The following is a 72,089-nucleotide window of genomic DNA, read 5'->3' on the forward strand; positions in this document are numbered from 1 at the left end:
AGTTGCCTTCCAGAGAGACATCAGAGATTGTAACATTCTCTGTTTCACGGAAACATGGCTTTATCGGAATATGTTGTCAGAGTCAGTACAGCGACCCAGTTTCTTCACGCATCGCGCCGACAGAAACAAACATCTCTCTGGTAAGAAGAGAGGTGAGGGTGTATGCCTTATGATTAACGACTCATGGTGGAATCATAACAACATACAGGAACTCAAGTCCTATTGTTTACCTGTAGCTCAGTTGGTAGAGCATGGCGCTTGTAACGCCAGGGTAGTGGGTTCGATTCCCGGGACCACCCATACGTAGAATGTATGCACACATGACTGTAAGTCGCTTTGGATAAAAGCGTCTGCTAAATGGCATATATTATTATTATTATTATTATTACCTGACCTAAAATTTCTTACAATCAAATGCCGACTGCATCATCTACCAAGAGAATTCTCTTTGATTATAGTCACAGCCATGTATACCCCCCACCCCCCCAAGCAGACACCTCGATGGCCCTGGAAGAACTTCACTAAACTCTATGTAAACTGGAAACCATACATCCTGAGGCTGCATTTATTGTAGAAGGGGATTTTAACAAAGCTAATCTGAGAACAAGGCTTCCTAAATTCTATCAGCATATCGAATGTGCGACACAAGCTGGTAGCATTCTGGACCATTGCTACTCTAACTGACTATTAAAACCTTCCATAACCAGAAACAGTGGATTGATGGCAGCATTCGCAAAACTGAAAGCGCAAACCACCGCTTTTAATCATGGCAAGTGTAACGAGTGTGCTGAGAGTCGGGAAGCAAGTTCAGGGAGTGAGTGTTTTAATAAATAAAAGAAACAACACAAAACACAAACAACGCACCGACATGAAAACAAAGTCAATAACACCCGAGGAAAGAACCAAGGTGAGTGACAGATATAGGGAAGATAATCAAGGAGGTGATTGAGTCCAGGTGAGTGTCATGAGGCGCAGGTGCGCAAGATGATGGTGACAGGTGTGCGGGATAATAAGCAGCCTGATGACCTAGAGGCCGGAGAGGGAGTATATGTGACAGCAAGGCGACTGGAAACATGACCGAATATAAACAGCGTAGCTATTCCCTCTGCAAGGCAATCAAACAAGCAAAGCATCAGGATAGGGACAAAGTAGAGTCGCAATTCAACAACTCAAACATGAGACGTATGTGACAGGGTCTACAGTCAATCACAGATTACAAAAAGAAAACCAGCCCTGTCGCGGACAATGACGTCTTGCACCCAGACAACTTAAACAACTTCTTTGCTCGCTTTGAGGACAATACAGTGCCACTGACACGGCCCGCTACTAAAGCCTGTGGGCTCTCCTTCAACATGGCCAACGTGAGTAAAACATTTCAACATGTTAACCCTCGCAAGGCTGCCGGCCTAGACGGCATCTCTAGCCGCATCCTCAGAGCATACGCAGACCAACTGGCCGGTGTGTTTTCGGACATATTCAATCAATCCCTATCCCAGTCTGCTGTGCCCAAATGCTTTAAGATGTCCACCATTGTTCCAAGAAAGCTAATGTAACTAAACTAAATGACTATCGCCCCATAGCACTCACTTCTGTCATCATGAAGTGCTTTGAGAGACTAGTCAAGGATCTTATCACCTCCACCCTACCTGATACCTTAGACCCACTCCAATTTGCTTACCATCACAATAGGTCCAAAGACGACGCAATCACCATCACACTGCACACTGCCCTAACCCATCTGGACAAGAGGAATAGCTATGTAAGAATGCTGTTCATTGACTACAACTCAGCATTCAACACCATAGTACTCTCCAAGCTCGTCATCAAGCTCGAGACCCTAGGTCTCAACCCGCCATATGTAACTGGGTCCTGGACTTTCTGACGGGCCGCCCCCAGGTGGTGAAGGTAGGAAACAACATATACACCCCGCTGATCCTCAACACTGGGGCCCCACAAGGGTGCATTCTCACCCCTCTCCTGCACTCCTTGTTCACCCATGACTGCGTGGCCATGCACACCTCCAACTCAATCATGAAGTTTGCAGACGACACTACAATGGTAGGCTTGACTACCAACAATGACGAGACAGCCTACAGGGAGGAGGTGAGGACCCTCAGAGTGTGGTGTCAGGAAAATAACCTCTCACTCAACGTCAACAAAACAAAGGAGATAATCGTGGACTTCAGGAAACTGAAGAGGGTGCATCCCCCCCATCCACATCATTGGGACAGTAGTGGAGAAGGTGGAAAGTTTTAAGTTCTTCGGCATACACATCACAGACAAACTGAAATGGTCCACCCATACAGACAGCATGGTGAAGAAGCCACAACAGCGCCTCTTCAACCTCAGAAGGCTGAAAAAATTTGGCATGTCACCTAAACACTCACAAACTTTGTCTTTGTATCACCGTTTTGGTAAAGCAACTGCTCCGCCCACAACCGCAAGGCTCTGCAGAGGGTAGTGAGTTCTGCACATCGCGTCACCGGGGACAAACTACCTGCCCTCCAGGACACCTACAGCACCTGATGTCGCAGGAAGGCCAAAAAGATAATCAAGGACAACAACCACCGAGCCACTGCCTGTTCACCCTGCTATCATCCAGAAGGCGAGGTCAGTACAGGTGCATCAAAGCTGGGACCAAAAGACTGAAAAAAAGCTTCTATCTCAAGACCATCAGACTGTTAAACAGCAATCACTAACATAAAGTGACTGCTGCCAACATACAGACTCAATTCTCTGGCCAATTTAATACATTTTATAAATGGATTTAATAAAGGTATCACTAGTCACTAAATAACACCATTTCAATAATGTCTACATATCCTACATTACTCATGTCATATATGTATATACTGTACTCTATACCATCTACTGCATCTTGCCTATGCCGCACAGCCATCGCTCATCCAGATATTTATATATTTATATATACATATTCTAATTAATCCCTTTACATTTGTGTGTATAAGGCAGTCGTTGTGAAATTGTTAGATTACTTGTTAGATATTACTGCACTGTCGGAACTAGAAGCACAAGCATTTCGCTACACTCATATGAATTAACATCTGCCAACTATGTGTATGTGAACAGTAAAACTTGATTTGATTTGACATTGTTTCTCCTCTGACTTTCTAGGTGATACCATCCTGCAAGTACAGACAAACCTGTAACACTTGACTTAAAGCTGACAGATATAATGTATTATTATGACACTTTATAAAGGCTCAAACATGCTCAGAACAAACTAGGCTACTAAAGCATTACACCTGTTGCCTTTACTTAGTGAGACTGAAACTGTTTCGATATATCATTTCAAGCTTTTACATTGATAGATTGAGGGGACATTTGACAGTGTAAAGAAATACTTGGAGCCCAAATGGGCCTAAAGACTTATGAAAACATGTTTCAATGTAACAAAATAGAATGCCTTCCGATGAGTCTCTTAGATGCTTGTGCTCTCCTCTAATCTGGACTGTAGATGCAAATAGTTTAGAAACGTCCTACTAATCATTTGCATGGAAAAAGGTCATTTGGAAAGCTCCGTACACTCTCCATCAGTGGAGTGTGTGAAGGATTCCATCAAAGTTTCCAGAGGTGGAAAAGGCTTTGATCATAGGTACATCTACACTTTCACTGGAATAGAGGACCGATTTCCTCAGTCGTTGTAGTACCAGACCTGAAACTGCAGCATCATGGAAACCGGTAAGGCTAAATGCAACCATAACACTGATTCATAATCATTTATGAGATACTTCCATAGTATATGGTTTTGTCAAAACTATCATCATCCATAAAAAGCGAATGCCATTGTCCTTAAAGGGGTGATAATGACATACTTAACTAGCATTACAATCTGATTTATGCCATTGTCATTTTCGGAAATTACTAGTATCCTTCAATATTAAAAAGTTTATGAATTCAATTACCTGTAAAGTTAACATTGTGCTTTGTAAAGTATTGGATTGGTGTACTGGATTGTATGTTTCATACTAAAACTGAAAGTACAGTACTGTAGAGTATTGCATTGGGAAATATGGTAACAGTTTGTCATTTGAACATACATATGATTGTTCATTAATTATATCTAAAGATGTCAATACTTAGCTGCGACTAGTGCAGAGCATGAAGGACATGATGATGCTGAATAGTATGCAGATATTGTTTTGGTATTGGGTGTCCGGTATCCAACCCTCTTTTCAATTCATAAATCATTAACTTGGATAACAAATATGGCAACACCTAGAAAACGATGTCATTATGATCTGATTCCAACATAATTTTCTGAATTTCAAAACTGTTTGGCCGTATGATGATCAACGTGGCTATAGTAAAATAGGAACGTATCTTACAACTCCATTCATAAAGCTTAGATCTTTTACATACTGTACTGTTCTTTTTGCATGTGATTTCCTTTTGCATGTTAAAGTGCAAATATAGTCTATAGTATGCTCACTAGGAATATGTTCGGGGGGTTGCCTACAGATCAGGCTGGAGACATATTTACTGTTGAGATTCATGGCGTATATAAGAATACATATTGATACTTTTGATACTTCTATCACTTGGCCTATTTCAACTACTTAAAATGTGTGGGGGGCTATCCAGTGTATGACAATACCATCACTGTTAGACAATGGTGCATGTATGTACAAAATTACTTTTTTGAACAGGAAATTTGCAATGACCAAACCCAAAGACAATTTCCATTCCATTTACACATGTATGCCAAAACGCAATTCAGCTATGCATAAAAATGTGAAAATACAAATGAATACATGTTTGAAGGAATGAATGAGGACTGGCACTAAGCAGGAGCAGCAGAGTATCTGTAAAATACATAACCAGCAATATATTGTACATGTTATATTTGTATTTTACTTTCAGTAGGTACAATTTGAAAATACTTACTTCAAGCTCATTTCTAAAATACTTACAATATAAGTGAGCAAAAACAGAATACAATAAGCGCATAGTATGTTTAATGTAGGCCTCCTGAAAATAATAGTTTTTCATATACAGTTGAAGTCGGAAGTTTACATACACATAGGTTGGAGTCATTAAAACTTGTTTTTCAACCACTCCACAAATGTCTTGTTAATCAACTATAGTTTTAGCAAGTCGGTTAGGACATCTACTTTGTGCATGACACAAGTCATTCTTCCAACAATTGTTTACAGACAGATTATTTGACTTATAATTCACTGTATCACAAGGACCTTGTGAAGATGCTGGAGGAAACAGGTACAAAGGTATCTATATCCACAGTAAAACGAGTCCTATATCGACATAACCTGAAAGGCCGCTCAGCAAGGAAGAAGCCACTGCTCCAAAACCGCCAATAAAAAGCCAGACTACGGTTTGCAACTGCACATGGGGACAAAGATCGTACTTTTTGGAGAAATGACCTCTGGTCTGATGAAACAAAAATAGAACTGTTTGGCCATAATGACCATTGTTATGTTTGGAGGAAAAATGGGGAGGCCTGCAAGCCGAAGAACACCATCCCAACCGTGAAGCACAGGGGTGGCAGCATCATATCGTGGGGGTGCTTTGCTGCAGGAGGGACTGGTGAACTTCACAAAATAGATAGCATCATGAGGAAGCAAAATTATGTGGATATATTGAAGCAACATCTCAAGACATCAGTCAGGAAATTAAAGCTTGGTCACAAATGGGTCTTCCAAATGGACAATGACCCCAAGCATACTTCCAGAGTTGTGGCAAAATGGCTTAAGGACAGCAAAGTCAAGGTATTGGACTGGCCATCACAAAGCCCTGACCTCAATCTTATAGAACATTTGTGGGTAGAACTGAAAAAGCCTGTGTGGGTAAGGAGACCTACAAACCTGCCTCAGTTACACCAGCTCTGTCAAAAGGAATGGACCAAAATTCACCCAATTTATTGTGGGATGCTTGTGGAAGGCTACCCGAAATGTTTGACCCAAGTTAAACAATTTAAAGGCAATGCTACCAAATACTAATTTAGTTTATGTAAGCTACTGATCCACTGGGAATGTGATGAAAGAAAAAAAAGCTGAAATAAATAATTATCTCTACTATTATTCTGACATTTCACATTCTTAAAATAAAGTGGTGATCCAAACTCACCTAAAACAGGGAATTGTTACTTGGATTAAATGTCAGGAATTGTGAAAAACTGAGTTTAAATGTATTTGGCTAAGGTGTATGTAAACTTCCAACTTCAACTGTACTTCAAGAGGTTCATAAGAATTTGTTCTAGCAATGCACTTGAAGCATACAAAATGTTAAACCTTTGTATCAATATAACTACAATTGTAGGCTATCCTTGTGTTAGGAGTGTATGGAGATCTTTTTAATGACCTCATAATTTTTAATAATCCCTGCAGAGTAATGAGTGTAGAATAATGTATTAAATTGTATTACTTCACACTCGAAATAATGAGTAAATTATATCTCTCTGTGTGTGTATGTGTGCAAAACATTTCTCTCTTTTTCTCCTCCAGAGTATTCTAAAAGGGCCTATCAAGGGGTTAGGGTCAAGCACACAGTGAAAGATTTACTGGCAGAGAAACGACAAAGACAAACAAATGGACCAAGATATAGTGTGAGTACTCAAAGTAAATCTTGTATGACTCGCTTTTGCATGATATTTTTTATGTTGTATTATTTATTTATTTATTTTCATGACCATAATGCCGACCTATAAGTCCCTCGGTATTGTGCCTTTATTTTTCCACTTCTCAGCCATGAGTGAAAGATAAGCCTATGAGTAAATAACAGAACATAGGGTTAAGAGAGAAAAACAAAGCCAAGCAGACGCACGAGAACCCCACCATGAGCAGGACAACAATATTACACAGTGGCTAATGGTCATGACCTCTAGAAGTTGTGAGGAGGATAGCTAACACAAACCCTTTTTTGGTCTGCCAGGTTGGTCTATGCAAAGTCAGATTCTCGCACACCTGCCAACCGATAATGTTCTCCATGCAGGCCACAGACAAGCCAGTCATTGTTTCCTCAGACATAGCACAATCGGCCTATGAGACATCTGCTTGAGCAAACAGGATAAGCTTTTCATCTCCCAAGCTACCTGTTAATGCCCTTTACAGGACTACATTTGTTTTCTGTTACCATTGGCATGTCCACTCGCTAGACACTAACTACACTCTTCACGGAGAGAACCTGATGAGGCACAAACAAACTGTGAGGTAGATGCCATTAGTTTCAACATCGTAAACCATAAGACATGCTTTCACACTCTGTGACCAACCTCTCATGCCTGGACTGTATGATACTTTTGAAACATCAATATCTATGCAGAAATAACAAACTGTTAAATTCATGTTGAATCTCCACAGACTACAATTTGTTTTGAATATCAAGAAACAACCTTTGTGACAGAACAAAACTAAATGTGATGTTGAATCGGAAGATTGGGTTATAAGTGATATTTCATTTGTGCCCAAAAAACACTGGTAAATTCATAATAATGGTTTGCAAAAATGTCAGAGATTTGCCAAATGACTTCTCTTAGAGGTCAATGGGTCCAAAGAAAACAGCAGCAAAGATCACAACACCAGGAAGTACTGCTCTTATTGCTTAATAATGATTTGAGTCACTATTTTCCTAAACAAAACTAGATTGATGTTGTCAACGCCAACACCGAAACCTCTGCTTGAAAGCGAAAATGAACTTGGGTTCTGTCATACTTAATTAACAGTATTAAGGGAATACTATTAACTCAGAGTTACAGATATCATCTTGTGGATGGATTGGTAAAAGACCCCCCAGTTTTCCCAAGCCATCAACTGTTTATGTTGCTAAATTAGATTGGATTATATTATACTCAATAGCCAATGATACTGTGTGTTTGTTTTATTCTAGTAGATTCTCTGTCTTCCTTTGTAAACATGGGAGGTGTGTACCCAGGTTCATGGGTTGAACAATACAGACATACAGATAACAGGGTGATGGGCCACACTATCTAAAGGTTGCATAGACTTTCTCTGATGCTCTCTCTCTCTCTCTCTCTCTCATTCTAGTTTGCAGTCTTTTATCCTAGGGAGAAAGGCCATTGATAGACGTTGGCAAACTTTAGCCACAAAGTGATTCAATTCAAGTCGCAACATGGACCCATAGAAATCAAAGGGAAATATATTTGACAACAGTCATGCTGCCTCAATGACAGGACATAGACCCTCTTACATAATCTCAAGTAATAATGAATGTTAAAGAGATATAACCATATATACACTGCTCTATTCATTTGTGCATTATGAGACTTGTGACACAAGTAAAGACCTCTGACTTTCAGCATCAAGGAATGCTGAGAGAGAAATGGCATTAGCCAGCTCTTCCTTACTCAATTACAGTAGCCAATACTATATGCAGAACTGACTGAGGTTCGGACCTTATTAGGGCCAGCTGGCCATTCAGTGTATCTTCACTGTTGTGTTATTGTGGAGGAAAGAGTACTTTTCAAGGGTCTGTTTTTGTTTTATTTGTAAACACTTGGGTATCCACACATACTTCATATAATGAATCAGAGTAAATAGTCATGTAGAACTAAAATATGTGCACACTAGTATGCTCCCAAATGCTCGGTCTTATATGGACAACATTTTGACTGGTAACTGGTTTTCCTTTAGGACAGCCTTTTCACCAAATACGTCTGCATATAAAAACTTAAAGAATGACAACATTATGTTCAGCATCCTTGTCGGGACCATCAACTTCTCTTTAGCAACTGTCATACAACACATTGCAGCCCAACATTCTTCACAGATCAGCTCTTCATGAAGACCTGTGGCTGGTGATGTTGGTTGGTAGTTGTGGTTCCGTTTCAAGGCATTAGCGACACCCCAACTGTATTTTTTGGTAGTGCATCAGCAGTTTTCCTCTTATGTGGTGTCCTGCAGCAAAATCTCGCTTAGAGCCCCGAAAATGCTGTTGTTAGGTAGTTGTTAGCCTCCCCATGCAGGATTATTGTGTCTCTCCATCAGGTGCTTTGCTGTGAACTGGACAACCATGACGCTTTAACAACACGATTTCCATACACAGGCTTCAGAGAAGCACTGAGGCAGAGCCCTGGTCCACATAGGGAAGTCTTGGTATGGGCAAATTGCATTCAAATCCAAACCTCAAAATTTGCTTGCCTTCCAGCCAACACAGCTTAAATGCAAACAAAAGAGAGCTTGTCCTCCTTTTTAACCCTCGCTGTGTGTGTGTGTGTGTGTGTGTGTGTGTGTGTGTGTGTGTGTGTGTGTGTGTGTGTGTGTGTGTGTGTGTGTGTGTGTGTGTGTGTGTGTGTGTGTGTGTGTGTGTGTGTGTGTGTGTGTGTGTGTGTGTGTGTGTGTGTGTGTGTGTGTGCCTCTCTCTTTTTTTTATCCCTGTAAGTGTACAGTATATCTCCCTTTCTAACCCACATACAAACATTTTTACTATACATTCTAATAAGCTTGCTATAAATGTAATGCAAAAAGTATCTTCAATAACCATAGACAGAATGGAGACTTGTCCTTCTATATTTTACTTCAGACTCCACGGCACCCAAGAGGATAATAAAGCCATTAAGAAGTGTATTAAACCCCATAATGAATCATTTAACTGACTTCTGCATTATAAGCTCCTCGTAATGCTATCATAAACGTGACACAATGCCTGCTATAAAAGTGCATGGTGGTTAATGTTTTTCAGTCTGTAATGATAATGATCATGACTTGATCTGTTTTTTTTATTTCACAGAATGTCACTGTATACATTGTTACTGTCCATGTTATGTGTTCACATCAAACATGAAAAAGGCCAGCACTCACTTGGGTCACACTTTTTTTTAGATAGTCCATCTGTAGCTGCTCTACACATTGTAATACTATCAACACACTATATACTGATAAGCAACTGTGTGCTAAGGTTGCAGTTAGGTTTAGGTGTAAGGTTTAGAATAAGGCTAAGGGTTAAGGTTAGAGTTAGGGTAAGGGTTACGGTTAAGGTTAGGGTTAGGTTTAGGGTTAGGGTTAGGATAAGGGTTAGGTTTAGTAGATTTAAAAAAAAATGTTACTGATAGTCTGTACACTCTTAGAAAAAAGGTTTCCGAAAGTCTTTTTTTGCAGAGGGATAGGGTACTACCAAGAACAATTTTCACCTGAAGAATCCTTTTTGGAAGACAAGGGGTTCTTTATAAGGCAAAGGGTTGTACCTAGAACCTTTTTCATGCTAATAACCATTTAAAAAACAATGTTATTTGATGATTCTTTAGAAGGAAAGAAGGATTTTTTTCCACATAGAACCATTCTGAATTATTTTTTCATTCTTTAAAATAGTGACTGAGCTCAATGTTTAAACTTGAACATAATTGTGATGTATTGGAGGAATGGGCCAAAATACCAGCAACAGTGTGTGAAAACCTTGTGAAGACTTACAGAAAATGTTTGACCTCTGTCATTGCCAACAAAGGGTATATAACAAAGTATTGAGATAAACTTTTGTTATTGACCAAATACTTATTTTCCACCATAATTTGCAAATAAATTCATTAAAAATCCTACAATGTGATTTTCTGGATTTATTTTCTCAGTTTGTCTGTCATATTTGAAGTGTACCTATGATGAACATTACAGGCCTCTCTCATCTTTTTAAGTGGGAGAACTTGCACAATTGGTGGCTGACTAAATATACTTTTTTTGCCCCACTGTATCTGGGGTACTGCAGATCCTCCAGAACCCTTCACACGGCTATCATTCTATATATCATTCTCGTGCTTCTGCACCTGCATTGCTTGCTGTTTGGGCTTTTAGGCTGGGTTTCTGTACAGCACTTTGAGATATCAGATGATGTACGAAGGGCTATATAAATAAGATTTGATTGATTGATTTATTGATATAAGGAAATAAATGATGAAGTGCAACACGAGAGATCAGCGTTGCAGGCTCATTCATGTCTATCAGAGCAGAGAGGGAGAGAGATCATAGAAAGTAAATCTCGTTCCAGTTCTGTGAGAGACACAGTCATGCGTTGGTCTCAAACATAGGTTACAATGTTGCGTAAACCATAAACCCTGGCCAGCCCAACCAGTAGGATAACTAACAAAGAATCAACTCGAGGTAGCTTTTATTCACATTTTTACATTGCAAAAAGTGCCATGAGAGGTGCCGGATCTGGCCAAATAGGTCCCAGAACAAAACAGTCTAAAAATTAGAGGTGCCGGATCCTGTTCCGGCAGGATCCAGCACAAATTAAGCACTGATTTGACTGAGTTACAGTTCATATAAGGAAATCAGTAAATTGAAATAAATAAATTAGGCCTTAATCTATGGATTTCACATGACTGGGAATACAGATATGCATCTGTTGGTCACAGATACCCTTAAGAAAAAGTAGGGGCATGGATAATTAAAACAATCACTATCTGGTGTGACCACCATTTGCCTCATGCAGCGTGATACATCTCCTTTGAGTTGATCAGGCTGTTGACTGTGTGGCCTGTGGAATGTTGTCCCACTCCTCTTCAATGGCTGTGTGAAGTTGCTGGATATTGGCGGGAACACGCTTTTGTACATGTCTATCCAGAGCATCCCAAACATGTTCAATGGGTGACACGTCTTGTGAGTATGCAGGACATGGAAGAACTGTGACATTTTCAGCTTCCAGGAATTGTGTACAGATCCTTGCGACCTGGGGCTGTGAATTATCATTCTGAAACATTACATTTACATTTACATTTACATTTAAGTCATTTAGCAGACGCTCTTATCCAGAGCGACTTACAAATTGGTGCATACACCTTATGGCATCCAGTGGAACAGCCACTTGCATCTAAATCTTTTTGGTGGGGGGGGAGAAGGGAGGGGGGGGTGAGAAGGATTACTTACCCTTACTTACCCTATCCTAGGTATTCCTTGAAGAGGTGGGGTTTCAGGTGTCTCCGGAAGGTGGTGATTGACTCCGCTGTCCTGGCGTCGTGAGGGAGTTTGTTCCACCATTGGGGGGCCAGAGCAGCGAACAGTTTTGACTGGGCTGAGCGGGAACTGTACTTCCTCAGTGGTAGGGAGGCGAGCAGGCCAGAGGTGGATGAACGCAGTGCCCTTGTTTGGGTGTAGGGCCTGATCAGAGCCTGGAGGTAATAATAACAGCTCCGTAGGCAAGCACCATGGTCTTGTAGCGGATGCGAGCTTCAACTGGAAGCCAGTGGAGAGAGCGGAGGAGCGGGGTGACGTGCGAGAACTTGGGAAGGTTGAACACCAGACGGGCTGCGGCGTTCTGGATGAGTTGTAGGGGTTTAATGGCACAGGCAGGGAGCCCAGCCAACAGCGAGTTGCAGTAATCAAGACGGGAGATGACAAGTGCCTGGATTAGGACCTGCGCCGCTTCCTGTGTGAGGCAGGGTCGTACTCTGCGGATGTTGTAGAGCATGAACCTACAGGAACGGGACACCGCCTTGATGTTAGTTGAGAACGTCAGGGTGTTGTCCAGGATCACGCCAAGGTTCTTAGCGCTCTGGGAGGAGGACACAATGGAGTTGTCAACCGTGATGGCGAGATCATGGAACGGGCAGTCCTTCCCGGGAGGAAGAGGAGCTCCGTCTTGCTGAGGTTCAGCTTGAGGTGGTGATCCGTCATCCACACTGATATGTCTGCCAGACATGCAGAGATGCGATTCGCCACCTGGTCATCAGAAGGGGGAAAGGAGAAGATTAATTGTGTGTCGTCTGCATAGCAATGATAGGAGAGACCATGTGAGGTTATGACAGAGCCAAGTGACTTGGTGTATAGCGAGAATAAGAGAGGGCCTAGAACAGAGCCCTGGGGGACACCAGTGGTGAGAGCGCGTGGTGAGGAGACAGATTCTCGCCACGCCACCTGGTAGGAGCGACCTGTCAGGTAGGACGCAATCAAGCGTGGGCCGCGCCGGAGATGCCCAACTCGGAGAGGGTGGAGAGGAGGATCTGATGGTTCACAGTATCGAAGGCAGCCGATAGGTCTAGAAGGATGAGAGCAGAGGAGAGAGAGTTAGCTTTAGCAGTGTGGAGCGCCTCCGTGATACAGAGAAGAGCAGTCTCAGTTGAATGACTAGTCTTGAAACCTGACTGATTTGGATCAAGAAGGTCATTCTGAGAGAGATAGCGGTAGAGCTGGCCAAGGACGGCACGCTCAAGAGTTTTGGAGAGAAAAGAGAGAAGGGATACTGGTCTGTAGTTGTTGACATCGGAGGGATCGAGTGTAGGTTTTTTCAGAAGGGGTGCAACTCTCGCTCTCTTGAAGACGGAAGGGACGTAGCCAGCGGTCAGGGATGAGTTGATGAGCGAGGTGAGGTAAGGGAGAAGGTCTCCGGAAATGGTCTGGAGAAGAGAGGAGGGGTAGGGTCAAGCGGGCAGGTTGTTGGGCGGCCGGCCGTCACAAGACGCGAGATTTCATCTGGAGAGAGAGGGAGAAAGAGGTCAGAGCATAGGGTGGGGCAGTGTGAGCAGAACCAGCGGTGTCGTTTGACTTAGCAAACGAGGATCGGATGTCGTCGACCTTCTTTTCAAAATGGTTGACGAAGTCATCTGCAGAGAGGGAGGAGGGGGGATTCAGGAGGGAGGAGAAGGTGGCAAAGAGCTTCCTAGGGTTAGAGGCAGATGCTTGGAATTTAGAATGGTAGAAAGTGGCTTTAGCAGCAGAGACAGAGGAGGAAAATGTAGAGAGGAGGGAGTGAAAGGATGCCAGGTCCGCAGGGAGGCGAGTTTTCCTCCATTTCCGCTCGGCTGCCCGGAGCCCTGTTCTGTGAGCTCGCAATGAGTCGTCGAGCCACGGAGCGGGAGGGGAGGACCGAGCCGGTGAGGTGATGGTGGCGGATGAATGGCACGACAATGATCTCGTCATGGTATCTCTGTGTATTCTAATTGCCATCGATACAATTCAATTCTATTCGTTGTCCATAGCGTATGCCTGCCAATACCATAACTCCATGGGACATAATTCCAAATTCTCTAAAATGACGTTGGAGGCAGCTTATGGTAGAGAAATTAACATAATATCTTCTGGCAACAGCTCTGGTGGACATTCCTGTAGTCAGCATACCCATACATAGTCTATGAGGACAAACCAAAGAACCCTATATAGTTCTACTTAGCACATTTTTTCATAAGTGTAGGTAGTCTGTAGTGCATCTACAGATGAACTATCCATATAAATTGTTACCCTCACTTGGATGTGCGTAGCATTTCTTGAAGCTTTGTTTGAATTTTCTTTATATATCGGCTTGTGCCTTCGACAGCGCGTGTGTGGTGGCATGTTATGTGTTACCAGAATCAGACCTGTTTTTATAATGCCATGGATCCAGGCTTTAATGTTTGTCTGTTCTTTCATTTATAGGGAGGAACATCCAGTCAATCGTCATTTGTCCAAATGCCAGGTGAGAAAAATATCTGGGTAAAGGATGTAATTATTGATGAGTCCCACTGACCTATCAACTCTGCCAATAGTGTTTGAGGTATTGGGAAGGACAGTATTATAGACACAAACTTTCAAATGTCACATTCAGTAGCAAAGTTCTGAAAAAGTAGAATAAAACTCAAGGCACAAGATTTTCAAATAGCCACCAGAGCTTTGAATGTGTACTCCACACGTATACTGTATGCTTTGTTCTGATAGCTACTGCCCACTGGAAACGTTTTCCTGCAGGTATAAGGCTTTATTACTTATTAGTTCTAAGCATTTATGAGCCTTCATAAGATTTATAATATGTTATGTCTCTCAATGTAGGATATGTTTTACTGGCTCAAAAATGTTGTTATTTAGTCAGGAGGGTCGCCTAGATGGGACGGCGGGTCGCCTAGATGGGCCGGAGGTTTGCCTAGATGGGCCGGAGGGTCGCCTAGATGGGGCGGCGGGTCGCCTAGATGGGGCGGCGGGTCGCCTAGATGGGCCGGAGGTTTGCCTAGATGGGCCGGAGGGTCGCCTAGATGGGGCGGCGGGTCGCCTAGATGGGCCGGAGGTTTGCCTAGATGGGCCGGAGGGTCGCCTAGATGGGGTGGCGGGTCGACCTAGATGGGGCGGTGGGTCGCCTAGATGGGCCGGAGGTTTGCCTAGATGGGACCTGCTAGATATGACAGCAGGTCACCTAGCAGTTAGAGCGTTGGGACAATAACTGAAAGGTTGCTTGTTCTAATCCCCGACCTGGCAAGGTGAACAAAATCTGATGTTCTGCCCTTGAGCAAGGCAGTTAACCCCACAAGTGTTCCCCTGGGGCTGAACATTTTAATTAAGTCAGCCCCCAGCACCTCTCTGATACTGAGGGGTTGGGCTAAATGCAGAAGACACATTTCCATTGAATGCATTCAGTTGAGCAACTGAGTAGGTATCCTTCTACCTGCAGGCTGTAAGTAAAGTGTACAAACCATTCATATACACTACTGGTCAAAAGATTTAGAACACCTACTCATTCAAGGGTTTTTCTTTATTTTCACTATAATAGTGAAGAAATCCAAACTATGAAATACCACATATGGAATCATGTAGTAACCAAAAAAGTGTTAAACTATATTTTATATTTGAGATTCTTCAAATAGCCACCCTTTGCATTGATGACAGCTTTGCACACTGTTGGCATTCTCTCAACTAGCTTCATGAGGTAGTCACCTGGAATGCATTTCAATTAACAGGTGTGCCATGTTAAAAGTTAATTTGTGGAATTTATTTCCTTCTTAATGCGTTTGAGTCAATCAGTTGTGTTGTGACAAGGTAGTGTGGTATACAGAAGATAGCCCTATTTGGTAAAAGACCAAGTCCATATTATGGCAAGGACAGCTCAAATAAGCAAAGAGAAACAACAGTCCATTATTACTTTAAGAGATGAAGGTCAGTCAATAGGGAACATTTTAAGAACTTTGAAAGTTTCTTCAAGTGCAGTCGCAAAAACCAACAAGTGCTATGATGAAACTGGCTCTCATGAGGACCACCACAGGAATGGAAGACCCAGAGTTACCTCTGCTGCAGAGGATACGTTCATTAGAAATACCAACCTCAGAAATTGCAGCCCAAATAAATGCTTCACAGAGTTCAAGTAACAGACCCATCTCAACATCAACTGTTCAGTGGAGACTTTGTGAATCAGGCCTTCATGGTTGAATTGCTGCAGAGAAACCATTACCAAAGGACATCAATAAGAAGAAGAGACTTGCTTGGGCCAAGAAACACAAACAATGGGCATTAGACCAGTGGACATTTGTCCTTTGGTCTGGAGTCCAAATTTGAGATTTTTGGTTCCAGCTGCCATGTCTTTGTGAGACGCAGTGCGGGTGAACAGATGATCTCTGCATGTGTATTTCCCACAGCAAAGCATGGAAAAGGAGGTGTGACGGTGTGGGGGTGCTTTGCTGGTGACACTGTCTGTGATTTATTTAGAATTCAAGGCACACTTAACCAGCATGGCTACCACAGCATTCTGCAGCGATATGCCATCCCATCTGGTTTGCACTTAGTGGGACTATCATCTGTTTTTCATCAGGACAATGACCCAACACACCTCCAGGCTGTGTAAGGGTTGTTTGACCAAGAAGGAGAGTGATGGAGTGCTGCATCAGATGACCTGGCCTCCACAATGCCCCAACCTCAACCAAATTGAGATGGTTTGGTATGAGTCGAACCGCAGAATTAAGGAAAAGCAGCCAACAGGTGCTCAGCATATGTGGAAACTCCTTCAAGACTATTGGAAAACCATTCCAATTGAAGCTGGTTGAGAGAATGCCAAGAGTGTGCAAAGTTGTCATCAAGGGAAAGTGTGGCTATTTGAAGAATGTGTGCTATTTCATAGTTTTTATCTCTTCACTATTATTCTACAATGTAAGAAATAGTAAAAATAAAGAAAAACTCTTGAATGAGTAGGTCTTCTAAAAAATGTCACCGGTAGTGTATATATATTTTTCCATTTAGAATACACTTTTATCCAAAGCAACTTACAGTAGTGTGTGCATACATTTTGGGTGGCCCCAGCCCAAATCACACCCGACGATCCTGAAGTTGCAAGCTCCATGCTCTACCAACCGAGCCACACAGGACCACTTGTTACTAATGTTTTCTATCTGGTTCCCTTTACAACAGGGTCTCATATGATCCCTGGCTACTACAGCATGAGGCGACCCTTCATCTCTGACTCGGACTTCTCCCCTAAGCAGTTTTCAGCCGATGTCTACTCCTCATCCCTTGGGAGCAAGCCTCTGGGTTGTGATTCATCAGCCATGTCGGGATACTCCTCCTTTATAGACAGCTACTACCAGGAAACATTCGGAGACTACCGCAGTGCAGCCTTCTCCACCGGAGGGAGCTCCATCTTCCCCAGCTCCGCCCTGTCCAGTCTGCTACCACCTTTATCCGGAGAGTCCCCTCACTTCCTCCTGGTAAGGCACTCTGTCAGTGGTTAGTGCTGGTAATAGAATGGGACTGTTGAGATATGGCTTCACATTATGGGCCTTTTTCTTAAATATGGTTTCAATTCTAGTCCAGGAGTAAAAAGTGAGTTCAAGGCTAGACTAAATGCAGGAAACAGGCCCTATGTGTATTTGTGTTTTATGTGATGTGAGATGGTGCAAAGCATGTTAATAGCGCTGGAGGCTGGAGCGCGTAGGGTACATCCAAATGAGCACATATTTCACACAAGCAAGAAGGAAAAAAATAAATCAAATTCCACAAGTAAAAGTGTTTTCCTATGTTACTGATTGCGGTTCGAACCCAGATCTGTTAGCTACAAAAGGCTTTGTTAGCCCACTGAGATAAAACCTAAACATTAGCTCAGGGAGCCAACACGTCTTCAGCAAGGTTCATTTTATTTGATCTTTAACTAGGCCAGTCAGTTAAGAAGAAATTCGTATTTACAATGTCAACCTACACCGGCCAAACCCAGACGACGCTGGGCTAATTGTGCACCGCCTATGGGACTCCCAATCATGGCTGGTTGTGATACAGGGTGTCTGTAGTAATGCCTCTAGCACTGAGAGGCAGTGCCTTAGACCACTGCGCCACTCGGGAGCCAATCATCACACTCGCGTGGTTCCAACCCATCTCCTTTACACATATATTTTAGGATATTCCGCAATCTGCAAAACCAACAAAAAAAATTAAAAATTCCATCATCTCTAATACATCTCTATCCTTCCCTCTGTCTGTTTCTCCTGCAGAGAGATTCATGGGAGCAGTCAGTGGCAGACCCAGTGACCCAGGGAGAGGGCTTGTGTGCAGACAGCCTGAACTCTGTTCCAGTCTCCCTGCCCAGCCCCGACCCTCCCGGGAGCCCGTCACAGTACCGCTGCTCCACCCGCAGCTCCTCCATGGCCTCGGCTCAGCCCTATGCCCTTCACCCTCTGGAAGAAGTACACTATCACACTTCTTATCCTGCTGCCTCCACTTTCACATGTCCTTCCTATATGACTGTCTCCAACGACCTAGCCTCCAAGATGGCCCCTCTAGCTAATGAGGACTCTGACAGTACCCTCGCCACACATAGTGACACGCACACGTGGGTGAAAGAAGATGTCGGAAGCTCTTGGTCACCATATGAGATTCGGAGGACTTATTGAGTCAATTTGGAAACGACCTGTCCTTCACAGAAAACCAAAACAATGCTGATGCAAGCGATTCAGCTCCTTTTGATCCAAATATTTGACTTTGTAGACTTTGCTTATCACTTTATAGAAGTACAAAGTGAAACTTGTACTTATTTGACCCTCCTAAGTCCCCTGGTGACATACAGTAATAGCCGGGTGCACACTGGTTGCATCAACGTTATTTACACGGCATTTCAATGAAATTACCTTGAGCCAACATGGAATAGACATCGAATTGACATTTATGATTCAGTGGTTAGACCTAGAATGACTTTGCCTGTGTTCAAATGTTTAAAATAGATGTGCTTCTATACAGTCATTATATTAGAAAAACGTCATTTTTATTTATATACTGCCATGGCGACAATTACGATGAACATGTGACAACGATCTTTATTTTTGCTAAAGGTTGTTTTACTTTAACGTTCTTCTTTACTTAATATCATCTTGTTGTCTGAATTAATAACAAAATCAGAGTTTGTCAAACTGTATCTGCTTCATGTTAAACTTTACTCGATGACGCTTTGGTAATGAATATGTGCGTTTTTTAAAATCTTTCGTATCTTTTAGGATTTTGTTGCAAAACATTCATTAGTAGTAATAGGCAGAGGTGACAACTAAATGAAAAGACCGAGGTAAAGACAGTTTCAAGTTCGATATTCGAGGGATATTCGCACTTTCAAACCACTTGAGCCACAGACTCCAAATACGTGTCATGATGTTGGACAAATTGCCCACAACATTGCACAGGTCTTATTTTCACGGTCTAGACATTAATTTGCTTTCCAAAGCTAATAAACATGTGGAAATGTGAGCAGCGTCTTGTATTCCTAGTTGAATTAGTTAGGGAGCATGAACAAAATACAAACTTTTTTTACATTCATATTTCAATAGCTCCTTGGTCATGTGACATACGTATTTCAAACAAGGTTCAGAATGTCCACTGACTCTTCGTCTATATTGCACACCCTTTAATTTGTCAATTTCCATCTCACAAGATTTTACATGAATTTTAAAAAATGTAAAGTTTCAATAGCTCCTAGGTCATGTGACCTAGTGACTTCAAACAAGGTTCAGAATGTCCACTGAGTGGGCCTACATATTGCACACCCTTTAGTTTGTCCATATTTATCTCACATGGTTTTCCATTAATTTTTCAAAATGTAGAATTTCAATAGCTCCTTGGTCATGTGACCTAGTGACTTCAAACAAGGATGTCCACTCAGTAGGCCTACACATTGCACACTCTGATGTTTGTCTACTTTCATCTCATGCTATTAGACTTAAATCTGTAAGCTTTGCAGGCCTTCATTTTACATGGGTGTTTAAAAAAAACTTTCAAGTCATCGTTATGTTCCATCCTCGCAATAACTATATTTCACATGGACACTGAAAAGACCCACAAATGGCTGTATGTGGTATGGATCAAGGACAGGAGAGGTTTTCATACAGAGGTGCTTAAAGGAAGGCGCACAGGTAGGCCTCATGAAAAGCAGTGTTTCATATGCTCTTTTTAATCACAGTAATAGACAGTGATTTGTCAGTCACAGTGAGTTGATAACGTGAAAGAATCCTTTTTATAGCATCACTTTCATATACTGACATTAAGACAAATCCTTCTACGTTGAGTATTAGAACGCAGTTTACATAACCTGATAATGACTTGATATTTGAGTGCATTCACAACAAGCCACCTACAGACAACTTACAAAATGCATTATTGCATTTGAGGGTTTGTTTTTCTGATGAAGATAGTTATTTGATGCATGGCCTACTATTTCTAACTGGGGAAATAAATTCCTACGTATTTTGTGAGTAAAATCCTTTTTCCAAAATTGACTTAGGTACATTTTTGTGAAGGAGTATGAAGGTTGTGATATGGGTCATTTAATAGAAAAATAATTTAAGGGCTCAATACATTTCTATATTGCTTCCCCAGTTTCTGCATGAACCATCAGGCCAAGTGTTTTTGGTTGACCCTGCTGGACAGAAAGAGAAGGAGGAATTGGAACACGCTGCATTCAAATTCAGGTCTTAGTTATTCCATTGTACTGGATCTAATACATATTAGCATTTTACATACATTCATAAGTGTAATACTTTTTTATGACATACTGTGAAAAACTCTCTTGGCTGCTGGCTCTGTCACTTTCAGACAAGCGCAGAGCAGACTTGAACCACAGGAGTTCTCTGTAAAGAGAGAGCAATCCAAAAGGCACAGACACACCCCTTGACTCTCAATTGGCACCATTGACCTGTATGTATTCTCTCCTGATTGGCTCTGTGGTGCACAGTCTGGCAGTCTGACTAAAGTGCCAGAGGTATATGTATTCTCTCCTGATTGGCTCTGTGGTGCACAGTCTGGCAGTCTGACTAAAGTGCCAGATGTATATATATTAACTCCTGATTGGCTCTGTGGTGCACAGTCTGGCAGTCTGACTAAAGTGCCAGAGGTATATGTATTCTCTCCTGATTGGCTCTGTGGTGCACAGTCTGGCAGTCTGACAAAAGTGCCAGAGGTATGAGGAGAGACATCCTCTTGTATTTATGGAAACAAATATTTCCTAACACTTTGGATCCTATTCTTGGACAGTTAGAAGACACAATGCATCAATGCAAAATAAATGTTATTACTAATTACTGTCCATGAGTAACCTCAACCTGGTGGATCTGTGGGTGTTTGGGCCAACAAAGTGCCAACTCAATTCTACCACTGACTAGTCTCTCATGCCCCTATGAACGGGGACACAGGGCAATAGTTTTTTAAAATCTAAACCAGACCTTTTTTTTACTGGAGTACACTAACCCCTAATTGGGCCTCTTTTCTTGACACATAGTAGCAGTTTCCAGATAACAAAAATCTACAAAAAGTAGATTGTTGCAAGGGTGCTGGCCCCATTGTCATATCCATTCTGGATTCTGAGTGGTAAAATCATAGCTGAAAAATGCCTTTATGCATGTGTATACATTTCCCCCCCAAGACAGAACTGCCAAAGGGGGTGGAGTTACAATCTACTGCAGAGACAGCCTGCAAAGTTATGTCATGCAATCCAGGTCTGTGCCCAAACAGTTAGAGCTTCTACCTTTAAACATTCACCTTTCCAGAAATAAGTCTCTCACTGTTGCCGCTTGTTACAGACCCCCCTCAGCCCCCAGCTCCGCCCTGGACACCATATGTGAATTAATTGCCCCCCCATTTATCTTTAGAGTTTGTAATGTTAGGTGACCTAACCTCGGCCATGCTTAACACCTCGGCCGTCATACAATCTAAGCTAGATGCCCTCAATCTCACCCAAATTATGATGGAACCTATCAGGTACAACCCCAAATCCGTAAATTCGGGCACCCTCGTAGATATCATCCTGAACAACCTGTCCTCTAAATACACCTCTGCTGTCTTCAACCAGGATCTCAGCGATCACTGCCTCATTGCCTGCGTCAGTAATGGGTCTGCGTTCAAACGACCACCCCTCATCACAGTCAAACGCTCCCTAAAACACTTCAGCGAGCAGGCCTTTCTAATCGACCTGGCCCGGGTATCCTGGAAGGATAATGACCTCATTCCGACAGTAGAGGATGCCTGGTTATTCTTTAAAAGTGCTTTCCTCACCATCTTAAATAAGCATGCCCAATTTAAAAAATGTAGAACCAGGAACAGATATAGCCCTTGGTTCACTCCAGACCTGACTGCCCTTGACCAGCACAAAAACATCCTGTGGTGTACTGCATTAGCATCGAATAGCCCCCGCGATATGCAACTTTTCAGGGAAGTTAGGAACCAAGTTAGGAACCACAGGCAGTTAGGAAAGCAAAGGCTAGCTTTTTCAAACAGAAATGTACATCCAGTAGCACAAACTCCAAAAAGTTCTGGGACACTGTAAAGTCCATGGAGAATAAGAGCACCTCCTCCCAGCTGCCCACTGCACTGAGGCGAGGAAACACTGTCACCATCGATAAATCTACGATTATCGAGAATTTTAACAAGCATTTTTCTAAGGCTGGGCTTGGTTTCCACCTGGCTACCCCTACCCCAGTCACCAGCTCTGCACCACCCACAGCAACTTGCCCAAACCTCCCCCATTTCTCCTTCACCCAAATCCAGATAGCTGATGTTCTGAAAGAGCTGCAAAATCTGGACCCATACAAATCAGCTGGGCTAGACAATCTGTACCCTCTCTTTCTAAAATTATCTGCCGAAGTTGTTGCAACCTCTATTACTAGCCTGTTCAACCTCTCTTTCATATCATCTGAGATCCCCAGAGATTGGAAAGCTGCCGCGGTCATCCCCCTCTTCAAAGGAGGAGACACTCTAGACCCAAACTGTTACAGACCTATATCTATCCTACCCTGCCTTTCTAAGGTCTTGAAAGCCAAGTTAACAAACAGATCACCGACCATTTCAAATCCCACCGTACCTTCTCCACTATGCAATCTGGTTTCCAAGCTGGTCATGCATGCACCTCAGCCACGCTCAAGGTCTTAAACGATATCATAATAGCCATCGACAAAAGACAACACTGTGCAGCCGTATCCATCAACCTGGCCAAGGTTTTCAACTCTGTCAATCACATCATTCTTATCAGCAGACTGAACAGCCTTGATGTCAGCTGGTCCTTTTGTAGCAGGGATGAAATGCAGTGGAAATGTTTTTTTGGGATTCAGTTCATTTTCATGGCAAAAAGGGACTTTGCAATTAATTCCAATTCATCTGATCACTCATCATAACATTCTGGAGTATATGCAAATTGCCATCATACAAACTGAGGCAGCAGACTTTGTGAAAATGTATATTTGTGTCATTCTCAAAACTTTTGCCACGACTGTACATTTATTCACTCTGTAATTAGGGTTGGATCCTATATGCTACTTTTATTGTCCTGTAAATGGTTCAGTGCCTATAATTTAGGCTGTGTGTAGAATGAGGCATAAAGGAAATTACCTCTACTAATACATTACTACTAGATTATAGTGATAAGGAAAACAGCATACAAATTTGGCTTGTGTATTAATTTGCCTATAACTAATCATAATCCCATTATTTTTACATAAAAAAGAGAATACTTCAAAATGAGAAGATCCTGCCATGGAAAAGACAACTGGGCAGATATAAAGTGTAGAGGGGAAATAACTCACACCATGCAGCAGGACACCTTCAGCTGTGGGGTCTTTATAATGCAGGTTTGATAGCTATATTTTCAATAATGAATGGTTAGCTGCTATGTGACAATTAGGTAAAAAAAACTATATTTTATTTTTTTGGTGTAGATGGCCAAGGAAGTTGCACAGAACTTCCCCAACATTCCCTCCCAAATTGATATGGAACCTTCGAAAACACATGGAGCAACTGAGAAAAGAAATGACTGAGGATATACTAAACATGTCTGGTAATGACATTTAATTCAAAGTAAACGTAAATTCTTTATTTTTATGCAGGAGTATGTTCAGTTCATGCCTATGATTTCAGAGTTCAACAAAGCCAACAACTGCTTCATGTGTGCGACTGATAAAGAACCTGGATGTGGCCCAAAAACTGACTAGGTTAGTAACTTTATTTAACATGTTTATAATCTTTTGACAACAGTGATGGCATGTAAGACAACTTATGATATAACACAATGGATGGCTAATTCGTCATTCATCAAACTGCATTGATATTTGATATTATTTATAACGTGTTACACTTTGTTTTGTTTTGATTGAATGTTTTACATGCCAACTGAGGTTCCATGTGCTGTAACTAGGAATGAAGACAAAAGAGCTCCACAAAGTAAAGAACACAAACTGGAAGTGCAGTCTTTGTTGTTGAAAATGTATGCAATACCCCATCCACACTGAAGAGGCTCTGACATGTACATCAACCAGGGATAAAGAGAAAGTTAACACGTGAAATGTTTCATAGTTAATTGAAGTTAAGTTTCTGTTGACATGTTGGAAAAGATTAAAGGTCTACAATTTGTTTAATTTGTCAATGTTATATTTTTATTCATTGATTTACTGGCCACCATTACTGTGGCTACATGTTCAGTATATTTATTGACCAGCCTACCTCACCAGCTCACTCTCCATCCCTGCTTTGGACAATTAATAGCATGACTCTCGTACTTTGCCCTTTTCCTTTATGGTTGATATTAACGAAAATAGATATGATGTCTCTCTCCTATTGTGTACCACTGTTAAACACTATGAGAAAAAAAACAGGGAAAATAAGTACTTAGAACTACCAATTAATATAGATAAATATTAAAGAAAAGGGTAAACACAACATTGGACTGAACCCCCTAATAATGTACAACAATATAGAAGATACATGACTAGAGGTTATGCAATATGGGTGTACGTGACATGACCAAGGAGCTATTGCAAATTTGAAACTATGAAAAATGTATGTTACATGGCGTGATTTTACAGTACACAAACAAGAGTGTGCAATATAGAAGGGCAGTCAGCGGACATTAGGTCACATGACCAAGAAGCTATTGAAATTCTACATTTGGAAAACTTTGTGTAAAACCATGTCAGATAAAAATGGACAAACTAAAGGGTGTGCAATATAGAAGGGCAGTCAGTGGACATTCTGAACCTTGTTTGAAGTCACCAGGTCACATGACCAAGGAGCTATTGACATTCTAAATTTTGAAAAATTCATGTAAAACCATGTGAGATAAAAAATGGACACACTAAAGGGTGTGCAATGTGCGTCTATGCCATCGGGTTAGCTACAACCAGTTTTGAAAGTGTTTGGAGTAATGGTTAAAGAGTTATTGAAATGTGAAAAATGTAATTTGTCACTATGTTGATGGTCCCTAACTGCTGTTGATGGACGTAAGGAAAACTACAGGAGAATATCCGTGGAATATCCAACCTAAAACTGTCTTTACCTCGGTATGAAAAGTCTTGAATATAATGAAAGACAATCAGAGATGACCATGCACAGAATACTTCAAGAAGTGAATGGGAATCTCCACCTGAATATTTTACTTTCAAAGACAATGCAGTGATCTGAATTGGTCAATGGGTGCAAGTGATTTACCATACTCCGTTTCCCTGATTAATCAATGCTTCCTATGTTTGGCGTTTCATTTATACATTTCAAGAAATAAAAAACATAGATAATGTATAGGGCAGTAGAATTCTTTATTATAAATCCATTATAATAAAAGACACTGCAATAAATGCATTTAACATATTTTTTTTGCTAAAATGACACATGAAAAAAAACATGCCTTTTCCGTTTGTTGAGTTATACTTTGTTCTGTTATCACGACATCGAATTAAGACTTAGGGAGAACCTACTAACGTATATCCTACACTAGATGGCGCGGTTCTTTCGTGTTACCTCGTCTCTTACGATAGCGTAATTCATGGGGGGGATTGCAACAGCAGCAATAAATTAATAAAAAAAGCCAAACGTTAGATATTCTATGAGAGCACTAGCATAATATTCTTGGTAGTTAGGATAATGGACCTAGGTCCTACTTTATGGAAGGTCAGAAGTTTGTCAATACAAAAAGCTCAGTTGGTAGAGCATGGCGCTTGTAACGCCAGGGTAGTGGGTTCGATTCCCGGGACCACCCATACGTAGAATGTATGCACACATGACTGTAAGTCGCTTTGGATAAAAGCGTCTGCTAAATGGCATATATTATTATTATTATATTACCTACCCAGTGGAGATGATGGGATTTAGGCCTACATGATAGGGATCATTGTATAGGCCCCTACCAGTACAAATCAGGAAAGGCCATAGATTGTATTGGGCAGATAGTGTGTGCATTTTCTCAATATATGAGTGAGGATAATGATAGATCGATAACCCAAAACTGAAATCTAAGCTATTTGAATTAAAACTAGGTTCAAGAGTTCATTGTTTGATGTGTTTGTAAATTGTTATTCAAATGTAATGTAGGCTCACAATGGAAGAACATTTATAGGAAATGGTTTTCTCTAAAGCAATGTGCTGTTTTCTCATATCATATGTATTAAGTTGTAAACTCTTAGAAATGTAAACTGGTATGGACAGTAACCCTATTCAAATAAGTCTATCAATTGAAATGACTTTGTCCACATCTAAGTAGTTCTAGCCTACACAAGTAGACTAATCGGGGAGTCTTGTCATTGAATTGAAAATATATCAGACGTTTGTAAACCGAATTGTTGCATTGTAATACATTTGTAGATAGTATTCTCGATTCATATATAGGAGACCTGGGATGTCAAATCAGGTTTGACATGTGAATAGCTGAAACGTTCAGTCTTTATATTATATAATTCATGTAACTACACTAAATAATGCTAAAACAAATATAATACAATTGGTAAGACGTGGGTGATGTGAGTTCCAGTGATGGGGAGCATGCAATTGCTGAGGGAGCAATGGAGTCAGTGGTGGCAGAAATGGCTGCTACCATATGCCACGCCCACAACCTAGACATGTCATAGTTTATTGTTTAAAATAAGACTAAAAATGTATGGTCATACCGTTTTGATGTGCTCATCCATCCTGAAATACATATGATCTGCGATGTTTAATTGTTGGTCATGTTTACATAGAACATCTAACCGTTACTTTCCTGTTGTGCCTCATTATGAAGAGGGACTGATGGGCAGATTGGCAAAAGATGGATAAAATGTTCAAAATGTCAATTTCTTTTTGGTTTGGGTATAAACTATTATTAAATTATATTAAATGAAATGTTATTTTAAGTGCATATGTATTGATTTATACTGAAAAATCTGTATTTTTGAGTAGCCTTTGAATATTCAAATTGAAAGTAACGCGCAATCAAATCATTGTCAAATCATTGAGTTCTAGGGGTTTTAAAAAGTAGGCATGGAGAGAAAATTTCACAAACTAATATATCCCTAGCTATATTAGGGTATTATTGTATGCTCTGAGACAGTTTTAAGACTTGTGTGTTGAGAATTTATGTGACTTTTATGAATATTTCGATATAGCCCATATAACTCAGCCAGAAAAGGACATTGTGGAATCTCATAACTGCTCTTCTTCCAGGAGTACTTCTTAATTTGTACAACATGTCTGGTAAGTTTAGCATTCTTTTTTCATCGGATCATGGTTCTTTACGTTCCTCCTGAAAGAAAGAAAGAAAGAAATATAAATGTTAGAACAAAACGATTGGAAATAATTGACATTGCACAACATGCTGTTTCACTTATATGGGAACTGCGAGGTTCTGATGAAAACCTTAGAGATAAAGTATGTAACTCGTGTTTTAACTAAAGAATAATGTAAACTCATTTTCAACAATGGCCTCGTGTGGATTAATGCCTATTACCTGCATGATGTATGCTATTTTCTATTGCAATAGTTGGCAATTTAATTGAACAACGTTTTTAAAATAGTATTTAGCTTATTTCTTAAACATCACTACTTTTGGCCATTTCGTCCACGTTAGGGCGTAAGGTTAACTTAACTCAAACGCGGTTTTATTTGCATTATTCTTGTCGATTCAACTGTAATTGTAGTCATTCTAATCACACTTTAATATGTAAATGTACAAATGGTCATTTTAAGCAATAATCAGTGGGATGTGTCTTTTGGGTAGCTTTACTATTTGCCACATTTAAGACAAATCATGATCTGACATTTCAGAATATGAATATTTAAAAGGATGGGTTTGACAGCCAAGCACACCTCTTTAGATTCTGCCGGCAGCTGCTATTATCGAATCACCTTTACCGCCAACTTTCCACTCCTGAGACAGTCTCTGACTGCCTTAATGAGTTCTACCATTGTGTGGCGTCGTTTCTGTAATGACTTTAGTCATTGAAGAAGAACGTTATACCCCCTTATAGTTAGAAGTGAAGCCATGACATACAATCGAAGGCGTACATTTATGAGTACCGTTCATTTTAGCATAAAAATCTAAACGCTAGGCTACTGCACTAAAACATTGAACATGTGTTTAGAGTGGGTATAGGCAACGGCTCTAACCTATCTGCCTAGTTCCCGATAATTTACAGTGGGCTATGTTTTGATAGCGTAAATGAGTATTCAATTTCATTTCAAATACAGTCCTGCTTCAATGGATGAATTTTTACAGAAAACGAAATGGTTTTACTGCATCATTGTCAGGTGTGGGGGTTCGATAGGCTAACCGGAATGATCATCAAAACCAAAACAACCTTTATTTTATCGTCGGGTAGGCTAAAGCTCATATTGTTATCCCATGGCCTACCAATGATATGTTGGCTAAGTGCGGAGCGTAAAAGTAACTTACTTTTATAATCGGACGAATTTCTCAAGCGAAGTCTTCCATTTTCACCTTATTTTCACCGGATTTGTGGAGTCCTTTGGGTCTTTGTTATTGACTCTTACCAGACTGTTGTTTGCCCGCTTTACCTGTAGCCTAACTTTACTTCCCTACTTTCACGGAATATGCCGCTATCAGCCCCCTTTCATGGATCGCAACGCTTAACCTGTGTTTTAGGCCTATGTATAGAATAAAAAGAAACATATTAGCTAAATAAAATCGAAACGTTACGTTTACAATATCATTTTTGCACATCTTTCCTTTGTGCTTGAAATGAGTGTGAAGGCAAGCCCACTGTATTGACTGTGAAATTCGAAACCCTGTCTCTGTCGTGCGAGGTTCTCGCAGAGGCAGGCTACAGAGGATATAGACCTATGTAGGACAATATTAGGACACTTTCGCATGGGCAACTTTGATACAATAAACTTGGCAACATTTGAGCGTTTGTTCATACTATATTGCATAATTCGTTTGAAATTCACAAATCATTCTAGATGTAATACATTGCGTTAAACACCCTGATCAAAACAATCTTATAGTAATATTGAAATGTGTTTTTAATAATATTCCAATGTTTTAAATTATTAAGTAGGCCTAATTAAATTGTTGCGTGAAAGTATGCAGCAGGCAGTGAAAGTGCTCAGGAGTGGCAGGGTTAGGACCATTCAAGTTTGTTTACAGTAAACATCGACACCATGTTTTTCTCTTTTGACAGATAAGCCAAAGGTGTACCAGGGTGTGCGGGTGAAGACAACCGTTAAACAGTTGCTGCAACAGAAAAGAGCTCTCCAGACATCAACTAAAACGGTTATAATGGTAATTCCCCCCCTCCACACACACACACACACACACACACACACACACACACACACACACACACACACACACACACACACACACACACACACACACACACACACACACACACACACACACACACACACACACACACACACACACACACACACACACACACAGTCTCAGTATAATTGGAGGTGTTGCTCTCTCCATGAAATCCCCATTGTAATAACTTCCTCAATTGCCGCAACAGCCACCAACCTTACCCCGAACATGAAGTTGCATGTCTCATTAATGATTGACCACCAGGTCTACTCTCTAGTAGCCTATCAATGATCGTTTAGCAGTAACAGTGGGATATGTTTTCATGTAGGGACAGTTCTAGTTGTTTCATGTGATATTTTACAGCAAATTTAGATTCAAAAATCTGAAAATATGTTCTTGTGTCCACATGGCAATTGGCAGAACATATGGCAAAGATGGCAAAGATGACGCTAATTATTGAAGCCACTCCCTTAATTGATCACACATACTGTAGGCTAGTAGTTATTGGATCTATTTCTCTCCCTCTCTCTCTCTCCCTCTCAATGTTAAATTTAAGGGCTTTATTGGCATGGGAAACATATGTTTACATCGCCAAAGCAAGCGAAATAGATCTCTCTCTCTCTCTCTCTCTCTCTCTCTCTCTCTCTCTCTCTCTCTCTCTCACACACACACACACACACACACACACACACACACACACACACACACACACACACACACACACACACACACACACACACACACACACACACACACACACACACCACAACACAACCCTCCGAAATGAAGAATAAAAAATAAAAAATAAACAAATGCCATTATTGTGCTATACAGTGGGTTATTTGAAGGTAACAAGTAGCTTTCAAGGGGATGAAAAATAACCGAATCGAACTGTTGCAAATGAATGGGGACTTATGTTTTTTCTCTTTTTCTTACTTATTTTCCTAAATGAATAGAAATCCCAGAGCTTGGTGAGTCAGGATGTGTGCGTCTCCTCCTCCTTGTCAGGTAAGTTCAAATATGTCCAAATAAATCAACATTTCGATACAGCGTTCCATTGTCTGACATTATCTTGATCCCAAAATCGTTGTACGACAAAAGCATCACCATGGATGGCCCAGAATCAATGTTCTATAGTAAAAATGGTTTTTATCTTGACTGTATCCAAACCTGCTAACGTACACAAATGTAGCCTACAGTAAAGTACAGTAAATGCCATTTGAAATGTCCAGTGGGGGCGTTGCAGTAAATCATAATCAAATAAACAAGCTTTGATCCAAAAGACAGAAGGCAATGCATTATGCATCATACATGCAAATAGCAGAATAGCTGTAAAATCACAAAAGCCTATTATAAAATATATTCGGAGTCTGAATTGCGCATCAGATTCGGTCAGGTAAAATATCTAGATTGACACTTACATGGAGAATCAACGACCACAGCAGAATAGTTGGAATATATATCTTTGTATACAGTTGACACTGACCAACATTTCTAAAGTGCAGTGTACTGGGACCTTTTTATAAACTTGCATTCAAATGTGTTTTTTAGCTGTTGGCTGGTGGTGCTGTGACATCACTTCTGGAGTCTTCACTTATTTACATGTCTCCCTGCATGTGTTTATGTATGCATCCTCTTACTGATCCTTCTCGTTCATTCCTATAGGCCATTACTTTGATTATTTCCCTGAAGAGATGAATTCCAACTGCATCTTTCAGCCGCGGGCCATTCCAGAGAGCAACGTCCAGATGGACAGCTTCGATAATCAACAATTGATAAGCATGATGATCCCCAACGAGACCTACAGCAGTGGTATTCTGCATCCCGCTACCTCAACAAAACTTTGGCGCCAGGAAAATCACTCCCCGAATATGGGCTATTACGGCCATGGCATGGTATGCTTTATTCAAATTCAGTTGCGCAATCTCCTCTCTTTGCAATTACGCACGGTCATATGAAATATTTGACAAAGCTCAGGCTGTTTGTTCATTCAGAGATTTGGCTTGGAGTAGGATATGGTTTCGTTATACTGTACTAGAATAGTAATGCACATCTCCTCTGGCTTGTTTTTCAGGCTCCCAGCTCACCGTTAGGTTCCCTGAATATGCCAAGTCCGGTCGATTACAATAGTTATTCGCCACAGGAGTCTTACTCTTCGTCGTGTTACAACTCTCCGACGAGGCTGGACTTGAGTTATGGGTTTATTCCAGACCACTACCACTACCAGAACTGCAACCTCCAGGAGAGCGTCTCCACTCCAGAATACGCACCGTATGGCACATCAGACTATGTATACGCCTCGCCTGCGGAGGACAGCTACTTCAGGCGTGATTTGTCCAATTCAGAGCTGTGCTACCTTTGAAAATGTATTCGGTCTTTGTTGTCTGTGTAAATACAGTATAATTTGCAGTCAAAACAATGTCTGTAACTCGAAGTCAGAAGTTGACACTTGTGGCATTTGTTTTGAGATGTAGGCCTGCTTTGCATTTCAGTGTTTGCGGTCGAAGTTTCCTCCGAGTTTCTGTTTTTGATATGATTGGAATAATGGTTTTAGAATTCCCGAGTTTGGATAAATGTTGGATATGTGTGGGCTTAGTGCTATCTTCTTAGTTATTGACTTGGATATTTAAGCAATAAGGCACGGGGGGGTGGTTATGGTCAACATACCACGGCCAAGGGCTGTTCTAACCTAGATGCAATGATGTCATCCAGTATATTTTTTCAGCATATATTTTCTTATGGATGCATTCATTTTGTAAATTCTTTGCAAAGCCTACCCAAAGGGAATTAGCAGCATCCCCTTCAACTCACTATTTAGTTTCCCTGTGCAGATGCACACCGAAGCTTAGTTAGAAACATTAACTTTAATAGACCAATCATGTTCAAGTTATTTAATCATATTTACTGCTAAAACACAAATAAAAATGTCTAATTAACCAAGACAAATTACAATAGACAGACGATAATGATCTAGAATTTGTTTTATAGTGCTTGTCATTACAAAAAATTATTTCAAAACCCACTGACAAACGAAGAAAAACAAAACAATAAGGTTAACATTGACCGCTCTGGATGTGGAAAAATTATCTTCCATTAAGGCAGTTGCAAGTGCACGTCGCATCAGGTCACATCCAACTCAAGAGACTCCTATCTCCACTCTACCCTCCGTGCACACCATCCTCTGCCTCGGGATCCAAGTCTCCTCCGAGGCCGAGATAAAGTGGGGTTGAGCAGGGATAGAAGTAGGCCTGCCTGTCCAAAATGATCATATTGTTACATCTCACCAAAAATACGCACCAATAAAAGATAACTACCTGGATAAGGATTTAATGTTTTTATGACACACAACAGCTCAAAGAGGGTGTGATAATCGTGCACGAGTTGTGTGTAATAGAAAGCATAATCCAGTGCCTGCCAAATGCGCGCGCAAATCAGAATGTATTCATGTACATTTGTTACAGCTGCTTATAACTATGATTTTTACCCCAGTAGTTTACTGTCACTCTCCTGTCTTCTGTTCTAAACATTATGTTCGTTAGCAGCAGTCATGATTATTGTAGCATAAACCCACATCCAAAAGTATAACCTTCTCATGTATGCAGGCTGCAAGCATAGTGCAGCACATACCTGCTGTGATCCTTGACCTCTTATGACGTCCAACTCATTAACCAAGTTTTCTGGGATAGTGATCTTGTGAAGGGCTCTGGGGTAAGATGCTTCTTTTTGGATGTCTAAATCCTTAGTAGAGCACCCTTTTCTCTTTTTATACAATCTGAGCTGAAGCATGTGTCTGGGTCTGCTCTCATTCATCAGAATGGAATTAATAATGAGGATTCTGGAAGAGAGGAAGCCAAGGGCTGCAGGTAGTGCTAGTGTTTGTCGTGTCATCAGAAGATCCTCAGAAGAACCTATGCGGTATTAGACTGAAGGCAACATTGACCGCTCTCCTCCCCTTATATATATATATATATATATATATATATATATATATATAAGGGGAGGAGGAGGGATGCAATTGCATGCATGGCACGTAAGGAGAGTAAGGAGAGTACAATAGTTGAAAGAGGGGCCTTCAAGTATTGTCTTTTCTCTTGACCTCTAGTTGATGTTGAACATACCAAATTAAGAGGGCCAAATTAAAGAAATCTTTAGGGCCTACATTATGAGCTACTATTAAATGTTGGGCCCAGATTTCATCACTGATTGCATCTGCAGACCTGGGTTAAAATAGTATTTGTTTATTTTTTCAGATAAGTTAGATGTGCCTGATTAAGCTTGCTTGGCACAATTGAACCAATGGAATAGTCCCAAAATTACAAATGTGCCGCCCATCTCACACTCCAGGCAGGCTCAATCAAACACTCAAAGTACAGTATATGAAAAAATAAAACACATACTACTTCTGTAGCTCAGTTGGTAGAGCATGGCGCTTGTAACGCCAGGGTAGTGGGTTCGATTCCCGGGACCACCCATACGTAGAATGTATGCACACATGACTGTAAGTCGCTTTGGATAAAAGCGTCTGCTAAATGGCATATATTATTTATTATTATTATTTGAACCCTGGGCCCCATTTGAAATTTAAAACTCTTACTGTGGTGCTCAATGGCCTAAATTAGTTGTCTTATAACTTGATTGACAAATGTGACAAGGTGGTTTGGTACTGTTTTGGGTTCTACCATTGGTGGGAGTGGAGGCAAGGCAGGGTTTTGGGTAAAAACAAAGGATATTAATTGTATGAAAAGGTATCTAAACAAGAAAACTGTGTAGCTTTTCAAAAACAAAGCAGGCATTGTACCTTAACCTCATCGCCTATCACATTCAGCTCATCTAATTGTCTCAAGCCCTGAAGTGAGTGTTCCCCCTTCATAACCCTTCATAAGGCCTATGAATGCTTCACAAATCATTCATAAACAACTGAAAGTGGTCCCACTAACATAAAAGGGATAGTTCAGTCAAATTACACATTTACTTATTGAATTCCTTACCTTAATCATACTTAGAAATTTGTCTGTCTTGTCTCTCAGTCTTTTCTATTTAGTTAGGTCTCGATGGGCTGGAGGAACACCATGCATTAGAATGACATTGGGGATATTGAGCTCTTGGGGATAAGGAACTACCCACCATTTTATATAATCAGTTATGCTGTGTTATGCACCTGATTAACATTTATTTTTTATTATTTTGCAACCTTGCCTCCTTCTTACAGCTCCCTTTCTACACATCTTTCATTCTGAGCATAATATTTACTTGCAACATAAAGACACAATGAAAAGGACAAGGAAACAATTACCAAGTACCACACCATTTGTTCCATACAATTTCTCAACTTAAATGTAAAAAATAATATTTAAAAAATAAAGGGTTTTATGCTGTCCAGATGAACTGACAGTCAGCACTCACTCAGTGCTGAAAAGGAATGTGTCAAAGTCAAATGAATGCTAGGGTGTGTTCAGGGTTCCAAAGTCCCCCTACTCTCATGCCAAGTGCCTGTTTAACAATCCTCTGTGGAAATCCCCTGTTTCACCGTGTCAAATCAAATCAAATCAAATGCTATTGGTCACATGCACATATTTAGCAGATGTTATTGGTCACATACACATATTTAGCAGATGTTATTGGTCACATACACATATTTAGCAGATGTTATTGGTCACATACACATATTTAGCAGATGTTATTGGTCACATACACATATTTAGCAGATGTTATTGGTCACATACACATATTTAGCAGATGTTATTGGTCACATACACATATTTAGCAGATGTTATTGGTCACATACACATATTTAGCAGATGTTATTGGTCACATACACATATTTAGCAGATGTTATTGGTCACATACACATATTTAGCAGATGTTATTGGTCACATACACATATTTAGCAGATGTTATTGGTCACATACACATATTTAGCAGATGTTATTGCAGGTGTAGTGAAATGCTTGTCCACCCTAGATCAATTTGCACTTTCACCTGCTAAGACTCATGAGCCACCCGCAATATGACAGAACACTGCTATTGAGCCTTTATTTTTAATGTAATTTATCTATTAACCATGCCAATCGTACAGTATGGTTAGGCTATTGTTTAACACTGTTGGCTAAAAAGATTATTTACTCTCTGGAAGTGTTGTTTCTACATAGAGTCTGTGTCATCATAGCCGAAACTTAATTCAAAATGTATTGGTGTTACAAATCATCCTAAACTACATTTATTGAGCTACACATACACCTTCGGAGGATTTGAGCGTGACATTTAAAACATAACTTAACTGTGACAGTATACCCCAGAGCTGTTCATTTGACAGTAATTGCCCTTGCAGTAGCTGTAATTTCAAACAGCTGCAATAATTGATTAGTGAATGTGGGAAAATAAGTTGCAAACTCTTGTGTCTTAACAAAGTGATCGGTGAGTAGGATGTGATTGTGATGAATGAGTAATATTCCTCCTGGGGCACCATTGAAGGATTGAAAAGAAAGTGAACAACAGCTCACTGTTTGCTACGTTCGATCGTTATTAGTGAATCTCATTCCAACATGAGTGCACCGAATATGAATCCCTGAAGTACCACTTACATATCAAACAGCTATATTACTTCATAGAAAATAACGTGTGCTATTTGAGGATCAAACATACTCCAGTATGTGTACATATGTGTATATTTGAAAGTCACAGGCACTGATTCATACTCATTCACAGCATTTTCTTATTTGTCTTTGGGTTGGAATGTTTGCTGACTTGGCACAATGTCACTTCAAAGGATTGTGTTGATGTTTCCTATCAAGTCCTTACTTGTGTGTAAGGAAGGCGGGCCCGATAAAAGTATTTCACAAGGTTTGATATTGGCACAAGATGTAAAGCACGCTCCTTCTGTTCGAACCATAAGGCCTTTTAATACTGACCAACCAGAGGAACACATTCATTTATTGCTGTGATAACACCATCACGACTGGGGTAGGTGGCATGTAGCTTTGCGGTTAAGAGTCCTGGAGCCGACTAGGTGAAAAATCTGTTGATGGACCCTTGAGCAAGGCACTTAACTCTAATTGCTCTGGATAAGAGTGTCTTCTGCTAAGTGATTAAAATGTAAAATGGGTAAGGAGAGATCCATTCCTGACAAAAAGAGAAACAGTATGTCTACAGATTTTATTTTAATATGTAGATTTCTTTTCTATAATTACATGTACCACATTTATAGACTGTTTTTTTATTTCCAGTGTTTGCCAAAGCAACATTATTATGAATTTTCTATTAGCAGTTCTGTTTTTGAAAACAGAAAAAATGGTTAACTACCTCTAAAAAAAACGAGGGTCAGTCGATCTGCACATAATAAAATATGTGATTCAATACACATGGTGTGTTGATTCTCAGCTCGTGGGTTTTTTTCCACATTTATCTGCCGGCCCAGTTGGTCAGCAAACTGGCTCAATCTAGTTGTGATCATCTGCATGCGGGATTGTTAGGAAAAGAGCATGCAGAGCAATGTCCTCTGAAAATTCAAGATCCTCAAGCACTAAGAAGGGAGTCCACTGGATGTGGCCCTCAAGGTCGGTCTTTTACAATGTTCCTAATGAATCAGTCAGTAGCAACCATGAAAAGAATGGGTGAGAGAATGCATCCTTGGGGTACGCCACAGATGATGGAGAACCAGTCTTTTAAGGGACTGCGGTTGAAAATTAGCCGGCTGGCTAAAACCGGCACTTTTACTGAAACATTGATTGATGTGCACTGTCCCTGTAAAAATAAAATAAACTAAACTAAAACTAAAGGTTGTTAACAAGGATGGTAAATTTAACTTCCCTCTGGAGGCAGCTAACAAGTCATTTGTTAGTGGGGGATGCCATGAGAGGACTTTCCAAATGCTGTTTCTGAGCACACTGTCGAAAGCATTTCTGAAGTAGATCAAGTTGAGGTATAAAGCGGCTTTCCATTCCAGGCATCGTTGTATGATGTCGCGTATAGTGAATGTGTGGTCCATGCAGCCACTCCCTTTTTTGTGTGAAAAAAAAACCAAGCCAGAGAGGAGTGTGACTATTCCTAAATGAACTCCCATATGTTTTCAAACAGATCTATCTGTGCATTTCGATGCAATTTCAAGGGTTGTTCTTGACCATCTCAGCATTGATAGTGTCAATGCCTTGCCTTTTGACCAGTCCTTAGGGATTGACAAGTCATCATTGTAATTAAGAATGTATTCTTAATTGATTTACGGCTATAAATAAAGGTGAAAGAAGAGAATACATATAAAAAAGGGATGATTAACCCTAGATACAGTCCTAGATGTTTTCAAACAGGTCTGTTCCGAACAGTGTTTGTTCCTTTTGGGAAATGTGTGGGTTAGCAAGGCCATACATGTTTGTCCCAACAAATTGTCCTGACTAGCACGCCTGTGCTCTACCTTTCAGAAATTGTGCCCTCAAGCACCAGGAAGCCAGAGCAGGGAGGGAAGAGAGGTGCTGCACCATACACGCCACAATGACACCTGCAATTCTAATTCTGTGTCGAGAGCTCCCCTACACGTTGGGGCTGCACACTTCAAACTCTTTTACTATTGTTATTGCATTGTGTAAAAAAATCTATATTTTCCTACACTCTCTTGTTTTTGTTCCAGACCTACTACCCAGTTATATTTAGTCTCTATAGAACTTTTAAGCTTCAGGCCAATAACATGCTTGGTCTTGGGAAGAGAGTATCTGACCTCCAGAAAAAAAGGTGTCATAGTGCCACAAATCTTCACTACTTTGTCCAATCATTTTTATTTGGCTTGTCCCTTCTCCTCTAAACAGGCTGATTTATTGTTGAGACATTTTTATTTTGGCCTGGTCCAAATTTCCTAATGTAATGTATAATTTACTCCTGGGTTTTAGGGAATGCGGTGTGGTACTGTTTTGGTCCTGTTTTTTTGGTCTTGGGTTTTTCTCATCTTAAGTCTGATCTTTACAATGATGAGATGTTTGTCGCTGTATGTGTCCCCCTGTATTTTCATGGTTTCAGTAGAGGTCTTTTCCATTTGCCATTAGACCTAATTACCCGCAGTACATATAAGTCCCAGTCTAAATGTGTCCTGACATTTTACTCTTTGAAGACAAGGGATGATTGAGGGCAACTTTTTCATTCCCAGTGTTGCAAGAGGGCAAGTCTGAGCATGAACTCTGCTCATAGCTATTGTATTACCAATACACTGTGTTGATGTAGCATTTTTTTCACACAGAATGTCTCCCATTAGATGAAAACTCAGATTTGTCTGAACCTGTCTGAATGCATCTCAAAGCAAAGGTTGATTGCTTGGGCATTTGTACCTCATGAATATACAGTCAGGTCCGTCATTATTGGCACCCTTGATAAAGCTGAGCAAAAAATGCTGTATAAAATATATAATACACGTTCTTAGCTATATTGTATGCAAAACAAATAGGGAAATGTTATTATTTTATACTAATACAATTTCTGAGAGAAAGAGATTTTATTTAAAAAGTCATAAAAAAAAAACTCAAAAAGATACAGGTGAAAATGATTGGCTCCTGTGTTTTCAATACTCTAGCACCCTCCCCTTATGAGGTTAATGACACTAAAACCAGGACCAGTGGAAGCAAAATAGCTCCATAACATCAAAGATCCACCAGCATATTTTACCATAGGTATGAGGTACCTTTCTGCATATGCTTCCATTTTTCAAGTCCAAACCCATCACTGGTGTGTTTGAAAAAAGGCTATATTTTCATGGCATCTGACCATAGCGTTGGTTTAAGTTTGATAAACAGAATTGGCACTTGGATTGGAATCGGTGCTATGATCAGATGACATGAAAGAAGAGCTTTCACCACGCACACCAATGGTGTGTTTGGCGTTGAAAATCAGAAGCATATGAAGAAAAGTACCCAAGGGGGAGGGTGCTAGAGTATTGGAAAGAGGGGTGCCAATCATTTTCACATTTTTTTTGCATTATTTGTTAAACCATTCTCGTTCTCTGAGCAATTGTATAAATATGAAATAATAACAAAAATATATATAATATGACCTCTTCAATCCAGGTCAAAGAAGTTGTAAATCAACAGACTTGTTGATGCAATTAACTATTTTTGTAGGCCCAAATAAGTTGCAGAATGCATCAATTACTTAAATGATGCACAACGCACCCTGCAAAGTGTATGCTTTACACCTGTATAAAATTGTCATTTATTACTCCACAACTATAAACTCATTCATTTCAAGCATATGAAATCCAATGCATACAATTACGTTGCTACACCGGAGACTTTGCATTATAGAATTATTACTTCCAAGATCACTTGGGGAGAAAGAATTACTCCTGAAAAAGATAGCTTTCCTGCAGTCAATGACCAAAAGCTCCCTCTGGCCTCATAGGTGGAATGTTATTAATATGTGTTGTAATTTATAATGAATAAAGATTATTTCCAAATATGGAAATGTTTCTATGTCAAACATTTAAAAAATATATATATTTCAGTCTTCTGTGCTGTATATAAAGTGTAATATTGGAATGCAAACTCAAAATGTAATATATTTCAACTCTATATCTGACATGGTACAGGTGTTTTATTTTTTTAAAATTAAGTTCATATGTAAGGTTCTGTATTTATTTTCTTAGTCAGCCTTGTGTTCTGTTTCGTTGTGTTCTTGAACGTAGCCCTGTTTCTTTGTGTTCTTGAACGTAGCCCTGTCTTTCATCTTTGTTCATTGATTTCACCTGTGTTAGTTACTCACCTGGTCTCATCAGCTCCTTATTTAGTTCAGTTCATTCTGTTTGTGCCTTTGTGAGGTATTGTTCGTTTAGACTCTACTAAGTCTTTCCCTAGCTCATTTGTGCGAACCAGTTATAGCCTTCAGTCCTAGTTTTGATTCACCTGCCTGTTTGCCTACTTGTGTATGACCATTGAGTGCCTGTGACCACGATTCCTGCCTTCTGTGAAGGTAAAATAAACACCTGCAGTGATCAGCGTGTGAATCTAGACCTTTTTCTCTCTGAGTATTCATTACACCATAAGCATGTGTGTGAGGTGTATACTTTTGTTTCAAAGTAGATTTGTTTAAGACTACCAAGAATCACTCGGTGTGACCCTGATTTAGCCAACTGCAGTAAAAGGTTATTAAACAAGGTTTTACAGCAAGTTGAATGTTATAGTAAAACCACAAAATGTGACTCTGTAGGCTGGCTATGTACGATGGCAAACCAGCCTATAGAAGCATCTGGCATGTGCTGGAATACAAACACTAACTGAAGGAGAAGATGAATTTACCTGATATCAGGCCAATAGCAATCTCACCCATGGCACCTCACCCATGGCACCTTGGCAGAGTTTGGATTTGGGTCCCCCCCATCTCTCAAAGCTATGAGATAAGAAAAATACCTGTTTATGCATACAGTACCATTTACCAGAACCACAATTATATGGTCTAGTGTCTGAGTTCATAAAAATACAATTATTGCCAGCAGTGCTTAATTTACAGAAACATTATTTATTTTTTGAAAGTGAATCACCATTGAGACCAATATATATTTTATAAGTGAACCCTGCAAATACACAAGTTATAAAATATGTCAAATAAAATACAAAATATTATAAATATTTTTTTATTATTTTTGAAAGTGAATCAGCATTGAGACCAATATACAGTATATTTTATAAGTGAACTCTGCAAATACACGAGTTATTAAATATGCAAAATAAAATACAAGAAAAACAATCACATTCCTCAGCAAGGAGGTACCTAAACAACATTTTGAACTGCCCGAGAGGCACCAGAACCTGCAGTTGTAGGGAACTCTGGTTGTTCAATATATGGGGTGAAAATAAACTAAAAAAGCAGATGTACCTAACTCTGAGGAGACCGAAGGGGTTTCCAGAATGTTCCATCCCTGAGACCGGGTATGGTAACTCATACTCGCAAGGTTATTCATTATCTTCAGATGAAAAATGTTTCATTTTTAACCCTACCTGTCATCATAGAACCCTTTTTTTTAAAAGCGCTACTCAAAACCAATATCACAGTAATTAAATGTGAAGGATTTCACACAATGCCTAACTAATCCTTGTCTCCTGAAACCTGTTAGATCATGGAGAGTGCCCACCAGAGCGCTGCCTTTCCGTGATGCTTCTTGGCAGCCATAGCACATGTCCCACCCTCAGTCTCAGGGCAGCTGTGCAGGCATGTTGGAGCATCTCTTTAGCCAGAATGAAGGTGCTGTATTCTTAAAATGATACAGGAGATACACTGGCTGCATTAGTTGAGAGCCATGATAAGAATCACATACTTCAGAGCTAATGACATAGTGCATTTGGAAAGTACTCAGGTCTTTGCCTTTTCCACATTTGGTTACGTTACAGCCTTATTATAAAATTGATTGAATAAAAAAAATCCTCATCAATCTACATACAATACCCCAAAATGACGAAGCGAAAAAAAGGTTTTTAGATTTTGTTTTTGCAAATGTATTAACAGTAAAAAACAGAAATTCCTTATTTACGTACAGTTGAAGTTTGAAATGTACATACACTTAGGTTGTGTCAGAATATGTGCAACTGGTGTTGAAGTCAGGTGCAAGGAGAGCAGAGAATTGTGATCAGGCGCACACTTTATTCGGCAGAAGCAAACAACAGACGGACGCAACAGTGTCCAATAAACCTCCAGCCAAAGGCAAAAGTGCAAAGCGTGACAAAGTCACAAATAAGCAAAAATGTTTAACAATTAAACATACTCCTGGTTGAAACATAGTACCTGAGGAAAAACCAGCTAGGCGCGTCAATACAAAAGACGTAACAAAACAATCCCACACAAAGACATGGGGGGGGCAGAGGAATATATATATGCAGTTGATTAGGGAATGTAAACCAGGTGTGCAGGGAGCAAGACAAAACAAATGGAACAATGAAGAATGGAGCGGCGATGGCTAGAAGGCCGGTGACGCCGTCCAAACAAGGAGGGGAGCCGACCTCGGCGGAAGTTGTGACAGGTTGGAATAATTCAAACTTGTTTTTCAACCACTCCACAAATTTCATGTAAACAAACTATAGTTTTGTCTACTTTGTGCATGACAAAAGTAATTTTTCCAACAATTGTTTACAGACAGATTATTTCACTTATAATTCACTGTATCACAATTCCAGTGGGTCAGAAGTTTGCATACACTAAATTGACTGTGCCTTAAAACAGCTTGGAAAATTTCAGAAATTTATGTCAAGGCTTCAGAAGCTTCTGATAGGCTAATTGACATACAGTAATTTGAGTCAATTGGAGGTGTACCTGTCGATGTATTTCGAGGCCTACCTTCAAACTCAGTGCGTCTTTGCTCTTTGCTTGATTTGATTTGATTTGACAAATACATTTGATTTGATTTGACATCATCGGAAAATTCAAAAGAAATCAGCCAAGACCTCAGAACAAAAATTTGTAGACCTCCACAAGTCTGGTTAATCCTTGGGAGCAATTTCCAAACGACTGAAGGTACCAGGTTGATCTGTACAAACAATAGTATGCAAGTGTAAACACCATGGGACCACACAGCCATCATACCGCTCAGGAGGGAGACGTGCTCTGTCTCCTAGAGATGAACGTACTTTGGTGCCAAAAGTGCAAATCAATCCGAGAACAACAGCAAAATACCTTGTGAAGATGCTGGAGGAAACAGGTACAAAAGTATCTATATCCACAGTAAAACGAGTCCTGTATCGACATAACCTGAAAGGCCGCTCAGCAAGGAAGAAGCCACTGCTTCAAAACCACCATAAAAAGCCAGATTACGGTTTGCAACTGCACATGGGGACAAAGATCGTACTTTTTGGAGAAATGTCCTCTGGTCTGATGAAACACAAATAGAACTGTTTGGCCATAATGACCATCGTTATGTTTGGAAGACAAAGGGGGATGCTTGCAAGCTGAAGAACACCATCCAATCGTGAAGCACGGGGGTGGCAGCATCATGTTGGGTGCTTTGCTGCAGGAGGGACTGGTGCACTTCACAAAATAAAGGGCATCATGAAGATGGAAAATTATGTGGATATATTGATGCGAAATCTCAAGACATTTGTCAGGAAGTTAAAGCTTGGTCGCCCATGGGTCTTCCAAATGGACAATGACCCCAAGCATACTTCCAAAGTTATGGCAAAGTAGCTTAAGGACAACAAAGTCAAGGTATTGGAGTGGCCATCACAAAGCCCTGACCTCAATCCTATAGAACATTTGTGGGCAGAACTGAAAAAGCGTGTGCGAGCAAAGAGGCCTACAAAATTCATCCAACTTATTGTGGGAAGCTTGTAGAAGGCTACCTGAAATGTTTGACCCAAGTTAAACAACTTAAAGGCAACGCTACCAAATACTAATTGAGTGTATGTAAATGTCTGACCCACTGGGAATGTGATGAAAAAAATAAAAGCTGAAATAAATCATTCTCTCTACTATTATTCTGACATTTCACATTCTTAAAATAAAGAGGTGATCCAAACTGACCAAAGACCGAACATTGTTACTAGGATTAAATGTCAGGAATTGTGAAAAACTGTGTTTAAATGTATTTGGCTAAGGTGTATGTAAACTTCCGACTTCAAAAGTATTCATCCCCTTTGCTATGAGACTCAAAATTGAGATCAATTGCATCCTGTTTCCGTTTATCATCCTTGAGATGTTTTTACAACTTTGAGTAAAGCCAGTGTGTCTTTGTATGCGGATGACTCAACACTATACAAATCAGCTACTACAGCTTCTGGAATGACTGCAACACTTAACAAAGAGCTGCAGTTAGTTTCAGAATGGGTGGCAATGAATAAATTAGTCCTAAATATAAAAAAAACTGAAGGCATTGTATTTGGGACAAATCATTCACTATATATTCACTAATATGTTCACTAAATATTGTAATAAATCATGTGGAAATTGAGCAAGTTGAGGTGACTAAACTGCTTGGAGTAACCCTGGATTGTAAATTGTCATGGTCAAAACATATTGATGCAACAGTAACTAAGATGGGGAGAAGTCTGTCCATAATAAAGTGCTACTCTACCTCCTTAACGACACTATCAACAAGGCAGTTCCTACAGGCTCTAGTTTTGTCGCACCGGGACCATTGTTCCGTCGTGTGGTCAGGTGCAACAAATAGCGACTTAATAATATGCATGTCAATCTCTCCTGGCTCAAAGTAGAGTAGAGATTGAATTCATCACTACTTGTATTTGTGAGATGTATTGACATGTTGAAAGCACAGAGCGGTCTGTTTAAACGAATAGCACACAGCTCAGTCACCCTTGCATACTCCACAAGACATGTCATCCGAGGTCTCTTCACAGTCCCCAAGTCCAGAACAGACTATGGGAGGCACACAGTACTAAATAGAGCCATGCAACTCTATTCATGCAACTATATTCCACATCAGGTAACTGATGCAAGCAGTTGAATTATATTTAAACAACAGATAAGAACAGCAGGGACTGTGAAGCAACACAAACATAGGCTCAGACACATGCATACACACACATGATAACATACACACTATACACACATACACATGGATTTTGTGTTGTAGATATGTGTTAGTGGAGTATGGGCCTGAGGGTGTTGTGTGTTGTGAATTCTGTGATGAATGTATGGTAATGTTTTTAAAATTGTATAACTGCCTTGATTTTGCCAGACCCCTGGAAGAGTAGTTGCTGCCTTGGCAGTAGCTAATGGGGATCCATAATAAACCCCTGGAAGAGTAGTTGCTGCCTTGGCAGTAGCTAATGGGGTTCCATAATAAACACAAATTCACATACAGCTCATTTGGGGTTTGTCAAAATGCCCCTAAAGAACTCAGACCATGAGAAACAGTGGCAGGGACTGGGAGAGTAGTCATGATTGAGGGAAAGATGAATGGAGCAAAGTACAGAGAAATCCCTGACGGAAACTTGCTCCCAATCTAATATCTCTAGAGTGACCTGAAAATAGCTGTGCAGCGACGCTACCCATCCAACCTGACAGAGCTTGAGAGGATCTGCAGAGAAGAATGAGAGAAAGTCCACAAATACAGGTGTTTCAAACTTGTAGCATCATATCCAAGAAGATTCGAGGCTGTAATTGTTGCCAAAAGTGCTTCAACAAAGTATTGAATAAAGGTTCTGAACACTTATGTAAACGTCAATTATTTTTTGCAAAATGTTCAAAAAAAATCGGTGTTATTGTTGTGTAGATTGATGAGGGGAAAAATAATTGAATCAATTTTAGAATAAGGCTGTAACGTAACTAAATGTGGAAAATGTCAAGAGGTCTGAATACTTTCCGAATGCACTGTATCATCTCAACATAGCTGTCGTCTTTCTTCTTAAGTACTATCAAGCAATGCAAACACAAACAGAAAGAGGCTACAAGGTAGGTCAGGACCTTCATCCTAAGGGCGTTAATACATATTATAACAGGAATAAAAGGTTGAAGGCCTGATGGAGGACGTTGTCATTGGTGGTAGATTTTATATTTGAGAGATAAGACTGTGGTTCCCTTGATGATTTATTTGGAGTTTAAAACACTTTTATTATGCCACACTGTTAGCTGTGTTTCATGTCATACTTAATTTTGATAAGATAAAGATAAGCATTTTCTGTTTAATCTTCAACTGAAAATCAGAATGTTCTGTAATAGTTGTGTTTAGGACATATCGTATGAGGCCTTAGAACTGTCAGTTATGTCCACTATGAAACGTATTAGTATGCTATTGAAGTCTTAAATTGAGTAATGGCATTCAAATGAATTTACAAGTTAACTTTCATTAAAAACATACAAAAAGAGTAGAGGTTTGACAATTATTGACAGAATATGTTTGACATAATACATTTTGAAGCCCCACACGGTCTTCAGGATCTCTAAATACTGTCATGTAACATACTGTAGCGTAACATTCCTTAAAACACAAACCAATAAACTGAAAGAACACAAGAGCAGTCTTGCTGGACCTCAGACCTGTAGTAGTTGGTTTTCTTCAGGTGGGTGTGGCAGGTGTGCTTCAGAGCCCCTTCTCTGATGGTTTCCCCTGGGGCCTGGGGGGTGGTAGACATAAAAACCCCATAGGGGAGCCACAGATGGGACAGCCAGATAAACAGAGAACCAAGGCCTTTCCCACTCTTGGACCATAGTTAGCTGACAGCCATAACTTCTGACTTCTGATTTCAAAAGATAATGACAAGAGAGTGCAAGGCTACAGGCAAGAAGATGTTTTCATGGTTTATGTCAAATACTCTTCAAAGCAGACCCTGGATAAATATCAATATGGGTTAATTTAACAATTGAATGACGTCTCAGAGTAACTACTTTTAAAACAACTGTATTCGATTATGGTTGTCAGAAAGGAGGTATTTCTTTAACAAATAAACATCTTACAAGTCATTTAAATTGATGCGGGACAAATCATTCAAGGCCTGTCTTTCAGGTATAGCATCTATAATACATGACAGCAGTTATTTTTCAGCAAAACTCTTGTAAAGTAAATAATAGAACTAGTCAAACTACAACACTGTTCCTTTTACGTCATAAAAAAAGCAATTCACAGTACTTCAATGTACATTACAACATAAAGGAAATAATAACTACAAGCACCATGTACCTGAATTATGAGCAATAGAAATACAAGGGTTACCGACTTAATCCATTCATTTATAACCCATAGATAAAACATTCATAAGCATTCTGTAAACATTTCCAAAATGATTATAACTGGCTCCAACACTAATATATCTTAGACACTGGGGATGAAGTTTGAGGAACTGTTCACATATGTGTGTATTTGTCATCCTGATCCTGGTCCTCCAGAGGTTTCTCCAGAGGGTTGGGCTCTTCAGCCACAGCAGGACTCTGCTCCAGGGGCTGGGGGTCCTGCTGGGGCATGGTGGGGTCACTGTCATGGACATGGGAAGCAACTGAGACCCAGCCAGAGTGGCAGGGTGAAAGGCAAACTGCACGCCCGATGTATGGTGGTTAGCTGCTGGGTCCATGGGATATAAGTCAACACTGAGTCCTGGAGGTCCACTTGCGTGAGGGCTGTGGACGTAGGTGCTAGGGTCTGCACCGACAACAGGGGATGTGTTTGTAGTCAAACCCCAGCTGTGTTACAACTATTTTGTACAGGTGAAGGTGTATATTACTATGCTCTGTGGATATGATGGAACTTTTACAGAGTTTATGCTTTAAACCTCTTAAAGATCATACCCTTTTTTTCAATTTTTGCCTAAAATTACATACCCAAATCTAACGTCTCAATCACGGACAGCTGTCTATCGTTGTCTCTGATTGGGAATCATACTTGGGTAGCCCTTTTCCCCTCCTTTCAGTGTGGGTATTTGACTTTGTTAGAGGCATGATAGCCGAAGTTAAGCTTCACGGTCGTTTCCTTGTTTTGTTGGCAACATTTCTAAAAATAAAAGGAAAATGTACGCTCACCACGATGCACCTTGGTCCGCTTCTTACGACGCCCATGACAAACGGCCCATACATAGCTCAGGACCTGAAGCAAGGATATGCATATTCTTGATACCATTTGAAAGGAAACACTTTGAAGGTTGTGGAAATGTGAAATTAATGTAGGAGAATATAACACATTAGATCTAGTAAAAGATAATACAAACAAAAAAACATACTGCTCATTCTGTGCATGATTTCCTGCAAGACAGGAATGTCAGTGTTCTGCCATGGCCAGCGAAGAGCCCAGATCTCAATCCCATTGAGCACGGCTGGGTCCTGTTGGATCGGAGGGTGAGGGCCAAGGCCATTCCCCCCAGAAATGTCCGGGAACTTGCAGGTGCCTTGGTGGAAGAGTGGGGTATAGCGTCTCATAGCAAGAACTGGCAAATCTGGTGCAGTCCATGAGGAGGAGATGCGCTGCAGTACCTAATGCAGCTGGTGGCCACACCAGATACTGACTGTTACTTTTGATTTTGACCCCCGCCCCCCTTTGTTCAAGGACACATTATTCCATTTCTGTTAGTCACATGTCTGTGGAACTTGTTCCGTTTATGTCACAGTTGTTGAATCTTGTTATGTTCATACAATGTTTACACATGTTAAGTTTGCTGAAAATGAACGCAGTTGACAGTGAGAGGACGTTTCTTTTTTTGCTGAGTTTAGATGTCCTGGCGGAGTGGGTGTGGAGCCAGAGACAGCAGTGCGGTCATTCCTGCATTTGAACATGTACATTTATTTGATCAAACAAAACTATGCTACATTTTATCTCTGGGACCCTCAGCATGACAAATCAGAGCAAGATTACTGAATGTAAGTACATTATTTACCTTCAGAGGTGAATGTATCAAACCAGTTGACGTGATAAAAATATTTTGTTGTTGTGCACTCTCCTCAAACAAAAGCATGGCATTTTTCACTTTAATAGCTACTGTTAATTAGAACTGCAGTTAGATTAACAAGAATTTAAGCTTTCTGCCCATTTAAGACATGTCTATGTCACGGAAAGTTGGCTGTTGTTTAAAACGTCATTCCATTCACATTAGCACACGTTAGCATCCGTCCCGGTTTAGGGACACCTATCCCGTAGAGGTTAATTCAATTGGCATCAAGATTAGTTGCTCTTTCACTCTCCCCAAAGTTGGTAAAAAGAGGTGTGTGTGTGTAGGTGAGTATGGAGGATGGGCCCACCATGTACATGACTGTGGTGAGGGGCAAGGTGGTGGAGGTAGTGGTGGTGGTGTCATGTTGTTGGAGGTACTCTGGGTAGGACCAATGGTTCATGGGCTGGAGAGCAGTAGCTGCAGGCTGGGCTATCCAACTTACACAGAGGCCGACATCATTGACTGTGGAGGAGTCATTGGATAGGCTACTAGCCACTTCAAACCTGGAAGTCCCTATGGATATACCATACTGGGTTAGCACTAGTAGCCAATAGTAATGTAAAGATTGAAACTTATCCAAATAAATTATGGGAATATATACTCCAATTTACTTACCAAGACGTGCATATGAAGGCAAGTTGTTGTTTGTGATCCCAACCTGTGAAAAATATGTACTGAGAAATCTACCTGAAGGAAGGGAATCTAAATTCACTCTTTATTATTTAAAGTGAGTTACAATGGTATTTGGGCTTTAAAGCTCAGGAGTTTACATTCAAATGCTGTATGTGCATTATCAACGGTAAACCCCGGGTGGTGAGTGATTATAATCCTTTTAAATGCCAACATAATTTCAACAGTAGCTACAAATCCACTGGCTTATATAGGCATGATCCCTGTGTGTAGAACAATGTATTCACTTGCATTACTTCACAGTTGAATAATAAGTAAATTATATCCATTTATGTGTGTGTGTGTGTGTGTGTGTGTGTGTGTGTGTGTGTGTGTGTGTGTGTGTGTGTGTGTGTGTGTGTGTGTGTGTGTGTGTGTGTGTGTGTGTGTGTTGTGTGTGTGTGTGTGTGTGTGTGCGTGTGTGCGTGCGTGCGTGCGTGTGTGTGTGTGTGTGAACTATGTGGGAATTTGGAGCAAACAGTGGAATGGCAGAAAGGATCTGGAACAGGAGACCATTAAATTGAATCCAGGCATGCAAATTCACTTGGCAGGCTGGAGCACTTAATTGTATACTGTATATTGTTGTTGCAAGAGGTGTTTCATATATTATACGGTGTATTCATCTATTACTTCATTTTGCATTTCTCTTTTTTTAAAGACAAATACCACACATTTAGTAAAATAAATTGAACTCAGTCTAACTTCTTCTACTGATCAGCTGAACCCTTCCCGGAACCTCTGAGAACCTCTCTTTTTAGAGAGTCCCTCTGAGAACCTCTGAGATTCAACTAACACAGTCCATTTAGTTGGGTATCCCTCCTTTTTTTAACAGGCCCTCGATCTTTCTATCGCATCAGGGTCTGTTGGTTGGAGTGTAGTGTTGAGAATGCCGTACTCTGTGTGCCTTGTGAGTTTTCAGGTAATTAATAGGTTGAGAGGTTGGTAAGAGGGCTCATTGGCATGGCTGAGCTGAGCTGATTTGCATAGGCCCTGTGCCCAGCCTTGCAGCCAGGTAGTAACTGTCATGGAAAAACACCTGCATTATATAAGGAGAAAATCCCCTTTTCTACCCTGCTGTAGGAATCTGATCTGATCTTCTCCAGGCTCCTTTCAGTTGACGTTGTGCATGTCCAGCCGAACGAAAGGCCATCTCTCTCGGTGTTTAGGGCATGTTGTAAAGATAAGAAGAAATGCTGAAGATTCTGTTTGACGCTTCAGGATGACAGGTTGACACTTATCTAAAATGTTTCCAATTGCATTCCTGTGGCTTGGCCTCTGTTCTCTTTTGTCTCCTGCTCTGTCTTGTTCAATCCTCTATTATAGAATGACAGGCTCACAAGCCCTGTCATTTTGAATTCCGCAAAGAGAGTGTGGAAGACGTGAAACAATTAACAACTTGGATGGAAAATCATTTAGGTTAATAGCGGATGATATTGCCACTCCTATTTGCCATATCTTCAATTTAAGCCTACTAGAAAGTGTGTTCCCTCAGGCACAGAGGGAACACACTTTATTTTTAAATAATTTTGCTACCTAAGAATAGAACAAAAAAACAGAACTGGCTCAAATAGCCGACCAATCATCCTGTTACAAACTCTTAGCAAACTTTTGGAAAAAAATGGTGTTTGGCTAGATACAACGCTACTTTACAGTTAACAAATTGACAACAGACTTTCAGCACGCTTATAGGGAAGGACATTTAACAAGCATAGCACTTACACAAATGACCGATGATTAGCTGAGAGTAACTGATGAAAAAAAGATTGTGGGGGCTGTTTTATTAGACTTCAGTGCGGTTATTGACATAATCGATCATAGTCTGCTGCTGGAAAAACGTATGTGTTATGGCTTTACACACCCAGCTATATTTTGGATAAAGAGTTACCTGTCCAACAGAACACAGAAGGTGTTCTTTAATGGAAGCCTCTCCAACATAATCCAGGTAGAATCAGGAATTCCCCAAGGAAGCTGTCTAGGCCCCTTACTTTTTTCAACTTTTCTAACGACATGCCACTCAGTAAAGCCAGTGTGTCTTTGTATGCGGGTGACTCAACAATATACACATCAGCTACTACAGCTAGTGAAATGACAGCAACACTTAACAAACACTTAGTTTCAAAATTGGTGGCAAGGAATAAGTTAGTCCTAAATACTGTATAAAAAAACCTAAAAGCATTGTATTGGGGACAAATCCTTCACTAAACCCTAAACCTCAACAAAATCTTGTGGTGAATAATGTGGAAATTGAGCAAGTTGAGGTGACTAAACTGCTTGGAGTAACCCTAGATTGTAAATTGTCATGGTCAAAACATTGATACAACAGTGGCTAAGATTGGGAGAAGTTTGTCCATTATAAAGCATTGCTCTGCCTTCTTAACAGCACTATCAACAAGGCAGGTCTTGCAGGCCCTAGTTTGGTCACACCCGGACAAGATGGCACCAATAGAAATGGCAGCTTCGCTTCGAGTCCTTAGGAAACTGTGCAGTATTTTGTTTTTTATGTATTATTTATTACATTGTTAGCCCAGAACACCTTAAGTGATATTACACAAACCCGGGAAGAACTATTGGATATCAGAGAGACATCAACTTACCAGCACAACCAGCGCTACGACCAGGAATAAGACATTCCCAAAGCAGATCCTTTGTCTGTACCTCCCAGGGCATTTGAACTGATTTAGCTTTCCAAAGAGATATCCGGAATTGTAACATACTCTGTTTCATGGAAACATGGCTAGCTGGGGATATGCTGTCAGAGTCCATACAGCCAACGGGATTTTCAGTGCATCGCACCGACAGGAATAAGCATCTCTCTGGTAAGAAGAAGGGCAAGGGTGTATGTTCCATGATTAACGACTCATAGTGTAATTGTAACAACATACAAGAACTCAAGTCCTTTTGTTCATCTGACGTAAAATTCCTCACTGTCAAACGCCGACCATATTATCTCCAAAGAGAACTCTCCTCAGTTATCGTCACAGCCGTGTATATCCCACCGCAAGTGGATACCAAGACGGCCATCAAGGAACTTCATTGGACTTTATGAAAACTGTAAACCATACAGTTGAAGTCGGAGGTTTACATACACCTTAGACAAATACATTTAAACTCACAATTCCTGACATTTAAACCGAGTAAAAAGTCTCTTTCTTAGGTCAGTTTGGATCACCACTTTATTTTAAGAATATGAGATGTCAGAATAATACTAGCCAGAATGATTTATTTCAGCTTTTATTGTTTTCATCACATTCCCAGTGGGTCAGAAGTTTACATACACTCAATTAGTATTTGGTAGCATTGCCTTTAAGTTGTTTAACTTGGGTCAAACATTTCAGGTAGCCTTCCAAAAGCTTCCCACAATAAGTTGGGTGAATTTTGGCCCATTCCTCCTGACAGACCTGGTTTAACTGAGTCAGGTTTGTAGGCCTTCTTGCTCGCACACGCGTTTTCAGTTGTGCCCACACATTTTCTGTAGGATGGAGGTCAGAGCTTTGTGATGGCCACTCCAATACCTTGACTTTGTTGTCCTTAAGCTACTCACAACTTTTGAAGTATGCTTGGGTTCATTGTCCATTTGGAAGGCCCATTTGCGAACAAGCTTTAACTTCCTGACTAATATCTTGAGATGTTGCTTCAATATGTCCACATAATTCTTTCTTTCTCATGATGCCATCTATTTTGTGAAGTGCACCAGTCCCTCCTGCAGCAAAGCACCCCAACAACATGATATTGCCACCCCTGTGCTTCACGTTTGGGATGGTGTTCATCGGCTTGAAGGCCTCCCCCCTTTTCCTCCAAACATAACGATGGTCATTATGGCCAAACAGTTCTATTTTTGTTTCATCAGACCAGAGGACATTTCTCCAAATAGTACAATTTTTGTCCCCATGTGCAGTTGCAAACCGTAGTCTGGCTTTTTTATGGCGGTTTTGGAGCAGTGGCTTCTTCCTTGCTGAGCGGCCTTTCAGGTTACATCGATACAGGACTCGTTTTACTGTGGATATAAATACTTTTGTACCCATTTCCTCAAGCATCTTCACAAGGTCCTTTGCTGTTGTTCTGGGATTGATTTGCACTTTTCGTACCAAGGTTCTTTCATCTCTAGGAGACAGAATGCGTCTCCTTCCTGAGCGGTATGATGGCTTCGTGGTCCCATGGTGTTTATATTTGTGTACGATTGTTTGTACAGATGAACATGGTTACTTCAGGCGTTTGTACATTTCTCCCAAGGATGAACCAGACATGTGGAGGTCTACACATTTTTGTTCTGAGTTCTTGGCTGATTTCTTTTGAATTTTTCCGATGATGTCAAGCAAAGAGGCACAGAGTTTGAAGGTAGGCCTTGAAATACATCCACAGGTACACCTCCAATTGACAAATAATCTGTCTGTAAACAATTGTTGGAAAAATTACTTGTGTCATGCACAAAGTAGATATCCTAACCGACTTGCCAAAACTATAGTTTGTTAACAAGAAAATTGTGGAGTGATTGAAAAATGAGTTTTAATGACTCCAATCTAAGTGCATGTAAACTTCCAACTTCAACTGTATATCCTGAGGCTGAATTTATTGTAGCTGGGGATTTTAACAAAGCTATTCTGAGAACAAAGTCTATCAGCATCTCGATTGTTGTACATGAGTGGGTAACACACTCGACCATTGCTACTCTAAATTCCGCAATTTATACAAAGCCCTCCCCCGACCTCCTTTTGGCAAATCTGACCATGACTCCATCTTGTTGCTTCCCTCCTATAGGCAGAAACTAAAACAGGAAGCGCACGTGCTTAGGTCTATCCAACGCTGGTCTGACCAATCAGATTCCACGCTTCAAGATTGCTTCGAACACAGATACTGGGATATGTTCTGGGTAGCCTCAGATAATAACATTGACGTATACACTGACTCGGTGAGCAAGTTTATAAGGAAGTGTATAGGATTAATGGCAGCATTTGCGCAAAGCTGAAAACACTTATCACGGCATTTAATCATGGCAAGGCGACTGGAAATATGATTGAATATAAACAGTGTAGTTATTCTCTCAGTATGGCAATCAAATAAGCTAAGTATCAGTATAGAGACAAAGTGGAGTCGCAATTCAATGGTTCAAACATGAGACATATGTGGCAGGGTCTACAGGCAATCACAGATTACAAAAAGAAAACCAGCCCCTTCATGGACATCGACGTTATGCTTCCAGACAAATTAAAAAACTTCTTTGCGTGCTTTGAGGACAATACAGTGGGCTATCCTTCTCTGTGGCCTGTAACGGCGTTCGTCTGTTGAAAGAGAGTCGGACCAAAATGCGGTGTGGTGGTTACTCATGCTCTTTAATGAAAATATGTACGATACATGAAATAACAAATTACAAAACAACAAACGAAACGCGAAAACCTATACAGCCTATCTTGTGAAAACAAACACAGAGAACGGAACAATCACCCACGAAACACTCACAGAATGTGGCTGCCTAAATATGGCTCCCAATCAGAGACAACGATAATCACCTGACTCTGATTGAGAACCGCCTCAGGCAGCCATAGACTAATTAGACACCCCACAAAACCCCAAGACAAAAAACACACCACAATAACCCATGTCACACCCTGGCCTGACCAAATAAATAAACAAAACACAAAATACTAAGACCAAGGCAGGACATGGCCGACGTGAGTAAAACATTTAAACGCGTTAACCCCCGCAAGGCAGCTGGCTGGTGTGTTTACGGACATATTCAATCAATCCCTACCGCAGTCTGCTGTCCCCACATGCTTCAAGATGGCCACCATTGTTCCTGTTCCCAAAAATGCTAAGGTAACTGAACTAAATGACGATTTCCCTGTAGCACTCACTTCTGTAATCATGAAGTGCTTTGAGGGACTAGTCAAGGATCATATCACCTCCACCCTACCTGTCACCCGAGACCCACTTCAATTTCCTTACCCCCCCAATAGGTCCACAGATGATGCAATCGCCATCACACTGCACACTGCCCTATCCCATCTGGACAAGAGGAATAGATATGTAAGAATGCTGTTCATTGACTACAGCTCAGCATTCAACACCATGGTACCCTCCAAACTCATCATTAAGCTTCAGACGCTGGGTCTTGACCCTGCCCTGAACCACTGGGTCCTGGACTTCCTGATGGGCCGCCCCCAGGTGGTGAAGGCAGGAAACAACATATCCCCTCCGCTGATCCTCAACACTGGGGCCCCACAAGGGTGCGTTCTCAGCCTCCTCCTGTACTCCTTGTTCACACACGAATGCGTGCCATGCACGCCTTCAACTCAATCATCAAGTTTGCAGATGACAATACAGTGGTAGGCTTGATTACCAAAAATGACGAGACAGCCTACCTGGTACTGCAACTGCATTGCCCACAACCGCAAGACTCTCCTGAGGGTGGTGCGGTCTGCACAATGCATCACCGGGGGCAAACTACCTGCCCTCCAGGACACCTACAACACCCGTTGTCACAGGAAGGCAAAAAGATCATCAAGGACAATAACCACACAAGACACTGCCTGTTCACCCCGCTTCCATCCAGAATGCGAGGTCAGTACAGGTGCATCAAAGCTGGGACAGAGAGATTGAAAAACAGCTTCTATCTCTAGGCCATCAGATTGTAAACAGCCACCACTAGCACAGAAAGGCGGCTGACTACCTACAGACGTGATATCGTTGACCACTTTAATAAATGGAACACTAGTCACTTTAATAATGCCACTTTAAGAATGTTTACATATCCCGCATTACTCATCTCATATGTATGTAATGTATACTGTATCCCTCACTATCTATTCTTTACTATCTATTTCATCTTAGCCACTCTGTCACTACTCATCCATATATTTTATACTTATATATTCTTATCCCATTCCTTTACTAGATTGTGTGTATTAGGTTTTGTTGAAGAATTAGTTACATATTACCTGTTAGATACTGCTGCACTGTCAGATCTAGAAGTATAAGCATTTCGCTACACTCACAGTCACATCTGCTAATCATGTGTATGTGACCAATAACATTTGATTTGATTTGAATACTGTTCAGTCGTGTGGTCAGGTATCACAAAGAGGGACTTGGAAAATTGCTATTGGCTCAGAACAGGGCAGCACGGCTGGCCCTTACATGTAATCTCTCCTGGTTCAAAGTGGAGGAGAGATTGACTTCATCACTACTTGTATTTCTGAGAGGTATTGACGTGGAATGCACCGAGCTGTCTGTTTGAACTACTGGCACACAGCTCAGACACCCATGTATACACCACAAGACATATCACCAGTGGTCTCTTCACAGTCCCCAAGTCCAGAACAGACTAAGAGAGGCACACAGTACTACATACAGAGTACACAGAACTCTGTTCTCATGCAAGCAGTAAAATTAGATTAAAAACATAAAAAATAAACCTTATGGAACTGTGAAAAGACACAAACACAGGCACAGACACATGCATACACACACATGATAAAATACGCACTATACAGACATGTACACATGGATTTTGTGTGGTAGATATATGGTAGTGGAGTAGTGGCATGAGGGCACACACTTAGAGTGTTGTGAAATCTGTTGTGAATGTATTGTAATGTTTTTAAAATTGGATAACTGCCTTAATTTTGATCCCAGGAAGAGTAGCTGCTGCTTTTGTGTAATAAGTAGAAATATAAATACACTAAATTTGTAGTTCTTGTTATGTTTCCTTCGCCGCTCTAGGGGGCACTGTCTTGGCATTGTGGAGATGAAGTCCTCGTTTCCTCGTCAGCAACCTCGTTTCCTCGTCTGAGTCTCAGACTCAAACCCCTTGCTATGGCTTTTCATCAGGCAGCCCTAAGGACGGAGCTATAGAATCAATCACAGAAAGGAGAAACTGTCAGTTAGCTTATATCCGTGTGTCAGGGCAGCAAAGGATTGAGTCTGCAACTAAAGACCTGTAGTTAGCTGCCCTGCTGCCCTGGGACTACAGGTGCAAATTAGCTTTGGCTATCCACGGCACATTTACATGGATGTTGCATTACTGTAGTATTGTGTAATATAATGTGCATTGTCCCCTGTAAATAAAAATAAAAATATGATTAATTGATTGCTCTTTAAAAATGTAGGTTCAATTTTGTTTGCTTCATGGGTGTGTTGGGGAGGTGTGCCCCTTTCTGTCCTGAGGTAATTTCAAGACAGTATTTTTGTCCATTTAGGAGACAGCTTTTGGCTCGAGAGCACCCCTAGTAACAAAAGTTATGTAAACACTCTTTAATAAGAGGTGTCATAGATGTGATTTGCTCCACTGATAGTGGTCCTGATTGTATAAGTGAACAGGAAGGAACATAATAGAAACAAAAGTAGAAGCTCAAGCTCAAGTGTGCTACACCCAGAAAACCGTATGTCTGTAGGCACTAAGACAGACCGAAACGCATGCTACCTCAGACATTCTGCATGTATTAGCTTGAAATGAGTGTGGTGGCCTCTTTAAGTAGGCCAAGTTGGAATTTGAAACGCACTTCTATTGTGAAACAAATATTTTCAACAACATGAGAACAGCACATACTCACTTGCTATATAAACTGTAATCTTTTTACAAACAATTTACTTGTCAATTTGATAGACTAGAATAGGCTATAGAGAATTTAATGTTGAGACATTATAAATAGAGGGAGCCATTTTCCCATAGGCATGTCATTAATGACAACGTATTCAGAGTTTGATCGATGGACTCAGCGTGAATGAAAAATACTTTTGAGTCATAAATTGTGAGCAGCTCTGTTATCATTGTTGAAACGGATATTTTGGAAGTATAACTGTTGCCAGTTCACATCTATTCCCTTCGTCGACTCCCACTTAATTAATTCGTTTTTAATTAATAATCTTCTCTTAATGATATGAACCAGTAGATATTTAATGCACATTCATGATAACTTTGACTCACTATCAGACACACTCCCTGATCTTTCTCAGTGACATAATTAATCAAAAGGTTCAAAAGTTAGACATCACTCAACTAAGGCAAGGCATCTGCAGATGAAAAATCATGGTCTTTAGGCTCAGGAAATTGGTCCATAAAAATGTTACTTATTTAATACACATTTGGTTGTGTATTATCATACCTTGCCTTTGACTTATACATTCCCCAGGTTTGACTATATGGTTTGACTATATTTTTTAAACTGTGCCTTTAAAACTCACTGTCACATACAATAAGACACTGTTTGTCTGTGCACGTGTGTGACCAAGGTGTGTGAAACCGTGGGAACCCTTTTCCTGTTGTCAAGTGTCTAGAGACTGATTATGATCTATAATGCAGAGAGTAAGGCCCTATGGTTTCAGATATGGCTGTGCACTGTAAGCACTTGGCCTGTCTTGTTAGCTGGATCGAGTCCTGCCACTTTCCTCTCCAAATCTAAATCAGAACATGATTGATTTACCCCCCAGCACAGTAAAGTACACTGACTCCAGGAGCAGTCAGCTGATTGAACTTTTTAACCAAATAACAATTTTAAATTACATTCAAAATCAAATCAAATCAAATTTATTTATATAGCCCTTCGTACATCAGCTGATATCTCAAAGTGCTGTACAGAAACCCAGCCTAAAACCCCAAACAGCAAACAATGCAGGTGTAAAAGCACATTATCACATTATCATTCAACTCTATAAGGCCCTATTACTAGCAGGCAATAATGTAATACCAATTACTACTCCCCCCCCTCCCCCCTACCCCTGCTGCATTCCTACATATCACTCAATGAGCCCATCAACGCTGCACTAAATGTCCTCCTACATCTACCAAGGGGCGGCAGGTAGCATAGTGGTTAGAGCGTTGGGCCAGTAATCAAAAGGTTGCTGGATCGAATTCCTGAGCTGACAAGGGAAAATCTGTCAGGCAGTTAAACCCACTGTTCCCCAGTAGGCTGTCATTGTAAATAAGAATTTGTTCTTAACTGACTTGCCTAGTTAAAAAAAAATGTTTTTACACTTAACTTATTGTGGTGCAAAAGACTGTAACTCGTCCCATTGTAGTACATAATTCTGAATGTGTTGTTTCACCTGGAGTAGGATCAATGAGTAACTTCATATTACTGAATTGTTGTTATTTTCCATATTAACTACAGTATGGAGTTGTTGTTTCATCCAAACAGTGAAACTATAGTAAATAACCAGCTAATTACAGTAAAACTTTAGGCAGTTGAATGATAAGCATAAACTTAAAAAGTGAACTTTAATTACATTAAATGTGTCTGTACTGTAGTCAAACAGACCTCATGCAGCCCCTGAGAAAGCTGTGGGCTCTGACAAGCAGTGACCACACGTATAGCATGTATGTCAGTGGGAAAGGAAGCTACGGCACACAGCATTACTCAAAACTGAAAATAGCTGTGCAGCAACGCTCCCCATCAAACCTGACAGAGCTTGAGAGGATCTGCAGAGAAGAATGGGAGAAACTCCCCTTATACAGGTGTGTCAAACTTGTAGCGTCATACCCAAGAAGACTCGAGGATGTAATCCCTTTTTTAAAGTATTGTATTGTCAGTATTGGTGGATTGTGTGTAGATTGATGAGGAAAAAACGATTTAATCTATTTTAGAATAAGGCTGAAACGCAACAAAATGCAGAAAAAGTCAAGGGGTCTGAATTCTTTCTGAATGCACTGTATCATGTCATGTAAAATGCTGAATTTGATACGTTTGGAAGACCTTCATTATAATAATGCATTATTATATTCCACTACCTATTGGTGAATATAACCTCTTAATGTAACTGCAGCAACCAGAAACTGTACAAATGGATATTAGATTGAGCGAGTGTGTGAGGGGGTGTCCACATTTAATATGAACAAGAGCAGTTCTATTTATATATTTAATTGATATTAAATACGGCGATCTAAGAGAACATAAAAAAATCATGATTTCAGTCCTATTCCTCATAAACACAAACACTCATGAGCACGCACGCACGCCAAACACACTCAGACACGCATGCCAAACACACTCAGACACGCACGCCAAACACACTCAGACACGCATGCACACACACAATTCTGAGCTGTACAAAAGAGGAAGCAACGCAGCTGTGATGTGTTTTACAGTGGTGTGGCACTCAAGATTTTTGGCAACATGAAGACCAACCTCCAAATGATTGCCTTCCTGTTTCCAAAGGGGCTTCAACATAATGCTTTCTCCAGTGATTCTGACAACATTGATTTTAGCACTGTTACCACACGTCAATATGCTGAAGTAGACAGTTACTCTCGTTAAAATTGTGGATCTCAAATTAGGATTTGGTTTGAAGTGCTACTTAAACACCATCCCCGTCTCTGATTAAAGAATGTAAAAATCCTTCTGTCCAAACAGAGGTCTACTCTTTTGTTCCTTTTATACTGGCCAAAGTATTACATCTCCATCTGCTGCTTTATAAAGACTTTCTAAGTCAAAAACCACAGTAAATCATCTTAACCATGACACTAGAGTGCATAACGGTGAGGAAGCTTGGAGAAGACTATCCATCAAGACTGACCTGAAACATGTCGCCACACGACTTGAACAGTTGACTCAGCAAATACTAAGTAGAAAATCCTTTTTCTGTAGGGCATGTTATATCAATTATGACCTTCAACCTCTGACCTCAACTTTTAACCCTCAATGACAATGTGCACAATGCTCATTCTCATGCCATAGTTCTCAGTGCTGTTATCTTGTAGTAATCATATGGACTTGTTCAACACTGTGCACATTTCCACAGCGCCCACATACAGTACGTACTGTATGATGGCTGGTCAGTTGGAGGTGGTAGGCTAATTGACACTGAGTCACTTGCTATTACTTTCCATGCAATAATATGTTAGCATGCTGTAGTAAAAAATCTAAATGATTATGTTAGGCATCATTTGATAAATTGATTAAAAAAAGTACAATATCATGCTTTGGGATATAGCACAACATTTGGTCAGATAAATGAATTAATTCATGAGTTGATGTGTCAACATTTCTAATTTCAACTTCGATTCAATTTTTTGAAAGGATCATGTACTTACATTTCTCCCAGGGCATGCTCTACGGCTGTCAGATATCTCAAGCTCTGAGTCATTTGTTGAATTGCTTGACTTTTCTTAATAGGATGTGAGTTTGAAACAGAACCATAGTGAGTGATGGGTTTCAGTGACTTTCTTTATAGCAGCCGCTACAAAACCTCAAGTGATGACACATCTCTTCCAACCACAGGTTTCCCTGAGTGGTCCCAGTGTCACCAACGCTCCACTGACATTGACTTAGAGCTTGACTACTACACTCTTTTACACTCTAAACATGTCAGTGTTCACCAAGATCCATTAGATGAGATGTATTTTACTTGAATGGTACCTACATAAGGACACTTTAGAATTTGCGATAAATGTTTTATAATCCACACAATTCAAATAGTAACTATTAATAGTTACTGTTTTCTTTACATTCTTTATATTCAAACAAGATTACAACAGAGTAAGTATTGCTGCACAATATTGTACATGAAACAGTTCTTCCCCTCGTAAAGCCTGTAGAAATGTTGATTCATGGGGAAAACAAAGATAAAAATGTGCAGTTTTACAGCTAATCTCATGCTATTCTACACATTTTGCCATGAGGCTGAGAGAAAATGTTGCTGTTTTAAAGCTAATTTCCTGAAATTCTACACATTTTGTCATACTCGTGGCAAAGGCAGACAGATTAATAGGCTACACATGCAATAGTGTCTAAAAGACACATATAATCAACATTTCCAGGGTTTGAAATATCCATTGTAATCTTCCTGATATGTTACCTATAGCTACTATTTTGACCAGAACTAGAACATAATGAATACGTTTTAACTTACATTATCATGGTGAGATAATTATGTAGTTCCAGCTACTACTACGCCCTTGTCTAAAAGTTATCACTGTTCATTCTATTTTCTTCCCATGGCTTTTGAATGTGTGCACTGACTGATGCAAAGTATGGCTTCATTTAGATAGCTGATGCAAAGGAGCTGTTATAGAGGGGATTTCAAATGATCACAGAGGTGTTCTGTGGCATTAAGCAAAATGAGCCGCTTTGATTACAATGAACATTTATATTCACCATGATGTATTTTGAGTGTAACTGTATTGTAACACCGAGGTTGTGTCTCTCAGAAGTAGCTTTCTGATTTCACAAACGAAGACGCTCATTGGCCTCTCTGACTGACACATGCACATTACATACCCAGACACGCACACACGCACTTTCAAAATGTGTACAAATGAATACAAATAAAAAGTTGAAATGTCTTGAGTCAGTGAGTATGCAACCCCTTTGTTATGGCCTAAATAAGTTCAGGAGTAAAAATGTGCTTAACAAGTCACATAAGTTGCATTGACTCATTCTGTGTGCAATAATAGTGTTTAACAGTGTTAATCGTGTTTTTAATGACTACCTCATCTCTGTTCCACACACATACAATTATCTGTAAGGTCCCTGCATCGAGCAGTGCATTTTAAACACAGATTCAACCACAAAGGGAGGTTCTCCAATACCTTGCAAAGAAAGGCTCCTATTTTCTAGATGGGTAAAAAAAAATGGAATTCCCCTTTGAGCATGGTGAAGTTATTAATTACACTTTGAGTGGTGTATCAATAAACCCAGTAACTATAAAGAAACCGACAGAGTGAAAAGAAGGACGCCTGTACAGAATAAATATATTTGAAAACATGCATCCTGTTTGCAACAAGGCACTAAAATATATATTTTTTAAATGTGGCAAGCAATTCACTTTTTTCCTGAATACAACATTTTATGTTTGGGGCAAATAGATTAAAACACATTACTGAGGACCACTCTCCATATTTTCAAGCATAGTGGTGGCTGCATTATGTTATGGGTATGCTTGCAATAGTTAAGGACTGGGGAGTTTTTCAGGATAAAAAAATAATTAGAATGGAACTAAGCACAGGCAAAATCCTAGAGGAAAACCTGGTTCAGTCTGCTTTCCACCAGACACTGGTAAATTAATTCACCTTTCAGCAGGACAATAAACTAAAACACAAGGCCAAATCTACACTGGACTTGCTTACCAAGAAGACAGTGAATGTTCCAGAGTGGCCGAATTCAAGTTTGAACTTAAATCTGCTTGAAAATCTATGGCAATGATCAACAACCAATTTGACAGAGCTTGATGAAAATAAAAAATAAAATAATGGGCAAATATTGCACAATTCAGGAATGGAAAGCTCTTAGAGTCTTACCCAGAAAGACTCACAGCTGTAATCGCTGTCAAAGGTGCATTTACAAAGAATTGACTCAGGCATGTGAGTCAATTCTACATAAATGAGATCTTCATTGATTTCATTTTCAATAAATGTGCTAAAATGTATAAAAACATGTTTTCACCTTGTCATTATGGGGTATTGTGTGTAGATGCGTGAAAACAAAATCTATTTAATCCATTTTGAATTCAGGCTGTAACATGTAGAGTAAGTTAAGGATGATTAATACATTCTGAAGGCACTGCTCCTGTGTAGGGATACCTATGACTCTGGAAAAAAACAAAGAATGTGATACTTATCTTCCTGTATCTCTACTAGTACTTTATTCCTCTCTCACATGTAAAATCTCCATTTAGACATCTTTAAACCCAAAACAAAGCAGAGGAGTTTACTGGAACGGATGGTTCAATATATGAACAACGGATTAATATAATTTCTGAGAGAGAAATATAAATTAAACTTGGACAGCACAGATGTTTTTGGGTGATGGTATCAGAAATGAGTATGACATGGGAAAAGTACGAACCGCGAGGAAAATGTAACTCTTAACATCGTAATTTACTATGTCAATTACACAGACATGAACGGATGCGTGCCTGCAAGCTCTCTCTCTCTCTCTCTCTCTCTCTCTCTCTCTCTCTCTCTCTCTCTCTCTCTCTCTCTCTCTCACCATCTTAATCCCACTTTCAGCCCCTCTTTCAATGTCACATGCACACACTTGCTGAAGAGTGTGAGGGGGTAACATGATGTTGCTGAGCTGAGAGGGAATTTCCTCAGGATGCCCACAAGGTAAAGCTTATGTATTCTGTTTCAGCCCAAAGGTTGTAGTCAGCGTCATTAGTGGAAGTGTAAATTGTATAAGGGGCTTTAAACATACAATATCAGGTGGTTGAGCCAATCTAAATTTGGCAAGCAACATCGGTATGATCTCTTTTCTCCTTATGACCACAAGGAGGCAACCAAAGCACCATGAGAAGCCAGCAGAAGCTCTCACTTAGATTGAAAAGCTAATATCAAAATGGACAATCAGTCGTTGAAACAAAAATGATTGACTGTCTCTACCTTATCATACTGTATCTAAATACTGTATGAGGAAACATTCCCAAATTCAGTGGTATCAGGATTCAATGTGTTCATCAGGATTCAGTCATGTTCTCCTCAGACATTGATGAACATATCTGATCAAGATAGTACCTCTGTCTAGACAGGAGGTAATGAAAGTGATAATATTAAAAGATGTTCTAGATGGGTGGTGTGTGTGTGTGTGTGTGTGTGTGTGTGTGTGTGTGTGTGTGTGTGTGTGTGTGTGTGTGTGTGTGTGTGTGTGTGTGTGTGTGTGTGTGTGTGTGTGTGTGTGTATGCACCAGTTTGTGAGGTGTGAGGGCAGTATCATGAGATGACCCGGAGCAGTCTGTGTGTGTGTGCCAGGCCAAGTGAGGGCTGTGCTAGTTCCTACGGCCTGTGTGTACATGCCACCTCTCCAGAGAGCTGCTGCAGGCCAGGACCTGCTAAAACAAACATGAGCAGCCTGCTCCAATGGCTGTGCAATTCCCTTGCACTTCTACTCCCCACTCAATCCCACTGCCATGAGATCAACAAGTCTAGGGTCTAACACGGGTGAGGATTTAAGATGCCATATAGCCCCATCTCCAGTAGTAAAACATGGGTTACTTCGGACATCTTGAATGAATCACTTAGTAAATTTTGTAAAAAGGCTTGCACAGCTGTTAGTCTTCATATAATGGTCAGCAACAGGAGATTTGGGGTGGAATATGTTAATAGATCTGTAGAGTTTTGGTCTTCAACTGTCCTAGTTCTTCCCAGTGTGGGAAGGCTATACACTAGGTCTGAGTGAGTAAATACTTAGCAAATACCGAAAAAAGGGTTCAAAGGAACCGGTTCAAAGGAAGTAAGTTGATATCAATCAATATACAGTACATATCCTGATAACAAAATGGTACTGATAATACAGAAACACAGCTGTAAAACTACTCCTACAAGTAGCTATACAAGACAGGTAACAGTGGACTTTAACCAAATTACATAAATTGCTCCACATTATGCCAAATGCAAAAAAAAATCATGTTTCCCACTACGTTTAGTTATTCACTGTAATGCACTACCCTTTTACCTTGCTTACTTAAAAGCGAGAGCTGTTTTTAGACATGGAGTTTATGGTTTGTTTAATTGCTCGATAAACCAGTTTGAGTCTCTGTGCGGCTGTCTGAGACCTGCATTCTTTTTGATCAACAGTTAATCAGTAGGTGTTCTGTCATGTTTTATATGGTCATGATGCCCAACGAGAGGACACTGAGGAGGATGTTCATATTGATAGTTTAGAAGGAACTAGAGCTGGGAAATTCCCTATTCCTCCCCAAGAAAGATTAACTCCTTCACGGATGACAAATTACTTAAAAAACAAGCTATGGCAAATCAGTTACTGTATGAGTGACATGCTAATGTAGGCTAAAATAGAGTACTGCATGACACAGAGGATTTCATACATGTAGAGTAAGTGTGTGATGCCTGTGGGGATATTTCCTTCACAGAGCAAACTATTATTTGTAATGCACCTAAGCAGTATCTGCCGTTGGACTCTGCCACTGAAGCAAATAATGGAAGACAATACCCAAAGATAGCTAAAAAACACTGAATTATGCTATCTTTCACCAAGAAGCGCTCCCCTGTTTCCAAGTACCATAATACCCATGGCAGAGTATACTATATACTCTCGCTGAGAATCCTGTCTGTCATCTTCTCACTCATAGACATCAGCCGTGGTTCTCAAATGCACATGGACAACACTTAGAGGCAAGTGATTTACCTCCTTGCCAAAGATTTGTAAGTCACTACATGATTCTAGCTATCTTTATATCAACTCTGTGAGGAAGACAATGTACCGTTTATGATGGATATGTTTCTATGTTGTGAACAAGACAAGACATCACCTGCTAAACTTGAGCTATTTTGGCATACTGTCAAATATACACACGTTGCATACACGCTCTGAATTAGTTTTCCTAAATTAACTATTGCTCAAGTTGGATTGACACCCTTCAGTGCCTCACTTCCTCATTCGGTGGCTGAACAATGATAAATGGTGCCCTGTGAGGGACTTTCACAGTATAGCTTGGTTAAACAACAGCGTTCCACTGAAAAGCACATACTGTACGACCAAGCAGCCAGCCATGCAGCCAGGCGTGCAGTCAGTCAATGGACCACTCACAACTGTCTTTTTTCTCCCAATAAACATCTCAAGCAAAGTAGCCTATTTAGGTTGTCTTTGTCACAATACGATAATGACATCAGAGAACTGCCTAAAAGGTACATTTTCTTGGAGACATGAAATCTGAAGACTTTCTCTCTCGTTACTACATTCTTTGGTAAAAGGGTTCTAAAAGGGTTCTTTGGCTGGCCTCATAGGATGACCTTTTTTGGTTCCAGGTACAGTAGAACACTTTTGGCTTCCACATAGAACCCTCTGTGGAAAGTTTTGTTCATGGAACCCAAAGGTGTTCTACCTGGAACCAAAAATGGTTCTTCAAAGGGTCCTGCTATGGGGATAGCCGAAGAACCATTTTAGGGTCTAGATAGCACCATCTTTTAAAATATTTTATTATGTGTCCGACAGCTATTAAAGAAAACACAATGAAAGTGGGGAGAAGAACAGCTCATAGGCCAACTAAAGTGAACTACTGTAAGGCCACGATAAATCATTAACTTTAACAATGCAATGATACAATAACACTAATCCAACATTGACTGGTTTCAACCAGCAACATTTTAATGTATTACAGAATCATGACACTGCTGATTTACTGTAAACTTCTCGCAGGCATGCCAGTTAAATTCTAAATGATGAAATAGGTGGGAGGCAGGGGCAGGCATGGCTGGAGTCGGAATCAGGAGCAGGTCTTTGAGTTGAGTTTTTATGGGGGGGTTACGATGTAAATGGACATGCCCTTTTCAGTAGAAATTCATACTACCACACATAGATAGCATTGACAAAACTAGGCAACAATAAGCCCCAGCAGAACATCTTACATTGAATACAAACAAAAAATAAAATCAAACTTTGTCACAATCGCCAAATACAAGTGTAGACCTTACCGTGAAATGCTTACTTAAAAGCCCTTAACCAACAGCGCAGTTCAAGAAGAGAAAATATTTACCAAATAAACTAAAGTAAAAAAATATAAGTAACACAAAATAACAACGAGGCTATATACAGGGGGTACCGGTACAGAGTCAATGTGCAGGGGTACAGGTTAGTCGAGGTAATGTGTATATGTAGGTTGGGGTGAAGTGACTATGCATAGATAATAAACAGCGAGTAGCAGCAGTGTACAAAACAAATGGATGGGGTGTGTCAATGTAAATAGTCCGGTGGCCATTTGATGAATTGTTCAGCAGTCTGTTAAGGAGCCTTTTGGTCCTAGACTTGACACTCCGGTACCGCTTACCATGCAGTAGCAGAGAAAGTCTATGATTTGGGTGACTGGAGTCTGACAAGTTTTTGGGCTTCCCTCTGACATCGCCTATTATATAAGGCCTGGATGGCGGGTAGCTTGGCCCCAGTGATGTACTGGGCCGTACACACTATCCTCTATAGCGCCTTATGTTACGCACGCCTCTATGAAGAGGGAACGCAACACCCTGCTACAACTAAACTCTCCGTGAAGTGAAAGGGGTATGGACTGTAGGTGCAAGTAAGAATGACAACAGGCAGAATGTGGTACCGTTTACAAGGACTTTATTCCTTTACACGGTAATATGGGGAAAAGGGGCTGGACGGAACCAAAGCAAAGAAAGTAAATCTCAAAGCCCCCTCTCCTATCTTACCTGCCTAACCAATACTTACTTAATTTAGCACCACCTGGTGCCCTAACCAAAATACAGGGGGTGGTCCGCCCAGGTCTTACCTATTGTGTCTAGACAATGAACATACTACGGGTATATGTATGCCCGCGGGCCTCTTGCCTAAGCACTCCCTAGGTGCCTTCCCCTTCCCCCCTGGGAACAAATGAAACAGGAGAACAAATAATTTCTCAAACAAACTAAGAAACAAAGGACATCAAATAAGCTCTATCTGAGCTACAAACTCACAGAACATATCAAGTCTACCCAGCAATGAACTCCCAGCAAAATCTCTATCAAAATCTCTCTGCAATGACCTCCAGCAAAATCTCTAGCAAATCGACCTCCAGTAAAATCTCTCTCCTGAACAGAACACTGGCTTTTATATAGCTTCAGAATGAATGTGTAACTGGAGACAGCTGTGTCTTGACGAGGGGGCGGGGTCAGCTCTCCAATTAGCCATGGAGTCGACCAATTAGCTGCTTGAGGGATTTAAGGAAGCCATTTCCTGAAATAAACACATGCAAATATACAAACTACAACACATAAACTGGGGAACGTAACACCTTATGGTCAGATGCCGAGCAGTTGCCATACCAGGCGGTGATGCAACCGGTCAGGATGCTCTCAATGGTGTTAGCTGTAGAACCTTTTGAGGATCTGGGGACCCATGCCAAATCTTTTCAGTCTCCTGAGGGGGAAAAGGTGTTGTCGTGCCCTCTTCACCACTGTCTTGTTGTGTTTGGACCATGATAGTTCGTTGGTGATGTGGACACCAAGGAACTTGTTACTCTCGACCTGTTCCACTACAACCCTGTCGATGTTAATGGGAGCCTGTTCAGCCCGCCTTTTCCTGTAGTCTACGATCAGCTCTATTGTCTTGCTCACATTGAGGGACAGGTTGTTATCCTGGCACCACATTGCCAGGTCTCTGACCTCCTCTCTATAAGCTGTCTCATCATTGTCGGTGATCAGGCCTACCACTGTTGTGTCGTCAGCAAATTTAACGATGGTGTTGGAGTCGTGTTTGGCCACGCAGTCGTGTTTTTTCCATAAGGGTGAGGACTATGTTAGGACTTTTGTAAGATGTTCTCAAGACATTTATTTTACCAGTTGTCAGGACGTCACTTGATGTCCCTGATGGTCACAAACCATTATAATTAAAATAATGTTATGGTTGTTTTAAAGTAAGTGGTACGCTGTTAAACTAAAATATGACCCATTCTGGGAATTGAAAACACAACCTCTCGATGTGAGGTGCGCTGATCTTTCTGTATCCTCACAAAGTCTGTAGCATTCCCTTACCTATAATGCATATTTTTACTCAAGTAAAGGAGGGTTTTCTGTATAGTTGTCTAATGTTGGTGGGGTATATTATTCTGTTTCAATCTTATTCCTGAATCACTATGATAGTTTTTCTTGAGTGTATGTTTTACAAAGCTGAGATTTACTGCAATTTACACAGATGTGCAGGCTTGGGTAGGTTACTTTCTAAATGTAATCTGTTACTAGTTACCTGTCCAAATTTGGATTACCCAAACTCAGTAACGTAATCTGATTACATTCAGGTACTTTTAGATTACTTTCCCCTTAAAATGCATTAGAAGAAGACAAAAATGTTACCAATTGAATGACATCTATTGCAGGGTAAATAAATGTTAAAGTTTACATTGCTGGACATATATGGATGTTAAATATTTCTTTATGGTTGGTTATGTTGGCTTCTTCCAAACCATCACTTTCTACTACATATAATAATACGATTAAATTGTATCTTTACATTAAAAACCTAATTCTGAATTCCAGTCATTCCAATAAATGTTATACCCCTTGATCTTCAAGAATAGGACTTGGAAGTATAGATTAGCCAAATTGTTTTACCTGAGCATATCCCCATAACTAAGGACTTATTAGCCAGGCCTACTCTGTTGTCATGGAGGACTGATTGGGCTCACTGATTCCAGTTTTTAAATGTTTTTATTGTCACACCCTGATCTGTTTTACCTGTCTTTGTGATTGTCTCCACCCCCTCCAGGTGTCACCCATCTTCCCCATTATCCCCTGTGTATTTATGCCTGTGTTCTCTGTTTGTCTGCTGCCAGTTTGTCTTGTTTGTTCAAGTCAACCAGCGTTTTGTGTCTCAGCTCCTGCTTTTTCCAGTCTCTCTTTTCTCGCCCTCCTGGATTTGACCCTTACCTGTCCTGACTCCGAGCTCGCCTGCCTGACCACTCTGCCTGCCCCTGACCCTGAGCGTGCCGGCCGACCTGTACCTTTGCCCCCCTCTGGATTACCGACCTCTGCCTTACCCTGAGCCTGCTTGCTACCCGGAACCGTTGCCCCACCTCTGGTTTACTGACTTCTGCCTGCCTTGACCTGTCTATTGCCTGCCCCTGTTGGAATATTAAACTATTGTTTATTCGACGTGGTCTGCATCTTGGTCTTATCTTCATACCTTATATTTATTTTATGTAACCCTTATTTTTCCAAGTAAGTTGACTGGGAACACATTCTCATTTACAACAACGACCTGGGGAATAGTTACAGGGAAGAGGAGGGGGGATTAAAGAGCCAATTGTAAACTGGGGATGATTAGGTGACCGTGATGGTATGAGGGCCAGATTGGGAATTTAGCCAGGACACCGGGGTTAACACCCTTACTCTTACAATAAGTGCCATATGATCTCTAGTGACCACAGAGAGTCAGGACACCCGTTGAACGTCCCATCCGAAAGACGACACCCTACACAGGGCAATGTCCCCAGAATTGAGCACGACTGAAAAGTGCTATTTACATGTCAGAAATGCATGCCATATGCTGCATTTGCAGCATATGGCATTTATTTATTTTATCAGTATGAATTAGATTGAGCAATAAAAGCCCCACTTTTATTCCACAGGCAGGGATCCGCACTGTGCAGCTGTTGCAAGAGCGCATTTTTCACTGGCTGTCCACTGGTTCCAAAAACAATGATTGATAGGCAGTTTAAACTTATTGAATTCAACCATTATTGGGTTCAAATACACATTTAGATTTGCGAAAAGCCGTCCACAACAACCACAATCCGTAAGGCGCATATAGCTAAATGAGAGAGCAGCAGTGTGATTCACATCAATGCGCTTTGTAGATATCAATAATAAGTGATATCCGTATCGCCATAGACTACACCACTGCTGTCATCCTTACCGCCAAGCGTTTATTCAAGTCGGATAATCTTAGGATGCCGACAGCAGTCGCACCATTGGAAGACATTGCTTGGACTGTAGCCTAAAAAAGCCTATTTCTGCTCTTTTCCCGCGATTGATCAAACATATTTGGT

The 72,089-nt window shown here is 40.5% G+C and overlaps 2 protein-coding genes, 2 long non-coding RNA genes and 1 pseudogene across 6 annotated transcripts; 3 read left to right on the forward strand and 2 right to left on the reverse strand.

Moving 5' to 3' along the window:
- Window positions 1-3,328: 3,328 nt before the first annotated feature.
- Window positions 3,329-19,373, forward strand: LOC118397342 (POU class 2 homeobox associating-factor 2-like). The gene is made up of 5 exons (XM_035791996.2): window positions 3,329-3,702; window positions 6,486-6,586; window positions 14,334-14,373; window positions 17,061-17,356; window positions 18,134-19,373. The coding sequence occupies exons 1-5, from the start codon at window positions 3,693-3,695 to the stop codon at window positions 18,530-18,532; spliced, it is 846 nt and encodes a 281-aa protein (XP_035647889.1). The 5' UTR covers window positions 3,329-3,692; the 3' UTR covers window positions 18,533-19,373.
- A 6,301-nt stretch (window positions 19,374-25,674) lies between these two features.
- On the reverse strand, window positions 25,675-29,247 carry LOC118397344 (uncharacterized). Its single transcript, XR_004828405.2, has 2 exons — window positions 28,801-29,247; window positions 25,675-27,651 (listed from the first exon to the last, which is right to left on the reverse strand). It is a non-coding gene; the product is annotated as an uncharacterized LOC118397344 (long non-coding RNA).
- On the forward strand, window positions 27,459-32,267 carry LOC118397343 (POU class 2 homeobox associating factor 3). 3 transcript variants are annotated; one of them, XM_035791999.2, is made up of 5 exons: window positions 27,459-27,602; window positions 29,549-29,649; window positions 30,633-30,684; window positions 31,342-31,571; window positions 31,751-32,267. In XM_035791999.2, exons 1-5 carry the CDS (start codon window positions 27,596-27,598, stop codon window positions 32,036-32,038), a joined length of 678 nt encoding a protein of 225 aa, XP_035647892.1. In that variant the 5' UTR covers window positions 27,459-27,595; the 3' UTR covers window positions 32,039-32,267. The 3 variants fall into 3 exon arrangements, with proteins under 3 accessions (XP_035647892.1, XP_035647890.1, XP_035647893.1); XM_035791997.2 differs by lacking the exon at window positions 27,459-27,602 and adding an exon at window positions 27,660-28,722; XM_035792000.2 differs by lacking the exons at window positions 27,459-27,602; window positions 29,549-29,649 and adding an exon at window positions 29,673-30,524.
- Window positions 32,268-35,387: 3,120 nt separating this feature from the next.
- Window positions 35,388-40,637, forward strand: LOC127908647 (uncharacterized). Its single transcript, XR_008067880.1, has 2 exons — window positions 35,388-36,777; window positions 38,088-40,637. It is a non-coding gene; the product is annotated as an uncharacterized LOC127908647 (long non-coding RNA).
- Window positions 40,638-47,282: 6,645 nt separating this feature from the next.
- LOC118396947 (POU domain class 2-associating factor 1-like) lies at window positions 47,283-61,705 on the reverse strand (annotated as a pseudogene).
- Window positions 61,706-72,089: the final 10,384 nt, after the last annotated feature.

This window comes from Oncorhynchus keta, chromosome 18 (genome assembly GCF_023373465.1).
Source record: "Oncorhynchus keta strain PuntledgeMale-10-30-2019 chromosome 18, Oket_V2, whole genome shotgun sequence".
Lineage (NCBI taxonomy): Eukaryota > Metazoa > Chordata > Actinopteri > Salmoniformes > Salmonidae > Oncorhynchus > Oncorhynchus keta.

Bases quoted from the DNA above. Each gene is read 5' to 3' on its own strand.
- LOC118397342 (XM_035791996.2), top strand. The intron at 6,587-14,333 runs GTGAGTACTCAA...TTTCATTTATAG, and splicing joins CAAATGGACCAAGATATAGT to GGAGGAACATCCAGTCAATC. The intron at 17,357-18,133 runs GTAAGGCACTCT...TTTCTCCTGCAG, and splicing joins AGTCCCCTCACTTCCTCCTG to AGAGATTCATGGGAGCAGTC.
- LOC118397343 (XM_035791997.2), top strand. From the start codon at position 28,632: ATGGTTTTACTGCATCATTGTCAGGTGTGGGGGTTCGATAGGCTAACC. The intron at 30,685-31,341 runs GTAAGTTCAAAT...TCATTCCTATAG, and splicing joins CGTCTCCTCCTCCTTGTCAG to GCCATTACTTTGATTATTTC. The intron at 31,572-31,750 runs GTATGCTTTATT...CTTGTTTTTCAG, and splicing joins GCTATTACGGCCATGGCATG to GCTCCCAGCTCACCGTTAGG.